The sequence below is a fragment of the Phyllobates terribilis genome, unplaced genomic scaffold (assembly GCF_046119375.1).
Source record: "Phyllobates terribilis strain yellow unplaced genomic scaffold, ASM4611937v1 Scaffold_61__1_contigs__length_8056638, whole genome shotgun sequence".
In the NCBI taxonomy this organism is placed as follows: Eukaryota; Metazoa; Chordata; class Amphibia; order Anura; family Dendrobatidae; genus Phyllobates; species Phyllobates terribilis.
In genome coordinates this window covers 7621490-7682437 of record NW_027362821.1, presented here as the reverse complement: position 1 = coordinate 7682437, position 60948 = coordinate 7621490, and the positions used below count along the sequence as shown (strand labels likewise).

The window sequence follows — 60948 nt, the reverse complement described above, 5'->3', positions numbered from 1 at the left end:
GGGGGCAAAGGGGAGTCTTCTGAGATATTATTGAACACTAATGGTAATAACAGAGGTGCAAACATGTTATAAAATCTATTATTGAATCCATCTGGCCCAGAGCTCTTCCCGATAGGGAATGATTTATTGGCCTCTCCTATCTCTTGTTCAGTGAAAGCTTTGTCTAGTACCTCCTGCTCAGGGGTCTGTAAGGAAGGAACGGCAGTGTCCTTAATATATTTGTCAATTTTTGTTTTAATACTATAAGGTGGCATGTCATGGTATTTTCCATGAATACTATGTAGTGAGCTATAACAGCAATGAAATGCTTCCGCTATGTCAGTGGGGTTATGAATTTATAGCCGGGTGCCCCTTTTGTTTTGGAAACTCGTGGATGTAACCTCCTTGTCAATGAGAGACCACATTTATCTGTGAATTCATAAGAGTACCTTCACATGCGATCTTGATATTTTGTATACGTTTGATCTAGTAAAGACCTTCGCTCCTTTCTTTTTTTCAATCAGATCATTTTTATTTAACAAAAGAAAGACCAACATTTTGTTTTTGTCATATAAACTCTGTGACAAAAAAAATAAAAATAAAGAAAAAACAGTAAAGAATACAAGAACCGGTTTACAGTGAAATAAAACCCAATATCGCTCTATAGTACAAGGTTTTGGAACAGTAATTATACATTTGTACATAAATATCTGAATACTTCCTGGCGGCTTTTTTTTCCCTATTGCGACGTCAAAAGAAAAAGAATATATCTAAGAAGGAGCAATTGTGTGGACTGAGACAATTATTATTTACATATAAGGATATAAATTCCTGGTTTACAGCAGGGACATGTACAAATGGTCCAGTAGAGTATTTCTGAAGAAATACCTGGAGTATTTAACCACTGCTCCCATATGTGTATGAATTTCTTGAGAGCGTTCCTTTTTATATAAGCTCCACTTTCCAAGCGTAGAGTGTTATTTATCCTGGGTTTTAGTTCTGTTATCGTTGGGGAAGAATTGTCTATCCAATGTAGTGCCAACAAGTTTCTGGCTTGGAATAATATTCTTGAGCTAACTATTGCCATATGGGAGTCTGGGTCTACGTCCTCTCCCAGGAGTCCTAGGATACAGATTTTAGGTTCCAACTGAAGTTGTATCCCAAATACAGATAGTACAAGAGCGATCACCATGTTCCAGTAGTCGCTAATATTTACACATTCCCACATCATATGCACCAGGTGGTCGTCCTTTTGACCACATCTAGGACATGTGTCATCCGTTTGTATTTAAATTTTAAATAAAATACTTGGGGATCTATATATCCCATGAATTAGAAGAATTCGGGACAATCTTTGTGACTCCGACAATGAAAGTTTCGGTGTCAAATCCAGTATTTCCCCCAATGCTCCTCAGATATGGGACCCACATCCTCCTCCCATTTTGTCTTAACTATCAAAGGATATTTATCCAAATGTAGGGCCAGTAACTGCCTATAAAAAAGGGATATTAGACCTTTTGTATCCATCGATGTAGTAATGGTATCTATTGGGTGATGTCAATCAGTATGGCGTTTATTCTACTATATGCAAGATGTATTTGCAGATATTGATAAAACACCCTATGTGGAAGGTTAAAATCTGACTTTATTTGTTCAAACATCTTGAATAATCCATCCCTCAAGAGTTGTGACACCAAACATATACCCCTATCCTCCCACTCGATAACATTTTTTAGTTTATGTAGCTCTGGTAAGTTATAGTTGTGCCATAAAGGGGTATAGTTTGAGTACTTTCCAATCCCCAGAAAAATTTTACCCCTATCCCACGCCTTATATATTAACTTTAGTGTACAACATTTTAAGCAATTTTCTCGAGGAGGCCCCATATCTAGTACCGAGAATGGAAGTTTCCACTTGGTTCCTTCCATAAGTAGGTGCCCTGAAATTACACAATATTTGCGAGTACCCCATCCATAAAACTACTTTAGCTCCCTTCTAGCGTTAAGCAGGTCTGCGTATACCTGGAGGGAAGCAGATCAATCTGTTCAAGCAAATGGGAGACTTTAGCGGTTCTCTCCTTTTTTTAGCCTTTATCTACAGTACAGACCAAAAGTTTGGACACACCTTCCCATTTAAAGAAATTTCTGTATTTTCATGACTATGAAAATTGTACATTCACACTGAAGGCATCAAAACTATGAATTAACACATGTGGAATTATATACTTAACAAAAAAGTGTGAAACAACTGAAAATATGTCTTATATTCCAGGTTCTTCAAAGTAGCCACCTTTTGCTTTGATGACTGCTTTGCACACTCTTGGCATTCTCTTGATGAGCTTCAAGAGGTACTCACTGGAAACGGTCTTCCGACAATCTTGAAGGAGTTCCCAGAGATGCTTAGCACTTGTTGGCCCTTTTGCCTTCACTCTGCGGTCCAGCTCACCCCAAACCATCTCGATTGGGTTCAGGTCTGGTGACTGTGGAGGCCAGGTCATCTGGCGTAGCACCCCATCACTCTCCTTCTTGGTCAAATTGCCCTTATACAGCCTGGAGGTGTGTTTGGGGTCATTGTCTTGTTGAAAAATAAATGATGGTCCAACTAAACGCAAACCGGATGGAACAGCATGCTGCTGCAAGATGCTGTGGTAGCCATGCTGGTTCAGTATGCCTTCAATTTTGAATAAATCCCCAACAGTGTCACCAGCAAAGCACCCCCACACCATCACACCTCCTCCTCCATGCTTCACGGAGGAAACCAGGCATGTAGAGTCCATCCGTTCACCTTTTCTGCGTCGTACAAAGACACGGTGGTTGGAACCAAAGATCTTACATTTGGACTCATCAGACCAAAGCACAGATTTCCACCGGTCTAATGTCCATTCCTTGTGTTCTTTAGCCCTAACAAGTCTCTTCTGCTTGTTGCCTGTCCTTAGCAGTGGTTTCCTAACAGCTATTTTACCATGAAGGCCTGCTGCACAAAGTCTCCTCTTAACAGTTGCTAAAGAGATGTGTTTGCTGCTAGAACTCTGTGTGGCATTGACCTGGTCTCCAATCTGAGCTGCTGTTAACCTGAGATTTCTGAGGCTGGTGACTTGGATAAACTTATCCTCAGAAGCAGAGGTGACTCTTGGTCTTCCTTTCCTGGGGCGGTCCTCATGTGAGCCAGTTTCTTTGTAGCGCTTGATGGTTTTTGCAACTGCACTTGGGGACACTTGCAAAGTTTGCCCAATTTTTCGGACTGACTGACCTTCATTTCTTTAAGTAATGATGGCCACTCGTTTTTCTTTACTTAGCTGCTTTTTTCTTGCCATAATACAAATTCTAACAGTCTATTCAGTAGGACTATCAGCTGTGTATCCACCAGACTTCTGCACAACACAACTGATGGTCCCAACCCCAAGAAATCCCACTTATTAAACCTGACAGGGCACACATGTGAAGTGAAAACCATTTCCGGTGACTACCTCTTGAAGCTCATCAAGAGAATGCCAAGAGTGTGCAAAGCAGTCATTAAAGCAAAAGGTGGCTACTTTGAAGATCCTAGAATATAAGAGATATTTTCAGTTGTTTCACACTTTTTTGTTAAGTATATAATTCCACATGTGTTAATTCATAGTTTTGATGCCTTCATTGTGAATGTACAATTTTCATAGTCATGAAAATACAGGAAAACCTTTAAATGAGAAGGTGTGTCCAAACTTTTGGTCTGTACTGTATTTTTTATTATTATCCCTCTGAGGACGCATGTGACATTTCATCATGCTCATATATTTGAAGCAGTCTATAGTCTCAAGAAGGTCTGGGACACAGAGTGAGTCTTTCAGCAGATTATCATTTAAGTTCCAACATCTGAAGCCTTGGTGGAGTCACGTATAGTCAGATTACAATATACAGGAGCATGATCTCACCATACAGCAGTTCCTACCTGAGATGTAGGTTGCCATGTAGGCAAGTGACGGCTAATTAAGAAAAGGACTATACTGCTATGCATATTGTGTAAAGGAGAACAATAGGTATAATTCTTTACGTCTGGATGTAGTATCCTACATACATCGCCCGGTTGAGACCAAAGCACAATTAGCAAAGCTTTTGTTTGTGTTTTAGATTGGTGACTCTGGCCCAGGGACGCATCTAAAGAAGGATCCAAGACAAAATTAAAGTCACCTCCAATGATGATAAGGTCCGCCGCAAAATATTTTAGTTTGTTTAAGTTATGACGGTATGTCTTAATTTGGTCACAATTAGGGAGATAGAACTTTTCCAAAGTCAAAATTTTGGAGTAGATGGAGATCTTAACAAACGCATACCTCCTCTCCGTGTCAGACAGTGTTTCTACAATAGTATGCATCAGTGATCTGTGGCGGCCTATACTCAGCACCTTAGACTTCAAAACTGCATTTTTCTGGGACGCCAAGATGAATAATATCTATTAGTAATCTGAGGTATAGTATATGATCGCCTCTAAAGTGTGACTCCTGAAGAAAGAGAAAATGTACGTGCTGTTTATGGCTACGATAAAACACTTGAGCTCCTTTCTCTGGAACATTAAGTCCTCTGACATTCAATGAACAAGTTTTGAGTTGTGCCATATTATATGAAAAAAAGGAGGAGGGGGAAGAGAGAAAGATTAAAAGAAAAGAGGAAGTATAGACGGTAGATAGTAACATCTACCTCTCAGTGTCTAAGAAGTATAGATTATGAATATATCAAAACAGTAGGAAATTGCGAAACAAGCAGATCCCAATGCAAGTCCCTAACTGGGGGTTGTCTTTACAGGCGTAAGTCAAACTTTCAGTTCTAGGATTCCTATTAGGTGGAACCATGGAATATAAAGCAAGTAAAGTAATACAGCCTGATATTACAGTAGTATCATGTGAACTCAACTTATATGCCGGTCTAAGATCTTATATGAACTTAGACATTCTATATAGTGGAAGAGTGGCACCTAATGCTCTATTTAGATATATCTAATTATATGCTTAAAGAAATAAGTAAGCATCTGCAAACTGTCTCTCATCAGGGAAGGCAAGATTCATTTCAGGAGCTCATATGATTGGCAGGTTCCTTTCCCATCTGGCTGCATCACCATCAAGTTCCTGATCCATTGAACACCTTCTGTGACGTGCTGGAACTCTCTGTGGCAATGGTGGAGCAGGTGGCCAGTCAGATATATGGAATGTCCAGGGCATCACAAATAGATCTCATGTTGCTTGGATCTTTGAAAATATACAGCTGGAATGGGTACCCCCAGGAGTACATCAGGCCATTTTCCCGGATGGCATCAAGTAGTGGTTTCAATACCCTTCTTTTAGCAAGTGTCATTCAGGATAGATATGTGAGCAATTATATGCGTTTTCCATTGAAATCACCAGGATCCAACTCCTCTGCTTTCCTCACAATGGCCTCTTTTACATTGAAAATATGTATGCGACACATAATGTCCCTTGAACGCTCAGGATCTGGGCATGATTGCCTATTGTACGGTGCGCCTTTAAAATTTCCACCTCCTTATCAATAGGATCACCAAGGATATTATTGAATAATGATCGCAGTGTTGGCATAATCACTTGTGCAATGATGCTTTCAGGTATACCCCTTATCCAGATATTATTGTGATTTTCTTGATCATCAACCATATTAAACAGATGGTTTATTTACTGGCTGTGAAGATCCAGCGTTAGTTTCTGAGCATTATGATGGCCTCTAACTTGGACGACATTATCCTCTAATCTCTGTAACTTGTCAGTAAGCTGTGACAGGATAGAAGTGAGGGGACGTATTTCAGTATTGTATGTGGTCTCCAGCCTCTGAATATATTGCTCCATGTCTTCTTTAGTCGGGATAGACGTAATCTGATATACAAATAAGTTATGTTGTTCTCCATATCAGAATTCCCTGTGTCTGGGGGGTAAATGTCCCTGTGAAGCATGCGCTGCTCAGTATGTGGGCTTTGGTGAGAGTACAAGGAGATTTGTGGAGCTGTTTTCTTGTGAGGCCTACATTAAGAGAGAAGTTGGTGCAGGACTTACAGCCTGGAGCTGTCTGGCATCATGAGGGTTAAGGCTGCTTCTTTTTCCATGCTGAGGTGAGGCAGTAATGGCTCGGAGCAGGAAGATAAGACCTTCCATAAGAAACGCTGCATACCAGACATGCTGACAGAGGTGGAGGACCTCAGATTAACCTCCGATCTCTTCTTTCTTTCCCATATCGAACGTCATGTTTGAGGCTGTAAATTGCTTATAATTCCCCCAGGAACACGGTCTGAAGAGAGTGCTCTCAGTGTGTGCGTTCCCTTGATGCTGTGTCCAGGCCATGTCCTTCCTGTTGATGTACAATACGTCTAAAGGTGGCGTTGATTGGGAGCAGGATTGTGTGATGTAACAACCTTAAGGAAACGCGAGTTGTGACACCAATGGAACGGCGCCAGAACAGGAAGTGCGTATGAGTGTTTTTATTTTAAAAAGGCCAAACATGAGGAATGAGAAGGAGTTGGTCTAGTAGTGGACAACCCCTTTATGAAGATATAATTTTCAGTTAAAAATGAAAAAGGCTTCTCCCCTGTGTGACGTCTCTGAAGTTTGTTAAGAGTTGATCTCCGTGTAAAACATTTCCCGCATTAAGAACATGAAAATGGCTTCTCGTCTGTGTGAGTTCTCTGGTGACTAAGAAGTGATGATTTCTTCACAAAACATTTCCCACATTCTGAACAGGAAAAAGGTTTCTCCCCTGTGTGAGTTCTCTGGTGCTTAACCAAATCTGATTTATCTTTAAAACATTTCCCACATTATGAACAGGAAAAAGGCTTCTCCCCTGTGTGAGTTCTCTGGTGCTTAACCAAAACTGATTTCCAGCTAAAACATTTCCCACATTCTGAACAGGAAAAAGGCTTCTCCCGTGTGTGATTTTTCTTGTGCGTAACCAAAACTGATTTCCAGCTAAAACATTTCCCACATTCTGAACAGGAAAAAGGCTTCTCCCCTGTGTGCTTTCTCTTGTGCGTAACCAAAACTGATTTCCAGCTAAAACATTTCCCACATTCTGAACAGGAAAAAGGCTTCTCCCCTGTGTGAATTCTCTGGTGCTTAACCAAAACTGATTTCTGGATAAAACATTTCCCACATTCTGAACAGGAAAAAGGCTTCTCCCGTGTGTGATTTCTCTTGTGCGTAACCAAAACTGATTTCCAGCTAAAACATTTCCCACATTCTGAACAGGAAAAAGGCTTCTCCCCTGTGTGAGTTCTCTGGTGCTCAACCAAATCTGATTTCCGGATAAAACATTTTCCACATTCTGAACAGGAAAAAGGCTTCTCCCCTGTGTGAGTTCTCTGATGGCTGATAAAACTTGATTTCAATCTAAAACATTTCCCACATTCTGAACATGAAAAAGGCTTCTCCCCTGTGTGAGTTCTCTTATGCTCAACCAAATCTGATTTCCGGCTAAAACATTTTCCACAATCTGAACAGGAAAAAGGCTTCTCCCCTGTGTGAATTCTCTGATGTCTGATAAAACTTGATTTCAATCTAAAACATTTTCCACATTCTGAACAGGAAAAAGGCTTCTCCCCTGTGTGAATTCTCTGATGGCTGATAAAACTTGATTTCAATCTAAAACATTTTCCACATTCTGAACAGGAAAAAGGCTTCTCCCCTGTGTGAGTTCTCTGATGTCTGCTAAAACTTGATTTCAATCTAAAACATTTTCCACATTCTGAACAGGAAAAAGGCTTCTCCCCTGTGTGAATTCTCTGATGGCTGATAAAACTTGATTTCAATCTAAAACATTTTCCACATATGGAACATGAAAAAGGCTTCTCCCCTGTGTGAGTTCTCTGATGTCTGATAAAACTTGATTTCAATCCAAAACATTTTCCACATTCTGAACAGGAAAAAGGATTCTCCCCTGTGTGAGTTCTCTTATGCTCAACCAAATCTGATTTCCGGCTAAAACATTTTCCACATTCTGAACAGGAAAAAGGCTTCTCCCCTGTGTGAGTTCTCTTATGCTCAACCAAATCTGATTTCCGGCTAAAACATTTCCCACATTCTGAACATGAAAAAGGCTTCTCCCCTGTGTGAGTTCTCTGATGTCTGATAAAACTTGATTTCAATCTAAAACATTTTCCACATTCTGAACAGGAAAAAGGCTTCTCCCCTGTGTGAGTTCTCTTATGCTCAACCAAATCTGATTTCCGGCTAAAACATTTTCCACATTCTGAACAGGAAAAAGGCTTCTCCCCTGTGTGAGTTCTCTTATGCTCAACCAAATCTGATTTCCGGCTAAAACACTTCCCACATTCTGAACATGAATAAGGCTTCTCCCCTGTGTGAGTTCTCTGATATTTGATTAAACCTGATTTCTCTGTAAAACATTTTCCACTTTCTGAAAAAGAAAATGGCTTCTCCTCTTTGTGACTTCTCTGGTGATTAACAAGATCTGATTTCTGGTTAAAAAATTTCCCACACTTGAAACAAAAAAATCTATTCTCTGCTGTGTGAATGCTTTGATGTTTAAGCAAAGACTTTTCGAGGGAAAAACTATTACCATATTCTGAACATGAAAATGGCTTCTTTGCTTTCGGTGCAATTTGTTTTTTAATGCTTATTTTGTGACTTTGATTTTCCTTAGTAGTCTGTAATGAATCAGAAGACAGGACCTGTTTCAAATGATCAGATGACAGATCTTTGCTGTGAAGGGATGATGGTATATCTGGAGTAATGGCATTCATTTCAATTGTATCTTGTGTGATCTCAAGATCATCTGATTTAAAAATTGAAGATGTCAGCTGTCCCTCTGATCTCCTGGTACAGTCATCTGCCGAGAATAAAACCAATTATTATTTATGAATAACATATCCTTAAAATTTATACTGTTGAACATTTCTACTTAAACTCTCTGTAAAAATGAACTTTGTGTAAAAGTATCATTATTTAGCAAGAAAACATCACAGAAAAAAATCAGCCTTACCAACACCAAATCAGATAACAAATGCATTAGCATTTTAGTGTTGGTTGGGTGTACTGGGGTGTCTGTCCATGTGGGGTGCACTGATATAGTGCTGGGCAACCTTCCTGATGTAATAGTATGGGCATCATTAGGCTAAGCCAGACACTGTGCATCAAACCTACCTGTGTGACTGGCGTCCTATGCAAGCTTCCTCTGTGTGCATCTTTAATACTAGGCAACCACACCCTCCATGAATTGGTATGATTGTGAGTGGTTGCTTCATCAGTATTTTGCACCTGTGCTGCCCCCACCATTATCATGGGGGTCAGCGGCATCCTGCTAGTGCATTTCTTATATGATTTGGTGCTAGTAAGGCTGTATCTTTTTCTGTGATTTTTTTTTAATTGTGCCCTATGTTATCCGTCATTATTCACCAAGACAATAACAGTTCACAGTCTAATAGAAAACCTCATAGGATGAACCAGTGGATCGTAGTGTCCAACTGTTTGTTAATTCTGCCTCCCAAATATGGAATAAAAAGCAGCCAAACAATGTTATGTAGGCAAAAATAATACCAATAAAAACTTCTGCTCATCTCATAAAAAACAAGCCCCCACTCAGGTCCATCATCTGTCAATGGAAAAACAGAGGTTTCCACATTATTAGTGGCTCAAAGGCTTTTGAAAAGCAACATGGCTTCCATAACCCAATCCAGCAATATCCGCTCCCCCAAAGTCAGATCTCCCCCTCACTTCTGAGCCTTGCAGTGCGCCCAAACCACATTTATCATCCATGTATTTGACATTACTATAGTGAGAAGAACCCACTTAATTGATGGTGTGTGTCTCCTGGAGCACAATCTGGGCACTATGTGTTGGGTAATGAAATTATATATTTGTAATTTTCACTCACCATCATCCACTGCGTGCTAATTTCTGGAAAGTGCCTGTGGAGTCAAAATAGTCACTACTCCTATAGATTATATCACTGAGGGTTATAATTTCCAAAATGGAGTCACTTTATGGGGATTTCTACTGCTCTGGTTTTCTGTTATTATGTCATATTAGGGCTTCTGTAAATGGTGTGTCCCATCTCCTCTGGGATCTGCTCCTGTAATGTCTGCTTCTGTCACCAGGCGCCGCCTTATTCATCCTGCAGGCGGCGCTGGTGATGGAGGAGACGTCAGAACCTGAAGCTCTCAGCGGCGCAGGCTCTGTCCAGCCACTAAGATTAGGGTTGCTGGGACCAGTAGTACCATCCAGTCTGGCAGTATGGGGGTGTGTGCTGTCCAGCTGGAGTAATCTGCTCCCTGCTTCAGCCATTTGGAGAGCACCACACCCTACTAAAGCTGGAAGCATATTGCTGGAAGCAGCCAGGTACAGCCTTGTTCTCCTCTGGTTCAGTCCTCTGTGCTCAGGTCCCGACTTGTGTATTTGTTTCTGTTGTGACCTCGGCCCGTTTACTGACTACTTTTGTGTGGTTTCGTATTTTCTCTGACCTCCATGTTCTGGCCCGGCTATCTGACTATTCTTCTTGCCATCTCACACCACAGAACATTACGTAACACTGTGGCCCAAGCTTAGGGGGTCTCTGTCTAAGTCCAAATCCACGTAGAGGGGTTAAAGGATGTTGAGGAAGGCAAAGCCTGGGATCTGGAAAATGGAGTAGATAACGCCAAGCCTGTTTGTGGTAGCCATCTTTTGAGCTGCCAAGTGACCATGAACAGTGTCCCCAATACATTGTGTCTGCAAACTATCCCAGCAAGATCTGCATTCAAATAGCTAAATGTCGCTCCTTCCCTTCTTAACCTGCCATGTGCCCAGACAGTAGTGTACAACCGTATATAGGGGATTGTCAGATTCAAGAGAAGATGGAATATTATTTGTAAGGTCCATTTGTTTCCTTTTATCCTTTGTGAAGAATTCCAAAGTTATCACCATATAAAGTGACACATGTCAGATTTGAAAAATGGGCCCTGATAGGAACACAAAACTGGCTGCAGGAAGAGGTTAAATCAGAGTATTTTGGGCACTAACTACTATAGTCAAAACTGTGAGTATAGACAATAACTCATCTACTGAAATGACCAAACTCAACAGTCTCCATCAGTAAGTAATGAGTAACTAGTGGTGAAACCTCTCTGCGGTAATTGGAGTATGGGGCTCGGTGGCTCTTGGGAATCTAAACTATCATAAGGGACAATATTTTCTGTCAGATGAGTTTCAAGAAGAAATATCAGACATTCAAAGAGAACTTTTTATAATACTGCAGAGCTGAGACGTCTTAAATTTAGCTTAGAGATATATCGTGGCGCAGGTGTAATGTTTTTTTTTTAGTTTATCACAATCTGGTTTGAAGTTAGTCGGTTTTAAAAGAAACTGAAAAGTCAGGATAAAGGGAAACTCTGCTGTTATTGTACAGAAATTCACAATTGGCCCTCACTACACATTTAATGTTGTAGATCATAAAAGTGAAGTTTGGCCAGAAAGACTGGACCTGGTCTTGTAGGGACCATATCAGCACATTCAGCAGCACAGAAGGAAGAGAAGGTAGATTCATCCAATAAGATATCAGGGTTCTAGGAAGCCAACAGCATCATTACCCTCCACTTTCCCTTACAGGCCTATCATAATATTTTTCTTCAAGTGATTTTCTGGCTTTGCAGTTTACAGATCTGGGCAGGTAACGGTCAGCGTCTCCTAATCCCAGGGAGTAGGTGGATCCTCCAGGTTGTAAGTTCTATGGAAAAGGGTTTCAATGCCCAAAATCATTTGAACAGTTTTGGGTGGAAGAGAATGCTGTGGTCTAGAGGAAAAATGGTGATCACACAATTGTAATACGGCCGGACTACACCACCGATAAAGCAGCCACAGCCGGTGACTGAGAAGAATCTGTGACTTCTCTGCATTTAGTGGTTACTACTCACCTGGGTAGTCATATGTAGGAATCTCCTCTTTACACCGCTCATCACCCCTCACATATGTCTCTGTAGTATTAATATGGGGCAGATCTTCACCCTGAAACAAATATTGTAAAAGTCACAGACAGATGGAGAAGTCACATCTATGATCGGCTCTAATCCTGCCATCTCCACCATTCTCTTTACACAAGTATAAACCATATAATACTGGTGGATAAAACAAGACTGAACACAAGACCTTCACAGCCGTCTACACATCATAGGGGAGATCTCATGACACCTTCTCTCCATCTACCTGATGATCCTGAGGAACATTGGGATCTTCTTGTTTACAGTCCTGAGGAAGAAGAGGACGGGGACATCTCTCTGGTGTTCTCCTCTTACTGGATAGATCTGGAGGAAACACATACAGGACTGAATTCATTCTTTACATACAGATAATTATAGGCAGTGTGTGTTTAGTCCTGTCTATTACCTGGTGATGTGAGGGGCTGGGGAACCTCCATCATGACGTCCTTGTACAGATCTTTGTGTCCTTCTAAATACTCCCACTCCTCCATGGAGAAATAGACAGTGACATCCTGACATCTTATAGGAACCTGACACATACAATGATACCGTCATCCCCCGATCCTTTCATAGCGTTACTGTATAATGTCCCAGCATTCCCAGCAGTGTCACCTCTCCAGTCAGCAGCTCAATCATTTTGTAGGTGAGTTCTACGATCTTCTGGTCATTGATGTCCTCATGTATGAAGGGGTGAGATGGATGCCCTGTGATTGGGCTCAGGGGTCTTTCCCATCCCTCAGACACAGGGTCCTCACAGCGCTCACTAGAGGTCTTCACTAATATGTAATCCTGGTTATGGAAAGACATATAAATCAATCTCACTCCAGACATTTCCAGAGTCCTCACCTCTCCAGTTCTGTCCATCTGTTATTCCCATAGATAAGAATGATGCAATGTGACGTCATTGGAATCTCTCACCTCTCCAGTAAGCCGGAAGAGGATCTCTAGGGTGAGGTGGAATATCCTCTCCGCCATCTTGTCTCTGTCCATATCCATCTTTGATGGGTAAATCAGGAAAATTCTCTTAAATAGAAGATCTTCACTGAGAGGATCCGATATTGTAGAGACCTGAATGAGAAGAAGATGAGTCGATGTAACATCATAAAAATCCTGCGTCATAATACAATTACTGGAGATAATAAGGGAAACATATGAGGAGATTTATTATTTTACAGTATTTAGTTTTCTTCTTTACATCTACTAATAAAACCTATATATTTTAGGCCACAGACAACAAGCAGTTTCTTCCTTGGAGTCTGTAGCTGAATACGTTTCTCAAAGACTCATCTTCCATAAAGCTAATTCTCGTCTCATTTACTGACACTGCAATCGGCATTAGCAATACTGCAGGAGATATTCATTACATGTGACATGAGAAATAACTACTTCATGATGAGGACGACATCTTCATCTTCTACTACAGCTCCAGAAACATATTTAGCCAGATTTCTTCACTGATTACATCTCCACCGGCCGTCTATATGAATGTTTCCCATCTTCCCCGGACTGTAATCTTCCATCACGTTAGGTCTCATGTCTGAACAGAAAAAAGGCTTCTCCACTGTGTGAGTTCAGGTTTGGTTAAGCACCAGAGATTTCCGGCTAAAACATTTCCCACATTCTGAACAGGAAAAAGGCTTCTCCCCTGTGTGAGTTCTCTGATATTTGATTAAACTTGATTTCTCTGTAAAACATTTTCCACTTTCTGAACAGGAAAATGGCTTCTCCTCTGTGTGACTTCTCTGGTGATTAACAAAATTTGATTTCTGGTTAAAAAAAATTCCCACACTTGAAACAAAAAAATCTATTCTCTGCTGTGTGAATGCTTTGATGTTTAAGAAAAGACTTTTCGAGGGAAAAACTATTTCCATATTCTGAACATGAAAATGATTTCTTTGCTTTAGGAGCAATTCGTTTTTTAATGCCTATTTTGTGACTTTGATTTTCCTTAGTAGTCGATAATGAATCAGAAGACAGGACCTGTTTCAAATGATCAGATGACAGATCTTTGCTGTGAAGGGATGATGGTATATCTGGAGTAATGACATTCACTTCAATTGTGTCCTGTGGGATCTCAAGATCATCTGATTTAAAAATTGAAGATGTCAGCTGTCCCTCTGATCTCCTGGTACAGTCATCTGCCAAGAAGAAAACCAATTATTATTTATGAATAACATATCCTTAAAATTTATATTGTTGAATATTTCTACTTAAACTCTCCGTAAAAATGTACTTTACGTAATAGTATCATTATCTACCAAGAAAACATCACAGAAAAAGAGTAGTTACTTACCGGTAACGAAATTTCTCGGAACCCATGACGGCACCACGGAGAGAGGGGATCCGCCCTTCAAGGACAGGAAACCTGCAGATAAAAAGGGAGGCACCTCTCTCCCGCATCAGTTGGTTTACAGAGCACCGCCAGGTTAGTAACACCAAATATGCCATTTTTATTATATATACTATATATGTATATATATATTTTTTTTTCAGACACACCCTGTGACTAAACAACAGGTAGTAACGATTGTGCACACCCATGTGTAAGAAAAAAGGGGAGGGAATGTACGGGTGCCGTCATGGGTTCCGAGAAATTTCGTTACCGGTAAGTAACTACTCTTTCTCTTTCCCCATGACGGCACCACGGAGAGATTGCAGAGCAGTGAAGATTAGGGAGGGACCACCGCTTCCAGAACCCTTCTGCCAAAGGTAAGATCTGAAGACGATGTTAGATCCAGCCGGTAGTGTTTAAAGAACGTGGAGGGAGAAGACCAGGTCGCCGCTCTACATATCTGTTCGATTGAAGCTCTGGCCTTCTCCGCCCAGGAGGCTGCCACTGCCCTTGTCGAGTGCGCCCTTAAGCCCACCGGCGCTGTTTCCCCGCTTGAGGAATAAGCCAGGGAAATGGCTTCCCTTATCCACCTTGCCAGGGTTCCTTTGGAAGCTTTCTGTCCCTTCCGAGATCCCTGGAAGCACACAAAAAGAGCCCTGTCCTTCCTACACTCCCGTGTGGCCTCTAAATATTGCATAATGCACCTCCTGACGTCCAAGGTGTGAAGGGCCTCTTCCCCCTTGTTTTTTGGGGCTGCGCAGAAGGAAAGGAGGGTAACCTCCTGTGACCTGTGAAAAAGGGATCCCACCTTAGGAAGGTACGCAGGGTCGGTCCTAAGCATCACTCTGTCGTCTAGTATTTGTGTAAAAGGGGGTCCTGCGGATAGTGCTTGGATATCACTAATGCGGCGAGCCGAGGTGAGGGCTACCAGAAGGGACGTCTTAAGGGACAAGATTTTAAGGGACGCTTCCCCTAGAGGTTCAAAGGGGCCTCTGGTCAGGGCTGAAAGAACAAGATTTAAATCCCACGGAGGAGCCTTCCGGGAGGGGATGGGCCTGGATCTATGAGATGCTCTGATGAACCTGGAGACCCATCTATCCCTTGCCAGGTTGCAGTTATACAGGGCTCCCAGAGCTGCCACCTGAACCTTCAGCGTGCTCGTGGCCAACCCCAGTTCCAACCCCTTCTGAAGGAACTCCAGGATGGTAACCACGGGGGCCTCCCCTACTATATCCGTACCTGCAAAGGAAAGGAATTTCTTCCAAGTTTTCCCGTAGAGCCTAGTAGTTACAGGTTTCCTACTCTGCAGCAAGGTAGAGATTAGATTGGGGGAAAACCCTTTATCCCTCAAGAGTGACCTCTCAAATTCCAAGCTGTCAAGTGCAGGTTTGTTACCTGCGGGTGTAGTACTGGACCCTGAGACAGCAGGTCCGGAACTTCCGGAAGGACCCAGGGGTCGGAGACGGACATGATCCTCAGCCAGGAAAACCAAGGCCTTCTTGGCCAGAAAGGGGCGATCAGGATCGCATTCGCCTCGTCTTCCCTGATCTTCCTCAGAACTGCCGGAATGAGAGCAATCGGAGGAAAGGCATATACTAGCTGGTGGCCCCATGGAATCAAAAAAGCGTCTAGTGCTACTGGGTTCCCCCTGGGGTCGATCGAGCAAAACTTGTCCACCTTTTTGTTTTTCCAGTTGGCGAATAGGTCTATACATGGGATTCCCCAAGCCCTCGTGATTTTTTTGAACACTAGCTGGTTCAACTCCCATTCGCCCTGTCTCAACTGGGTACGGCTTAGGAAGTCCGCCGTGACGTTCATTGACCCTTTTATGTGCAGAGCTGATAAGGACTCTAGATTCCTCTCTGCTACGTGGAGGATGGAGCTTGACGCCTGAAGAAGGGAGATGGACCGGGTACCCCCCTGGTGATTTAGATATGCCACCACTACTTGGTTGTCCGAGAACACTCTCACGTGGTAACCCTTTAACACGTTTAGAAATTCCAAGAGGCCATACTTCACCGCCAGAAGTTCTTTCATGTTGGAGGAAGAACCTTCCACCCCCTTTGCCCAGACTCCCTGAGCCACTCGGTCGTCTAGATCAGGGTTCCCCAACTCCAGTCCTCAAGGCCCACCAACAGGTCATGTTTTCAGGATTTCCTTAGTATTGCACAGGTGATAATTACATCACCTGTGCAATACTAAGGAAATCCTGAAAACATGACCTGTTGGTGGGCCTTGAGGACTGGAGTTGGGGAACCCTGGTCTAGATGAGCCCCCCACCCCCTGGGGCTTGCATCTGTCATCAGAATCTGGGGTGACGGTATTGTCCATGGGACGCCCCTGCCTAGATTTTCTTTCTTTGTCCACCATGTTAGGGAAAGTAAAGTTTTTGAGGATAAGGTCAGTCGCCCTTCTAAGTGCCCTCTTAGAGATTTTTCCGCCCTCAAAATCTCCCATTGTAAGACCCTGGTGTGCAACTGAGCCCAGCGGACACCCGGGATGCAGGCAGTCATAGAACCGAGGAGGGACATTGCTCCCCTTAGTGTCATAACCGGATGCTTCCTCACATAGGACACACGGGCTATCATATTTTGGACTTTCTCTTCCGGAAGATGGCATTCCTGACTTCTTGAATCTAACAGGATACCTAAGTATTCCTGTAGCTGAACTGGCTCCACTCTGGATTTTTTTAGGTTTAGAAGCCATCCCAAACTTGTCAAAGAATCCATAACTACTGCTAGCTGGTCTTTGCAGTGGCTGAACGAGTTGCCTATAACCAGTAGATCGTCCAGGTATGGGACTATGAGGATGTTCCTCTCCCTCAGATGAGCCATGACTTCCGACATCACTTTCGTGAAGACTCTGGGGGCTATTGCTAACCCGAAGGGAAGGGCCCCATACTGGAAGTGTCTGATTGTGCCCCTTATTGGTATGGCTACCCTCAGGAATTTCTGGTAGTCCCTGTGCCCTGTTCCGTCTATAGGGAAACAGTTACGACCACCGTCCTCTGAAGATGAGGAAGCAGATGATGAACAGGATGATTCAGACCCCGCAACTTCCTCATCTGATTTACTAGACTCTGACTCCGGGGAAAGGTGCCTAGTTTTTTTATGCTTCTTCCCCCCCTTTTGGAGGGATTTGAAGGTATCTTCGACTTGCGATTTTATCAGGGATCTGAGCTCGGTAGCAAACTTAGGGGTCTCCTCACAGATGGTTTGCTCGATGCATGAGCTACATAGTCTCTTTTGCCATGTGGTGGGTAGATCTGCTGCGCAAAGTGCGCAGGCCCTGTTTTTAAACTTCCCCGTGCTCTTCCTTCCCTAAGAAGAAAAGAGAGGGGGGAGGGTCCAAATTACAAGTGAACTTTCACGAAGATCACTTACCGCCTATACGAAAGAGAGAGAGGGAATACCGCATTCGAAGAGGAACCTGCTCTGGTAGCTGGGTCTTTCGCCAAGGCTGATGCCGTGCCGGAATCTTTGCCACGCTGAGAAGACCTGCCGGACCGACCGCTTCCTCCGTCACCTTGATTATGTTGACGCGGAGGGCCGCTGGAGGGTCCTTTCGTGCGTTTCCTCTGAGGCGATGGTGATGGAGATGGTGAGTGGGGGCGCAGGGACTGCACCTCCTGGGGCTCCTGGTCACTCATACTGCTGATTTTCACGTATGACAGGAAGCATTTTCCTTTTGCTTCCCTGGCAATTTAAGCTATGCAGGTGACCGCCCCCTCCCCCTCCAACACCGCTGTGGGGTGCGCCCCCCTCTGGCCAGGACACCGCTGTGTCCTCCATGTTAGGCCTTTCCCGCGCGCGCGTTTGAATTCGCCGCTCCTGCGGCTGCGTCACTTCCGGGCGCCTCCCGCGTCACTTCCGGCGCGCGCACGAGGGGGAGCGTCGGTGAGCGCACGCACCCGCCCAAACGCCGAATCGCTATCCGGCAAGCATGCGGGGCGCGCGCTGCACAAGGCCCAGACCCTGACCCAGGGCTCAGGCCAACCCGAGCCCTGAGCCTTCTATACTTACCGCCTGGGCCCGACGCCACAGGAGACCGCGGCTTGCTTCGCGTCTCCCAAGCCACCCTAGAGGCCCGCTGACCCCAGCTGTGGCGCTTCAGGACACCGCACCAGCAGAGGCAGGGAACCCCCGCTGCCTGAGCCGGACTGGTCGGTGTTATGTGCTGCTACCAGAGCTAAGGAAAGAGAGGAGATCTGTCCCTACGATAGAACTCAGCTGAATCCCTACGATGTAACAGGGGACCTGATCCTGCGATCAGACCTGCTAAAGTCCTAAGCTAGTCTGTACGGAGACCTATAGATGTGGGGAAGGAATCCCTACAAGTACTAAGGACTGGGAGGAAAATGGGACACCTCCTAACAGAAATAGTAGCAGACAGACGAACAAACAAAATATATAGAACATAGAGGTCCGTAGACCAAGCAAACTAACAGAGTTAGATACAGAGCACAGGCTAGCTAGAAAGTAGTTATACAATGAAGTCCAGCAAAGCCAGAAGGGCGGAGCAGGATTAAATAGGCCAACAAGGTCATGTGACCAGCAAAGGAAAAAAACTAAGAGCAAGGTTCTAACAGTACCCCCCCTTCTAAGAGGATCCTCCGGATCCCCTAGGACCAGGCTTATCAGGAAATCTCCTGTGAAACGCTCTGATAAGTCTGGACGCGGAAACATCATCTGACCTCACCCAAGAGTTATCCTCGGGTCCGAAACCTTTCCAGGCCACAAGATACTGCAAACTACCTCTATACCGTCTAGAGTTAAGGATGCGAGAAATTTCATATTCCCCATCCTCCACCACCGGAGGAACAGAGGCAGAGGCGTCACCATCCGACACAACAGCTTTTTTTAACAGAGAGACATGAAATACCGGATTAATTCTCCAGGAGGTAGGAACCTCCAACCTAACAGCAGATTGGTTGACAACCTGAAGCACCTTAAAGGGCCCTACAAACTTGGGACCCAATTTCTTAGAAGGAATCCTCAACCGCAGATTCCTAGAGGACAACCAAACCATGCCACCAACAGCGAACAAAACCTCCTGTCGTTTCCTATCAAAGTAGTCTTTAGATTTTCTGTTGGCCTCCTGAAGATTACCACGCACATCCGTCCAAACTCTCTCCAAATCACTGGAAAAATTCTCCTCCTCAGGCACGGCAGATCCCAACTTGGAGAACGACCCAAACGACGGATGTCTCCCAGAACAACAAAAAAAAGGCGAACAACCAGCAGAAGAAAATGTATGATTGTTCAGAGCAAATTCAGCAAGTGGCAGAAACTCAGACCACCCCTCTTGATTGTCTGCCACAAAACAACGCAAGAACTGCTCAACATCCTGGTTTTTCCTTTCTGTCTGGCCATTAGATTCAGGATGATATCCGGACGAGAACGACAAATGAACTCCCAACCTGTCACAAAAGGCACGCCAAAAAACGAGCCACGAACTGAGGACCCCTATCAGAAACAATGTCAGTAGGAACGCCATGAAGTCTGACAATTTCCTTGACAAAGGCCTTAGCGAGAGTTTTAGCGGGCAGTTTGACGAAGGGAACCAAGTGACACATCTTGCTAAAACGGTCCACGACCACCCAGATGACAGTAAAACCCTCAGAGGAGGGAAGGTCAGTTATAAAGTCCATAGCCAAATGTGTCCAAGGAGCACTGGGAACCTCCAAAGGACAAAGCAACCCCGCAGCAGGAGTATGTGAGGACTTAGATCTAGCACATATAGTACATTGACGCACCCACTTAATGACTTCCTTCTGCCATCCAGGCCACCAAAAACTGCGACCCACCAGTCTCTTGGTCTCAGAGATTCCGGGATGACCTGCCAACCGAGATTTGTGACACTCAACAAACAAATCTCTCCTAAAGGTCCCAGGCACAAACAACCTCCCATGAGGAGTGTTAGATGGGGCATTCTCCTGTGCTTTAAGAATCTCATCTTCCAAAACGGAGTCCAAAGCAGCTATCACAACACCTTCTTGTAAAATGTTCTCCTCTTTCTCAGCACCGACTATGGGAGAAAAACTGCGAGACAAGGCATCCGCCTTAACATTCTTAGTACCAGGGATGTAAGTAACGGAGAAATTAAACTGCGAGAAAAACAGTGCCCACCTAGCCTGACGGGCATTCAGGCGCTTGGCAGCATCAAGATATATCAGATTTTTATGATCCGTAAGAACCTGAACGGGAAATTCCGCACCTTCCAAGAAGTGGCGCCAGTGTTCAAATGCGAGTTTAATAGCTAATAATTCCCGATTACCAATATCGTAATTCAGTTCAGTCTCCGAAAATTTTTTTGAAAAAAAGGCACAGGGATGTAATCCATCCCCGTTATCCTGAGACAATACTGCGCCAACCCCCACAGAGGAAGCATCAACCTCAACCAAAAACGGCTTAGTCACATCAGGCTGCATAAGGATGGGAGCAGAGGTGAACCTCTCCTTGAGATACACAAAAGCTTCAATGGCCTCAGAAGACCACTGAACCGCATCAGCACCTTTCCTGGTGAGATCGGTCAGAGGTTTGACAATACTAGAAAAATTTTTTATGAATTTTCTGTAATAATTGGCGAAACCTAAAAACCTCTGTATCGATTTCAAACCAATAGGCCTAGGCCATTCCTGTACAGCTTGAACTTTAACCGGGTCCATCTCAAAACCTTCGCTGGAGATAATGTAACCCAAAAAACTAATTCTCTGTACAGCGAACTCACATTTCTCCAGCTTAGCAAAAAGCGAATTGTCCATTAATAACTGTAATACCTCACGTACGCTCCGCCAATGAGACTCCAGATCCGGCGAATAAATCAAAATGTCATCCAAATACACAACCACATTTTTGCCGATCAAAGGTCTAAGGATGTCATTAATAAGATTCTGGAAAAATGCAGGAGCATTAGTAAGACCAAAAGGCATAACCAGATTCTCAAAATGACCCACAGGAGTGTTAAAAGCAGTCTTCCATTCGTCACCCTCCTTCATGCGCAACAGATTGTATGCCCCCTTAAGGTCAATTTTAGAGAACCACTTGGCCCCCATTAACTGGTTAAACAGATCAGAAATCAATGGCAGTGGGTAAGGATTGCGTACAGTAATTTTGTTAATCTCACGAAAATCCAGACAAGGACGTAAACCGCCGTCCTTTTTTTTTACAAAGAAAAATCCAACCGCCACAGGAGACTTAGAGGGCCTAATGTGACCGACGGCCAAACTTGTCTGTATGTATTCCTCCAAAGCCTTCCTCTCAGGAATAGTAAGGTTAAATAAACGACTTTTAGGAAGAGTCGCTCCAGGGACAAATTCAATAGAACAATCATAGTCTCTATGGGGAGGCAAAACCTGCGATTCCTTCTCAGAAAAAACTCTCCAAAAATCCTGAATAGGAACAGGCAATTCTCCCCTATCCAAAGCTGCAATACGCCCGTTACAACACTTGTCATAACATTTATGGCTCCAGGATTTAATTTCACTGGTAGACCAATCCAGTACAGGATTGTGAAATTTTAACCAGGGCAATCCCAATATTACTGGAGAAGGCAAGTTATTCAAAACTACCAAATCCAATTTCTCATGGTGAACACCATTAATAGTGAGAGGAAATTCACAGACCTTGAGAGTAATATTCTTCAAAGGGGAACCATCCACAGAAACCACAGCAATGGGGGATGATAAAGGTTCGGGTTTTAAATTGAGTCTTTCCAAGAATCCCCCATCAATTACATTCAGAGTAGACCCACAATCAACAAACACCCGAAATTCCATTAATTTTTCCTGAGCAATCGTGGAAGCAGCTAAAAATACACCCTTGGAATTTAAACAGGCAATACGGGCATGACTGACCATTTTTTTTTCTTTCTTCATACGAAGCTCACAGCCTTTAATCAAATGACCAGATTTTCCGCAATAGAAACACAAGCCTTCAGAAAATCTACGGTCTTTTTCTTGAGAGCGAGGTGCCACCGATCCAATCTCCATCGGTTCACCACTGTTAGTACACACATTCTCATAACCAGAAACTGACATAGCAGAGGATTTTCTCTCATTAACCCTTGCACGCAGTCTCCTATCCACCCGTATAGCTAATTGCATAGCCTGTTGCAAATCTTCAGGTGTAGGATAAGCAATTAGCAGGTCTTTAACCCTTTCATTGAGCCCAGCAAGAAATAGACTTTTCAGAGCAGAATCGTTCCACCCTGTTTGAGTAGACCAACGACGGAAATGAGTACAATATTTTTCCACATTACCTGATCCCTGTTTCAAACGTCTCAACTCAGTCTCAGCTGATGCGACACGGTCAGGATCATCATATAATAGTCCCAAAGCAGAAAAAAAACTATCCACTGATCTGAAGCATGTATCACTAGGTTGCAAAGAAAAGGCCCACTCCTGAGGCTCTTTGCGCAAAAGTGACATTATGAACCCTATGCGCTGGGATTCATCCCCAGAGGACTTGGGTCTCAAACGAAAATACAATAAGCAAGCATTTTTAAATGAAAAAAATTCTTGGTGTTCACCAAAAAATAAATCCGGCAAACATACCTTAGGCTCCAAGAAATGTGCTCCAGGACAGTTACTCACGTGCTGACGGAGCTCGGCCACCTCCAGAGAGAGTCCCTGCAGGCGTTTAGCCAAATCCAGAACCGACACCATGATGGAACAGAAAAATCTTTCCTTAGAGAATTTGCAGGCTGGACTTACTGTTATGTTCTGCTACCAGAGCTAAGGAAAGAGAGGAGATCTGTCCCTACGATAGAACTCAGCTGAATCCCTACGATGTAACAGGGGACCTGATCCTGCGATCAGACCTGCTAAAGTCCTAAGCTAGTCTGTACGGAGACCTATAGATGTGGGGAAGGAATCCCTACAAGTACTAAGGACTGGGAGGAAAATGGGACACCTCCTAACAGAAATAGTAGCAGACAGACGAACAAACAAAATATATAGAACATAGAGGTCCGTAGACCAAGCAAACTAACAGAGTTAGATACAGAGCACAGGCTAGCTAGAAAGTAGTTATACAATGAAGTCCAGCAAAGCCAGAAGGGCGGAGCAGGATTAAATAGGCCAACAAGGTCATGTGACCAGCAAAGGAAAAAACCTAAGAGCAAGGTTCTAACAGTCGGGCCTGGTAAGTAAAATCTTCTTTCTTCAGGATTTCATCCGTAGGTCCCTGTCAAGGACAGGAAACCAACTGATGCGGGAGAGAGGTGCCGCCCTTTTTATCTGTAGGTTTCCTGTCCTTGAAGGGCGGATCCCCTCTCTCCGTGGTGCCGTCATGGGGAAAGAGAAAAATCAGCCTTACCAACACCAAATCAGATAACAAATGCATTAGCATTTTAGTGTTGGTTGGGTGTACTGGGGTGTCTGTCCATGTGGGGTGCACTTATATAGTGCTGGGCAGCCTTCCTGATGTAATAGTATGGGCATCATCACTATCCTAAGCCAGACACTGTGCATCACACCTACCTGTGTGACTGGCGTCCTATACAAGCTTCATCTGTGTGCATCTTTAATACTAGGCAACCACCCCCTCCATGAATTGGTAGGTTTGTGAGTGGTTGCTTCATCAGTATTTTGCACCTGCGCTGCCCCCACCTTTATCATGGGGGTCAGCGGCATCCTGCTAGTACATTTGTTATATGATTTGGTGTTGGTAAGGCTGTATCTTTTTCTGTGATTTTTTTTTAATTGTGCCCTATGTTAGCCGTCATTATTCACCAAGACAATAACAGTTTACAGTCTAATAGAAAACCTCATAGGATGAACCAGTGGATCGTAGTGTCCAACTGTTTGTTAATTCTGCCTCCCAAATATGGAATAAAAAGCCACCAAACAATGTTATGTAGGCAAAAATAATATCAATAATAACTTCTACTCCGCTCACAAAAACCAAGTCCCCACTCAGGTCCATCATCTGTCAGTGGAAAAACAGAGGTTTCCACATCATTAGTGGCTCAAAGGCTTTTGAAAAGCAACATGGCTTCCATAAACCAATCCAGCAATATCCACTCTCCCAAAGTCAAATCTCCCCCTCGCTTCTGAGCCTTGCAGTGCGCCCAAACCACACTCAGCATCCATGTATTTGACATTACTATAGTGAGAAGAACCCACTTAATTTACGGTGTGTGTCTCCTGGAGCACAATCTGGGCACTATGTGTTGGGTAATGAAATTATATATTTGTAATTTTCACTCTCCAACATCCACTGCGTGCTAATTTCCAGAAAGTGCCTGTGGAGTCAAAATAGTCACTACTCCTATAGATTAATTCACTGAGGGTTATAATTTCCAAAATGGAGTCACTTTATGGGGATTTCTACTGCTCTGGTTTTCTGCAATTTGGTCACATTAGGGCTTCCGCAAATGGTGTGTGCCATCTCCTCTGGGATCTGCTCCTGAGACGGCTGCTTCTCTCACCTCCTTATTCATCCTGCAGGCGGCATTGGTGATGGAGGAGACGATAGAACCAGAAGCTCTGGGCGGCGCAGGCTCTGTCCAGCCACTAAGATTAGGGTTGCTGGGACCTGTAGTACCATCCAGTCTGGCAGTGTGGGTGTGTGTGCTGTCCAGCTGGAGTAATCTGCTCCCTGCTTTAGCCAACTGGAAAGCACCGCACCCTACTAAAGCTGGAAGCATATTGCCGGAAGCGGCCAGATCCAGCCTTGTTCTCCTCTGGTTCAGTCCTCTGTGCTCAGCTCCCGGCTTTTCTCTGACCTCCATGTTCTGACCCGGCTATCTGACTATTCTTCTTGCCATCTCACACCACAGAACATTAGTTAACACTGTGGCCCAAGCTTATGGGGTCTCTGTCTAAGTCCAAATACATGTAGAGGGGTTAAAGGATGATGAGCAAGGCAAACCCTGGGATCTGGAAAATGGAGTAGATAGCGCCAAGCCTGTTTGTGGTAGCCATCTTTTGAGCTGCCAGGTGACAACGAACAGTGCCCCCAATACATTGTGTCTGCACACTATCCCAGCAAAATCTGCATTAAAATAGCTAAATTGCGCTCCTTCCCTTTTTAACCTGCCATGTGCCCAGACAGTAGTGTACAATTGCATACAGGGTATTGTCAGATTCAAGAGAAGTTAGAATATTATTTGTAAGGTCCATTTGTTTCCTATAATCCTTTGTGAAGAATTCAAAAGTTATCTATAATATAATCGGCTAAGAGTCCCTCTGTCCGAAGCCTCGATAGACTGCGCATGCGTGACGCGCAGTCTGGCTCCAGACAGAAGCAGGCATCCAGCTGTTACAGGTAAGAGGAGGTGTATGGCGCCGGAGATCGCGGTATGTGTAGACACTGAACGCATACCGCGATCTCCGGCGCCATACTTGCATACTTACCTGACCAGGAGGAGCGTTGCCGCGGCGCCTCTCTTCTGGCCGGAGACCGGGGGCGGAGTGAGGCGTCGGATCGGCGCGTGCACATAGCGCTATCCTTCGCCATTTTACTGAAGACACATTTACAGTGTGTCTTCAGCAAAATGGCGCCACTCTCCTCCCCCGGCCTACGGCAGAACAGGACGCTGCAGCGCTGGAGTACAGAGAAGAAAGGTGAGTATAACTGTTTATTTTTTTTGTTTGTGTGTACAGTGTGGAAGGGATGAGGGGATTGTGGGGTGAGGGGACCATGCATATACCAGGATTGTGGGGTGAGGGGTACCACGTATACCGGGATTGGGGGTGAGGGGAGCCACGCATATTGGGAATGGGGGTGAGGGGAGCCACGCATACCGGGAATTGGGGTGAGGGGAGCCATGCATACCGGGATTGGGGGTGAGGGGAGCCAAGCATACCGCGACTGGGGGTGAGGGGAGCCACGCATACCGCGACTGGGGGTGAGGGGAGCCACGCATACCGCGATTGGGGATGAGGGGAGCCACGCATACCGCGATTGGGGATGAGGGGAGCCAAGCATACCGTGATTGGGGATGGGGAGCCACGCATACCGCGATTGGGGATGAGGGATGGGGTACCACGCATACCTGGATTGGGGATGAGGGTGCCATGCATACCAGGATAAGATGGTGGGGACAGGATGGGGGCAGCACAAATACCAGGAGGGGGGGCAGCACATACCACACATACCAGCATGGGAGACCATATACCAATAAAAATGCTCACCACCCGGGCGTAGAACGAGTTCAGTAGCTAGTCACCATATAAAGTGGCACACGTCAGATTTGAAAAATGGGCCTAGATAGGAACACAAAACTGGCTGCAGGAAGGGGTGAAATCAGACTATTTTGGGCACTAACCACTATAGTCAAAACTGTGAGTATAGACCATAACACATCTACTGAAATGATCAAACTCAACAGTCTTCATCAGTAAGTAGTGAGTAACTAGTGGTGAAACCTCTCTGTGGTAATTAGAGTATAGGGCTCGGTGGCTCTTGGCAATCTAAACTATCGTAAGGGACAATATTTTCTGTCAGATGAGTTTCAAGAAATATTGACATTTAAAGAGAACTTTTTATAATAGTGAAGAGATGAGGAGTCTTAAATTTAGCTTAAAGATACACCGGGTCACAGGTGTAATGTTTTTTTTGTGTAGTTTATCACAATTTGGTTTGAAATTAGTCGGTTTTAAAAGAAATTGAAAAGTCAGGATAAAGGGAAACTTTGTTGTTATTGTACAGAAATTCACACTTGGTCCTCACTGCACATTTAATGTTGTCGATCATAAAAGTGAAGTTTGGCCAGAAAGACTGGACCTGGTCTTGTAGGGACCATATGAGCAGATTCAGCAAAACAGAAGGGAGAAAGGTAGATTCATCCAATAAGATATCAGGGTTCTAGGAAGCCAACAGCATCATTACCCTCCACTTTCTCTTACAGGCCTATCATAATATTTTTTTAAGTGATTTTCTGGCTTTGTGGTTTACAGATCTGGGCAGGTAACGTCTCCTAATCACAGTGAGTAGGTGGATCCTCCAGGTTGTAAGTTCTATGGAAAAGGGTTTCAATGCCCAAAATCATTTGAAGTTTTGGGTGGAAGAGAATGTTGTGGTCTAGAGGCAAAATGGTGATCATATGATTGTGATACGGCCGGACTACACCACCGATAAAGCAGCCACAGCCGGTGACTGAGAAGAATCTGTAACTTCTCTGCATTTAGTGGTCACTACTCACCTGGGTAGTCATAAGTAGGAATCTCCTCTTTACACCACTCATCACCCCTCACATATGCCTCTATAGTATTAATATGGGTGAGATCTTCACCCTGAAACAAATATTGTATAAGTCACAAACAGATGAGAAGTCACATCTATGATCAACTCTAATCCTGCCATCTCCACCGTTCTCATTACACAAATAGAAAACACATAATACTGGTGGATAAAACAAGACTGAACACAAGACCTTCACAGCCGTCTACACATCATAGGGGAGATCTCATGACACCTTCTCTCCATGTACCTGATGATCCTGAGGAACATTGGGATCTTCTTGTTTACAGTCCTGTGGAAGAAAAGGATGGGGACATCTGTCTGGTGTTGTCCTCTTACTGGATAGCTCTGGAAGAAACACATACAGGGACGGAATTTATTCTTTACATACAGATAATTATAGGCCGTGTGTATTTAGTCCTGTCTATTACCTGATGATGTGAGGAGCTGAGGAACCTCTATCATGACGTCTTTGTACAAATCTTTGTGTCCTTCTAAATACTCCCACTCCTCCATGGAGAAATAGACAGTGATATCCTGACATCTTATAGGAACCTGACACATACAATGATACAGTCATCCCCCCGATCCTTTCATAGCATTACTGTATAAAGTCCCAGCATTCGAAGTAGTGTCACCTCTCCAGTCAGCAGCTCAATCATCTCGTAGGTGAGTTCTACGATCTTCTGGTCATTGATATCCTCATGTATCAGGGGGTGAGGTGGAGGCCCTGTGATTGGGCTCAGGGGTCTTTCCCATCCCTCAGACACAGGGTCCTGACAGCGCTCACTAGAGGTCTTAACTAATATGTAATCCTGGTTATGGAAAGACATATAAATAAATCTCACTACAGACATTTCCAGACTCCTCACCTCTCCAGTTCTGTTCATCTGTTATTCCCATAGATAAGAATGATGTAATGTGATGTCATCAGAATCTCTCACCTCTCCAGTAAGACGGAAGAGGATCTCTAGGGTGAGGTGTAATATCCTCTCTGCCATCTTGTCTCTATCCATATCCATCTTTGATGGGTCCATAAGGAAAATTCTCTTAAATAGAAGATCTTCACTGAGAGGATCTGATATTGTGTAATAATACAATTACTGGAGATAATAAGGGGAAACATATGAGGAGATATATTATTTTACAGTATTTCGTTTTCTGCTTTACATCTAGTAATAAAACCTATATATTTTAGGCCACAGACAACAAGCAGTTTCTTCCTTGGAGTCTGTAGCTGAATACGTTTCTCAAAGACTCATCTTCCATAAAGCTAATTCTCGTCTCATTTACCGACACTGCAATCGGCATTAGCAATACTGCAGGAGATATTCATTACACGTGACATGAGAAATAACTACTTCATGAGGAGGACGACGACATCTTCATCTTCTACTACGGCTCTACAAACATATTTAGCCAGAGTTCTTCACTGACTACATCTCCACCGGCCGTCTATATGAATGTTTCCCGTCTTCCCCGGACTGTAATCTTCTATCACGTTAGTTCTCATGTCTGATTCACACACAGAAGTTTGAGGCTTTGATACATGGTAAGTTTTTTAATATTAAGCAGAGTAGGACTATCCTGAATGGGTTCATTTTACCATGGTGGGATAGCTTTCATGCTATTTTTGATCAAAAACAGTGTTACTAGGAACCCTATTTTATTTAAATGCACTTTTGCTTTTTATTTATTTATTTACAGCAGGGTTTAAGATCATTTTTCTTCTTAGGCTGTGTTCACACGATGCGTATTTCATGCGTTTCCGCGGCGTTTTTGCAGTTGCGTAAACGCCGCGGAAACGCATGAAAAACGCATGGTAGAAGGGCAGCAATGTTCCCCAATGGAAATCCGCATGTGCTGTGCCCATGATGCGGATTTTTCCGCAGCGTTAACGCTGCGGTCAAAAATCCGCAGCATGTCAATTAATTTTGCGGAAACGCGGCGATTTCGCCGCCATTGACTTGCATTAGAACGCGCCAATTCCGCAAGACAGCATTTGTACTTGCGTAATTGGTGCGTTCTAATGTGCGGATGGTACCCGGGTGTGGAGGAGAGGAGAGTCTCATCCACACCCAGGTACCATTAAAAAAGCTGTAAAAAGAAGAATAAAATAAAAAATAAATGTATTCTTACCTTCTGTCGGCCCGCGCAGCGCTCCCGCTTGGTTCCCGGCACTTGCAGTGAGTTGTAGGACCTGCGGTGACGTCAGAGTCATGTGACGGGTCACGTGACGCTGACGTCGGCAGGTCTTTCAATTCAAAGTTGCCGGCAGCCGGGAGAACGGAGTGAGCAGGACAGCGCGGGCCATCAGAGGTAAGTATATACACTCTCTCGGTTCACACTGTATAAATCCATGCTGTTTGCATGGATTTATATAGTGTGACCTAGTTATCAAGCACTTTCCAGGTGATGCTAAAATCGCCTGGAAAGCGCTTGTCAATCTGCATGCGGAAACGCATGTGAATCTGCATGTGGATCCGCATGTATTCTGCAGGAAAAACGCATGCACAATCTGCATGCGTTTTTTCTGCCAGGGAGATGCAGAAATGATGCAGAAATTTTCTGCTTCATTTCTGCATCGTGTGCACATACCCTTATAGTTTTTTTCTCATTTATGGCCATAGTAAACAAGCATTTATGTGCTGCATGGATACCAACTTAAACCAAGCTCAAATTCTGTGTTTTTTTAACGGGCACCATAGTGGCCCTGTGGGCTGCTGCTATGGATGATACACCCCTAACTATCCAACTATCATATGGTAAAAATCTCATAGGTCCTGTATTTATTAGTATCTGCACGAAGAATGGGGCTAAGTGAGTATTTATTAAAGGGAATCCACTCCCCAAGGCCAGCAAGCATCAGAATCTTCACTGAATAAAAAGCCATTTCTCAGCAAACAGACCTCTAATATGAGGCATAAAGGTATGTATAGATTCACATTTCTATCACCTGTATGCCAATATTAGAGGTCAGATAAGTTCCAGGGGGTGACAGATTCCCTTTCATCAGCCGTGGGGTAATCATAAAACCAGATATGTATCAAAGTATTCTAAGTTGGTTAATGGTTGTGTAGTCAATGGGAGGCATGTGTCACAGAGATGGCTGGTCTGTGTGATGTAACCCGGAGTGTTTCTCTAGGGCAGATAAGCACTAAGAGGATCGTTTGGTGCATCTGGGAGCCGGGTTACGGGTAGCTAGGAGAGAATGGACGTGTCCAGCTACCCCCCACATACCACACCTCTGGGTGTGGTTAACAGCGTATAAAATGGAGGCTGTTGTTTGGCACATGGTCTGTGTGTTTGGAGGGAGAAGGCCTCCTGTGTATGTTTGTCTTCAGATCAAGCCAGGACACTGGACGCTACCCCAGCTTGTGTGCCACACAGGCCTGGCTGAGCAGAGACCTGCTAAGGACATTTACTTTGTTTGCCTGATCTAAAGGCTATTTTCTTTTCTGTTTGGCTTCTGGGTTTATGAAGCAATAAACCCACATGAACTTTTAAAGGAACATGCCTCCTGTTTTCCTCCTGTCACACCCAAGTGAGTAAAACCTCCACAATTAGTGTTAGACTTGCGGGTAGCATTACCAGCAGAGACGTGTGACTGCTACAGGATGGACTGCATGCCCTGGGTGAAGTCTGTCGCAAGCCAGCAAGCATCGCCAGACGAAATGGAGGACCTGCTGAAACACTTGGTCCAGTCGCAGCAGCATCAACAGGAGACCAACAGGCTGTAGTTACAGCAGATCCAGCAGCACTAGCAGAAACAACGTCAGCAGATGCAGCTTCTGGCAACCGCCATCCAGGACAGGATGAGCGCTCCAACCCCAGGTCCGACTGAGGACTCCCATGTCCGGAAGGCGGTATGATGGGCTTTGCAGAAAATGACCCCGGGGGATGACGTTGAGACCTTCCTGATGGTGTTTCAAAGGGTGGCCGAGAGGGAGAAATTTCCACAAGAGCAGTGGGCAGAGGTATTGTCGCCATACTTGACTTGGAGAGCCCCAGAAGTACGCCTAGTAGGCGTACTATGATTTAGCTTTGCAGGATGCCAAAGAGTATGGCAAGCTAAAAAGTGAGATTCTCGCACGCTTGGGGTTGACAATGACTATCAGGGCACAGTGGGTTCGTATCACCAGAACAAACCACCTCTGTCCCAAATGTTTGACCTGCTGCACCTGGTCCAGAAGTGGCTGCAGCCAGAGTCCTCAATGCCTGCGCAGATGGTAGAGTGGGTGGTGATGGACCGGTTTGTGCACTCCCTGCCGAGGCCCATACAGCCTTGGGTTGCCCAGGGTGATCCCCAGTATGCGGATTAACTGGTCGGACTGATCGAGAGATACCAGGGGGTTGAAGGTTCCTTGGGAAGGCAGCCCACTACATGCTGGAGTTCCCAACAGGGGGTGCAGGCCCAAAAGGTGGTGGGACTTCCAAGGTCCAAATGGACGAGGGAGGTGGTGCCCAAGGTCCATACAGGTGATGTTGTTTGCTGGCGGTGCCACGGCCCAGGCCATATAGCCGCCCGTCATCCCCTGACCCTTGAGCCGATGGACTGCAGCATAGGACAACGTTGTTCATATTATGCTTATCCGGCCTGCAGGGTGAACTGTCCACCCAGCGAGGGGCCACAAGCATGTCACATGAAGGTGAACAGATGGGAAGTAACGGCACTGCTAGACTCCGGGAGCCTGGTGACCCCCTCCAAATTATCCCGGGGAAAAAAGTCGGCGTTCAGCGCATTCATGGTGATGCTAAAGACTACCCTACGGGCCAGAGTGGACATTGAAATGGCCCACGGTACAGAGTCCCACGAGGTCGGCGTCGTTCAGGACTTGTTGCACCCTATTATTATAGGCTGGGACTTTTGCTTGTTTTGGGATCTGTGGAGGAAGGGTTCTGAGTTCGCTGGCTCAGATAAGAAAAAAATTAACCCTAATGAGATATCACCACACCCAGAGTCAGACAGGTTTCCTTTTTGTGTCCTTGTGGGGGATGAGGAGGTAGTGCCCCCTGAGTCTGCAATTCCAGAGTTAGGGGTGACCAGCGAGAATTTTGGGTCAGCCCAACATAGGGACCTAACTCTGAAGGAAGCCTTTAATAATGTCACTATTATAAATGGGGTTGCACAGGAGTCAGGGACTGACACAAGGTTTCCCCATTTTATGATGAGTAAGGAGTTGTTGTACCGGGTCAAGAAAGTGAGGGAGGAGAGTGTGGAGCAGTTAATAGTGCCGGGCCCCTTTAGACGGAAGGTGTTGGACATGGCCCATTCACATGTCTTGGGGGGACATCTGGGAGTGGTTAAAACGCAGGAACGGATCGTGCAAAGGTTCTATTGGTGAACACTGGACATAATTTCAAAAAACATCACAGTAAAAGATAATACCTTACCCACACCAGGTCAGATTGCCAATGCACTGCAGGATGCAGCAAGCCTGCATCATAAAGGCAGGGCCAGCACATGTGCAAAATACTGAAGCAGACAGCCACTCACTAACCTACCAAATTCATGGAGGGGGTGACTGTGTAGTATTATACATGCACACCGATGGAGTCTGCATAGGGCAGGTGCACAGTGCAAAAAAGATTAAAAATAGTGTATAAGATAAATACACCACATGATAAATACCCCACCAGGCCTCTTTAGTGTTGGCTGGGTGAATTGGGGCATATGTCTTGTGTGCTTGCATGTATATAGTGCTTGGCAGCCCGTCTGATCTAAGGCTATGTGCCCACGATGCAGAAATGCTCAGGATTTTTTCCTGAGCGTTTCTGCATCTCCCTTGCAGAAAAAAATGCATGCGGATTGTACATGCGGATTGTACATGTCTTTTTCCTGCCAGGGACATGCGGAAGTGAAGCGTTCTTCACTTGCGTTTCCGCATGCGGGTTGACAAGCGCTTTCCAAGCAATTTTAGCATCACTTGGAAAGTGCTTGTCAACTTGGTCACACTATATAAATCCATGCAACCAGCATGGATTTATATAGTGTGACCTGAGAGAATGTAAAAAAATAAATCTATACTTACCCTCCGATGGCCTGCGCTGTCTTGCTTCGCTCGGTCCCGGCCGCCGGCAGTGGTAGACTGAAGGACCTGCCAACGTCAGCGTCGTGTGACCCGTCACATGACTCTGACATCAGAGCAGGTCCTTCATTCCATCGCTAAGTGCCGGGAAGCAAGGAGGAGTGCACTGCGGGCCGCCAGAAGGTAAGTATATATTTATTTTTTATTTTATTCTTCTTTTTTTACAGCTTTTTTAATGGTACCTGGGTGTGGAGGAGAGTCTCCTGTCCTCCACAACTGGGTACCATCTGCACATTAGAACGTGCCAATTACGCAAGTATAGATGCAGTCTTTCGGAATTGGCGCGTACTAATGCAAGTCAATTGCAGCGAAAACGCAGCGCTTCCGCAAAATAATTGGTAGTGCTGCGTTTTTTCCGCAATGATAATCCGCACCGGAAATTAAATTTGCGGATTATCATTGGGGAACATTGCTGCCCTTCTACATGCAAAAACGCTGCGGAAAAGCATTAAAAACGCATCGTGGGCACACAGCCTAATAGTATGGGCGTCATCAATAGGCTGCAAGCCAGACAATGTGCATCACACATATCTGTGTGACTGGCGCCCTATGCAGACTCCATCGGTGTGCATGTATAATACTACACAGCCACTCCCTCCATGAAATGGTAGGTTAGTGAGTGGCTGTCTGCATCAGTATTTGGCACATGTGCTGGCCCCGCCTTTATCATTGAGGCTTGCTGCATCCTGCAGTGCATTGGTAATCTGACCTGGTGTTGGTAAGGCATTATCTTTTAGGCTATGTGCCCACGATGCAGAAATGCTCTGGATTTTTTCCTGAGCGTTTCTGCATCTCCTTGGCAGAAAAAACGCATGCGGATTGTACGGAAGTGAAGCGTTCTTCACAAGCATTTCCGCATGCGGGTTGTCAAGCGCTTTCCAAGCGATTTTAACATCACTTGGAAAGTGCTTGACAACTTGGTCACACCATATAAATCCATGCAACCAGCATGGATTTCTATAGTGTGACCGAAAGAATGGTAAAAAATAAATATATACTTACCTTCTGATGGCCCCCGGTGTCTTTATCCGATGCGTCCTGGCTTGCCGGCAGCTCGCGGTAGACTAAGGGACCTGCCATCGTCAGCGGTCGCGTGACCCCTCACATGACTAATTGACATCATGGCAGGTCCTTTTCAGACCATCGTGAGCTGCCAGCAAGCCAAGACGCATCGCTAAGGACACCGGGGGCCATCAGAAGGTAAGTATAATGTATATTTTTTATTTTATTCTTTTTTTTACAGGTTCTATGGTACCCGGATCCGGAGGAGAGTCTCCTCTTCTCCAAACCCGGGTACCATCCGCACATTGAAACGCATGGATTCCGCATCTGCAGATGCAATGATGCGGATTCCATGCGTTCCAATGTAAGTCAATGGCGGCGAACATGCCGCGCTTCCGCAAAATAATTGGTAGTGCTGCGGATTTTTCCGCAATGATAATCCGCAGCGGAAATTTCCGCAGCATGTGCACAGCACATGGGATTATCATTGGGGAACATGACAGACCTTCTACCAAGCGTTTAAGCGTTTCTGCAGCGGAATTGCCGCTGCGGAAACGCTTAAAAAACGCATAGTGGGCATACAGCCTTACTGTGATGTTTTTTGAAATTATGTCCAATGTTCACCATTTTTAATGTTTAGTGTTAGGACTCGCAAGTATGAGGACCCTTGACGTTTGGGTTGCGAGCTTCTGTATTTTGGCCAAAATATCGACCAACACCTCATGTGGTGTATTTATCTTCTACACTATTTTTCATCTTTTTTGCACATTTTTTTGCAGGATGAGGCCAGGCCTCTTTAGTGTTGGCTGGGGGAATTGGGGCGTCTGTCTTGTGGGGGTGCACGTATATAGTGCTGGGCAGCCCGCCTGATCTAATAGTATGGGTGTCATCAACAAGCTGCAAGCCAGAAACTGTGCACCACACTTATCTGTGTGACTGGCGCCCTATGCAGACTCCATCGGTGTGCATGTATAATACTAGACAGCCACCCCCCTCCATGAATTGGTAGGTTAGTGAGTGGCTGTCTGCATCAGTATTTTGCACATGTGCTGGCCCCGCCTTTATCATGGAGGCTTGCTGCATCTGGTGTTGGTAAGGCATTATCTTTTACAAAGGTTCTATTGGCCCAGATGTCACCGGGAAATATTTAAGTATTGCAGGTCTTGCACTACGTGCCAGTTAACCGACCCCACCTCTCACTTTTGAAGTCCCCTCGTGCCATTGCCCATTATTGAAGTGCCGTTCGAGAGAATTGCTATGGACTTGGTCAGTCCCCTGGTTGAATCTGCTTGTGGGCATCAATTTATATTGGTTATCCTGGACTATGCCACACGCTATCCTGAAGTGATTCCACTGAGAAACTCCTCCGCAAAGAATAAATCCCGTGAGTTGGTCCACGTTTTTTCCCCCCAACAGGCTTACCAAAGGGAGATACTCACTGACCAGGGAATTCCCTCTATGAGTAAGGTGATGAGGGAGTTATGCAAAGCCCTCCAAATCTCCCAACTGAGGACTTCAGTATACCATCCTCAGACGGATAGCCTAGTCGAAAGGTTTAACAAGACTCTGAAGAGTATACTGAGGAAGGACATAGAAAGGGACAGTAGAGACTGGGACTGTCTCCTACCGTATCTGTTGTTCTCCAACCGAAAGGTTTCACAGGCCTCTAGAGGGTTCTCGCCATTCGAACTTCTGTATGGCCGACATTCGCAGGGTCTTCTGGATGTCACAAAGGAAATCTGGGAAGCCGAATTCACGCCCCATAGGAGCGTCATCGAGCATGGTTGCTCTGATGCAGGAGAGGATTGTGAAGGTGATGCCCATTGTAAAAGAACATTTCCTCCAGGCACAAGAAGCTCATGCCAGAGTCTACAACCAGTCAGCCAGAGTGAGGCACTTCAATCCGGGAGACCGGAGTCCTCATGCTAATTACTACGGTGGAAAGTAAGTTCTTGGCCATGTGGCAAGGGTGGAAAAAGTGGGTGAAGCGAACTACAAGGTTCATCAACCGGGACGACGTAAGCTGTACCAGATATACCACATCAACCTCATCAAGCCGTGGCAAGACAGAGAGGCTGTGGAAGCTCCATGCTTGCTGGGCAAGCTAGAAGGTGACGTTGGAGGAGTCGCAATAGCGGAAACGCTAACGAAGGCCAAGAAACAGCAGTGTTGGGAGTTGATGCAGAAGAATAGGGATCTGTTCTCGGAATTGTCGGGCTGCACAAGGGTCATAGAACACAAGGTTCTGACGAAGCCACATGTGCGGGTGAACTTGAAGCCCTATCAGATACCTGAGGCCCGACAAGAGTTGATATCCAAAGAGGTAGCTTGTATGCTGAAGCTCAGTGTCATTGAAGAATCCAAGAGCAGTTGGTCGAGCCTGATTGTCTTGGTCCCAAATCCCAATGGTGAGTGGAGATTCTGCAATGACTATCGGAAGTTGAATGAGGTTTCCAAATTTGATGCATATCACATGCCACGCGTCGTCGAGCTGATCAAGAGGCTTGGGCCAGCAAGGCACATAACCACCTTGGATCTGACGGAGGGATATTGGCAGACCCCCATGGCACAGGTAGCCAAAGAGAAGACTGCGTTTTCTACACTGGACGGATGCTTCCAGTATGCCCGTATGCCGTTTGGACTGCAGGGGGCCCCTGCAAAATTCCAGAGAGCTATGGATTGCATCCTTGCATCCCATAAGCAATATGCTGCAACATACCTGAACAATATTATTATCTTCAGTCCAGACTGGGAGAGTCATCTGGAAAAGATTCAGGCTGTGTTTGATGCTCTGAGGAAGGTGGGGTTTTCAATAAACTCGAAGAAATGTGGCATGGGGAAATAAGAAGCCAAGTACTTCGGATATGTAATGGGTAGAGTCAAGATAAAACCCCAAAATATTAAAGTAGAAGCAATCCAAAATTGGCTGAGACCGGTGTCGAAAAAGCAAGTCAGAGCCTTCCTGGGAATCGTGGGATACTACAGGAAAATTCATCCCAAACTTCGCCATGATGGCCGCACCCCTGACTGACCTCCTTAAAGGGACAAAATCAGCCAAGGCCAAGTGGACAGCAGAGGCGGAGACGTCCTTTCAAAAGATGAAACTGGCTCTGTGTAGGCAACCGGTCCTGGTTGCCCCGGACTTCAAGAGTTTATACTCCAGACAGATGCCTCAGATGTCGTGTTAGCAGCAGTCCTTTCCCAGGAGATACACGGGGAGGAGCACCCTGTCCTCTACCCGAGTAGAAAGCTGTTCTACTGCGAGAAAAATTATTCGGTCATAGAGAAGGAACGCTCGGCTATAAAGTGTGCGGTGGACACCTTACCGTACTGTTAGGTCGAAAATTTAGATTATTATCCGACTATGCTCCACTCAGATGGATGAGGGAAAAAAGTGAAAAAATGCGAGAGTCACCCTCGGGTTTTTAGCCCTACAGGACTCCTACTTCCCTGTAGAACATAGAGCAGGGAAGCTACATGGTAATGCCGATGCTCTCTCGAGAATCCCCTGTCTGGTAGTAAAAGGTGTCAACCCCACAGGTTTAGGCGGGGGGGTATGTAAGGTGGCTAATGGTCGCGTAGTCCATGGGAGGTATGTGTCACAGAGATGGCTGGTCTGTGTGATGTAACCCGGAGTGTTTCTCTAGAGCACATAAGCACTAAGAAGATCGTTTGGTGCACCTGGGAGCCGGGTTACGGGTAGCTAGGAGAGAATGGGCGGGTCCAGCTACCCACATACCTCATCTCTGGGTGTGGTTAACAGCCTATAAAATGAAGGCTGTTGTTTGGCACATAGTCTGTGTGTTTGGAGGTAGAAGGCCTACTGTGTATGTTTGTCTTCAGACCAAGCCAAGACACTGGACGCTACCCCAGCTTGTGTGCCACACAGGCCTGGCTAAGTAGAGACCTGCTAAGGACATTTACTTTGTTTGCCTGATCTAAAGGCTATTTGCTTTTCTGTTTGGCTTCTGGGTTTATGAAGTAATAAACCCACATGAAATTTAAGAACATGCCTCCTGTTTTCCTCCTATTGTGCCCCAGTGAGTAAATCCCCTACAATATGTATAAAGGAAAGGGTATGGTACTCAGAGAATGTTTCAATAATTCGCCTCAATGCATTTTCCCAACAGGTTCATTAGGAGGCTTGATACAGGGATGATAATTCATGATGTTCAACATAGCGTGCCTAATAGCCAGGTGTCCATGTTTAAATATCCCACTTCATCCAAAACCCCTCCCAGACTATGAGGCTCATTCCCATTCCTAGAGGTGAATTGTCACAGGATATACAGAATAGAGTCTGTCTACAATAATATACTGCACCTACGCTACTTCTCATGAGCTAGAGGTTCGATAATGTCCATCACCTAGTGTGCATGTCCGGAAGTGACGTGCTTTATGCTGAAACACCAGATAAACTGATTGCCGCCGTGAAACTCGTACCTGTGACTGCGCATGCCCGTAGTCATCATTCCATCTAGGATCATTGGCCACAAATGTGCATGCCCATATGTCTGCGTTCCACACCGGAGTGCATATGGTATTGGATTGCATTCCACCAACAGAAAAATCCTCTGAGATCAGTATCATGGGAGACTAAAAACAAGTATTGCACATCCTTCCATCATGCAATCGGCATGTGGATCTACTTTATCACTACAAAATATATGGTATGGTGGCCCACAGTATACTCCTAAATGGTCATATTTGACCCCTATTGCATAATTAGAGATACACAAGGAACACCACACTTGTTAGTTACTAAATAGTATAATTGGGATATAACTGATAAGAAATAATTCTGATATAGAAGCTCAGATCTCTTGATGAAGTAAAACAATATGTGAACCTCGTTCACAGGGAACTGAGTAGCAATGGGTAGAGTATAAAATCCTAAAATGTAATCCAGAATGGGGCTGTATTCATACAAAACAGGCATAGGAAATTTGCTCATTGAGTCCCTTAGGGGCTAGTGAATCCAGTCTGGAAATACATTCACTTTCTTTTTTGAGGATACATCTATTAAGATCACCACCTCTCACATTGGGTTTAACCACCTCAATGATGCAAAAGGAGATGTCTCTTGTTTCACCTCAATGTGCACTGTTCATGTGTCTCAGTGTCTCACTAATGGGGTGTCCCAATGTCACGCCAGGTGTGAGTGCAACACAGAGGAGAAAGGGAAAGGGAGTCCAGACCCTATGGAAAAGGGGGAAGAGGTGACCTCCTAATCTGGACTAGCATCACCCTGTCTCCCCCTAACGTCTCTATACAGCCTCCGCAGCTGTCGCCCATCACATGCCTCGCCCAACTATCCCTGTCGTAAGGCTATAGCTGGGGGTGGAAGGAGATGAGCACTAGTCAACCTCCGCTAGCACTCTAAAGACAAAAGGGAAAGACAACACAGGGGAATTAAAACTTTGCTTTAGAAGAAACTCCAACAGGGCACACGGCCTCAAGACCCCAAAGAGGACGTGATACTGCTTCAGCCAAGTTCCAAGTAGAAATGAGTATACCCGGCGACGCCAACATAGACACACCAGGTATATATACACCCAGACTAAATGGAGGTAGAATCTGGGTCCTAAACACAGCCTCTCATCTAGGCAGCTGTCTGCATTGCCAAACGTGGAGATCTCCTGCAAACCCCTGCAGGGCGACTGTCTGTCACCTCTGACACACCCGTGACACCCAACCATGGCGTATTTCGCCCAAATGCTCCCCCCCCCCCCCCGACACTCCTCTTAGACTGCCTCTTGGTCGTGCTTACATAACCTAGGAGGTAGGTGCATGTGGCCACATATACAAGTATACAAGGTTTTACAGTTGGAATAATCCCTCTGGAAAGAGGTTTCACCTGTAGAGGAACTCGAGAAAGATTTACATGGTCTCATCCAATTACATGTACAACTTTCTACACATCTAAAGAAACCAGATTCTTCTATCCAGCCATGTCCCCTTGGGTGCAGTTTTTTTTAGAAACTATGCACTAAACGGTCCCTAATTGACTAACCCTTTCTGAAAGTTATTGTGGGAGCAGTTCACAAAGCACCCTCAGGTCCAGGTCAGCCACAAGTACATCCTAGTGTTTTCTGAGGATATTAAAGATATGGTCACAAGTTCCTATTACTTGTGTTATCCCATATTTTTCTTGGCGTCTTGGTTAGGTATGTAGAAGTGTCTCTCTCTCCTGTTTTTCAGCAAACAATCGTGCGGAATCCAAAATGTACTTTGGATACCTTTTTCCCTGAATCTGGTGTTCATGTCTATTGCCTGTATATTAATATCTGTGACATTAGAGCAGTTTCTTCTCAACTGTAAAACATTGGCCCTTGGATATTTTTTTTTTTTTTAGTAGGATGCAGTGGTGGCTATCCCACTTTAATAGTTTATGGTAGATGAGTGTCCCTAGGGTCCAAACCAGGGCTGTGGAGTCGGAGTCGGTGCCCATTTTGGTGGATTCGGTATAAAATGGACCCACTCCGACGCCTAAAATATATAATAAATTGGGTACAGTAGTTCAATGCAGTTTGTGAGGAATATTTTTTCATAAGAATTTGGGAAAGTTATGAAATGTCCTAGAATCATAGAATGGTAGAGTTGGAAGGGACCTCCTGGGTCATCTGGTCCAACCCCCTGCTCAAAGCAGGATTCACTAAATCATCTCAGACAGATGTCTGTCCAGCCTCTGTTTGAAGACGTCCATTGAAGGGGAACTCACCACCTCTCGTGGCAGCCTGTTCCACTCATTAATCACCCTAACTGTCAAAAAGTTTTTTCTAATATCTAATCTGTGTCTCCTCCCATTTAGTTTCATCCCATTGCTTCTAGTCTTTCCTTGTGCAAATGAGAATAAAGATGATCCTTCTAAAATGTGACAGCCCTTGACATATTTGTAGACAGCTATTCAGTCTTCTCCCAGTCTTCTTTTTTGCAAGCTAAACATTCCCAAATCCTGCAACCTTTCCTCATAGGACATGGTTTGCAGACCAGTCACCATTCTGGTCGCTCTTCTCTGAACTTGCTCCAGTTTGTCTATGTCTTTTTTAAAATGTGGTGCCCAAAACTGTACACAGTATTCCAGATGAGGTCTGACCAAAGAGGAGTAAAGACCGATAATGACTTCACGTGATCTAGACTGTATGCTTCTGTTAATACATCCCAGAATTGTATTTGCCTTTTTTGCTGCTGCATCACACTGTTGACTCATGTTCAGTCTATGATCTATTAGTATACCTAAGTCTTTTTCACATGTACTGTTGCTTAGCTCTATTCCTCCGATTCTGTATATGCTTTTTTCATTTTTATTGCCCAGATGTAGTACTTTGCATTTTTCCCTGTTAAAAAACATTCTGGTTGCTGCCCACTGCTCCAGTTTATTTAGGTCTTTTTGAATCCTCTCTCTCTCTTCTCTAGTATTAGCTATCCCTCCTAGCTTTGTGTCATCAGCAATTTAATCAGTTTACCCTCAATTCCTTGATCTAAATCATTGATAAAGATGTTGAACAATACAGGTCCCAGGACAGAGCCCTGTGGTACCCCACTTGAGACATTCATCCAGCTGGCTGTGAAGCCATTTACAACCACCCTTTGAGTCCGATCACTAAGCCAGTTATGAATCCACCTAACAGTTGCCTGGTCCATTGCATACTTGGTCATTTTTTCAATAAGGATGGTGTGAGATACTTTGTCAAATGCTTTGCTGAAGTCAAGATATACTATATCTACAGCATTTCCCTGATCCACCCAGTCAGTGATTCTGTCATAGAAGGAAATTAAGTTAGTCTGACATGACTTGTTAGTTACAAACCCATGCTGACTCTGGTTAATCACTTCATTCTTATCCATGTACTTACATACATGTTGTTTAATAATTTGTTCAAAGATCTTTCCTGGTATAGAAGTCAGACTCACCGGCCTATAGTTCCCTGGGTCCACCTTCTTCCCCTTTTTGAAGATAGGAACAACATTTGCTCTTCTCCAGTCTTCTGGGACTTCTCCTGTTCTCCAAGAATTTTCAAAGATTATGGAGAGTGGTTCTAAAATTTCTTCTACGATCTCCTTCAGTACTCTGGGGTGTAATTCATCTGGACCTGGAGACTTGAACTCATTTATGTTAGCTAAATATTCCCTCACAATCTCTCTGTTTACAGATAACTTGGATTCTTCTATTCCTTTAAAAGGACAGTGAAGATCAGTTGATGTTACATTTTCTTTCTGAGAGAAAACAGATGCAAAATAGGAATTAAAAAGTTCGGCCTTCTCAACATCCTCTCTTACCATTTCTCCATTTTCATCCTGTAAAAATCCTATAAATGTCTTGCCTATTCCTGATCTAAGAGTCTAGACTTTTAGCTGAGAAAAGCCTTAGTTACTTACCGGTAACGGGATTTTTCGGAGCCCATGACAGCACCACGAGAGAGAGGATCCGCCCTTCAAGGACAGGAAACCTACAGGTTAAAAAGGGCGGCACCTCTCTCTCGCCTCAGTTTAGTTAACAGAGCATGAGAGGACCGCCAAGGTTAGTTACAATAAACACATCATTACATTAAGTACATTACTTTCACCAACTTCTCCCAAAGGTGCACAAAACAAAGGAAAGCCAACTCTACGGGAGTGCAAAACACCAGTGAAGGGAGGGAATATACGGATGCTGTCATGTGCTCCGAAAAATCCCGTTACCGGTAAGTAACTAAGGCTTTATTCGTTCTCCCATGACAGCACCACGAGAGAATTACAGAGACGAAAGGAAATTAGGGAGGGATCACCGCTTGAAGCACCCTTCTCCCAAAGGTGAGATCAGCAGAGACACCCAGGTCCAATCTATAATGCCTATAAAAGGTAGAAGGAGAAGACCAAGTGGCAGCCTTACATATCTCTTCGATGGAAAGCCCCGTTTTCTCCGCCCAGGAGGTTGCTATCGCTCTGGTGGAATGAGCTCTCAACCCCTCCGGAACCTCCTTATTCCCTGAGGAGTAGGCGAGGGATATGGCCTCTCTAATCCATCTTGCAATCGTAGACTTTGAGGCCTTACAACCCTTTCTAGCCCCCTGATGGCATATAAATAGGGAATTATCCTTCCTAAAACTGCGTGAAATCTGTAGGTATTTGAGTACGCACCTCCTCACGTCTAAAGTGTGTAGCCTCTCCTCTTTTTGATTTTTGGGGGGAAAGCAAAAGGTTGGGAGAACTACCTCCTGAGTTCTATGGAACCGAGTGACTACTTTTGGAAGAAAGGCTGGGTCAGGTTTTAATACAATCCTATCATCCAGAATCTGAGTAAATGGCGGACATATGGAAAGAGCCTGTATGTCACTCACTCTTCTGGCTGAAGTCAGGGCCACTAACAGGGCTGTTTTTAGGAGAATAATTTTTGGGGAGGCTAAATCTAGGGGCTCGAAGGGAGGATTAGTTAAGGCCTCTAGGACCAAATTCAAATCCCAGGGAGAGGATTTTGCTTTGATAATGGGTCTACACCTAAAGGAAGCTTTTATAAATCGTGCTATCCAATAATTAGCTGCAATATCGGAAGAAAACAAAGCTCCCAAAGCCGACACCTGTACTTTTAAGGTAAGCCCCAATTCTAAGCCCCGCTGCAGAAACTCTAGTATTTTCCCAATAGGGGGCCCCTCCTCTGATTTAAATTCAGTAAATGATAAAAACTTCCTCCAGGTCCTAGCATAAATGCGGGTGGTAACGGGTTTTCTGCTAGACAAGAGAGTATTTACTACATTTGTGGGGAATCCCTTGTTGGTTAACAGCACCCTCTCAAATTCCACGCCGTCAAATGGAGACTCGAGGCTGGAGTATGGGAAACCGGACCCTGTGTGAGAAGGTCTGGAATCTCCGGAAGGATCCAGGGATCTGATATGGATATTTTTCGGAGACAAGGGAACCACGGTCTTTTGGGCCAAAAGGGGCATGAGTATTACTCTGGCCCTGTCTGCCCTGATCTTCCTTATAACTGCTGGAAGCAGGATCATGGGAGGAAATGCATATGTCAGAGGGAATTTCCTGGGAACCATAAAGGCGTCCACTGTCAGGGGTTCTTCTCTGGGGTCTAGGGAACAGAATGTTGTCACCTTCCGGTTGCATTTCGTCGCAAATAAGTCCACTGTCGGAAGACCCCACATTGCCACAATTCTGGAGAAGATTTGAGGATTCAAGGACCATTCTCCCTCTTTTATGGAAATATGGCTTAGGAAATCCGCTGTGACGTTTTCTTTCCCTTTTAGATGAATAGCCGAAAGGGAGAGACAATGATATTCTGAAGAAGTCTGTCCGCTACCCTCATTAAGTCTCTTGAGCGGGTTCCCCCTTGGTGATTTATATAAGCTACCGAGACTTGATTGTCCGAGAGTATACGGACATGCTGGCCCTGTAAGGAACTTGTTGAACGCATAATCCACCGCCAAAAGCTCCTTTACATTTGATGACAACTGTATCTCACTCCTTGACCAGGTCCCCTGAACTAAGTTCCCATTGAAGTGAGCTCCCCAACCTGCAGCACTCGCATCTGTAGTTAAGACTGCCATCGGCTTACACTCCCAGGGGACCCCCCTAGAAAGATTATCGTGTCATAACCACCAATGAAGGGAATGTATGGCCCGAGGACACAGGGTAAACTCACGGTCTAAATGTCCTTCTAGGACTGAGTTGTTATACAATACATCCCACTGAAGAGCCCTTGAATGAAATTGTGACCAACGAACTGCGGAAAAACTCGAGGTTAAGGTCTCTAATAACGACATGGCTTTACGGAGTGACATAGAGGGTTTATCCATACACTGTCTTACCAAACCCTGGATTCTTGTGATTTTTTCTTCAGATAAATAACATAACCGTTTTTTAGAATCTAACATGACCCCCAGATACTGCTGAGCTTTGAGTGGAGTTAATCTAGATTTTTCCAAATTTAGAAACCACCCCAAGCCCTCCAAGACAGACATGGTCACCCGAAGGTGGGCCTCGCATTGAACAACAGAGTTTCCCACTATCAGGAGATCATCTAGGTAAGGGATTATTAGAATGTCTCTTTCTCTTATATGGGCCATAACCTCTGCCATTAATTTGGTGAAAATTCGCGGGGCTATTGCTAACCCAAAGGGAAGTGCAGTGTACTGAAAGTGTTTAACCCCCCCTCAATTTCAATGGCCAGCCTCAGGTATTTCTGATAGTAACTATGAATGGGAATATGGTAATGCGCATCCTTGAGATCGAGAACTACCATATAACAGTGGGGAAAAAGCAACTTTATTACTGTTTTCAAGGATTCCATTTTGAAAGTGTCTACTTTAAGGAAGCTATTTAAGGATTTTAGATTTATAATTGTCCTGAAACTCCCATCCGGTTTTGGGACCAAGAAGAGCGGGGAGTAGAATCCGAGACCCTTTTCTGAATCCGGAACCTCAATCAGGACGTTTTTCCTTATTAAGACTTGAATTTCCGATACGAGGGCAGTCTGGCATTCTGGGGAGGAACTAGAGGGAACAATCATGAATCTCTTGTGAGGAAAAGCTTGAAATTGAAATTTTAGACCATATTTAATCAGGCTCAAAATCCAATTACTATGAGAAATCTGTTCCCAAGCTGGGGAAAATAATGACAATCTCCCTCCCACCTGGGCTGATTGTGCATTCCCTGGCTTCTGCTGATTTTTTGGAGATGAACCAAAGAGAAGGCCTCTACCTTTTCGACCTCTTTCTTCGGACTTGTCCGGTTCCCTGAAGAATCTTCTTCGGATGAATTTTCTTTTACGAAACGATCTCTTAAAGGAGGGTAGAGGTACTGATGGAAAACACTTCTTAGGATCTCCGGCCTTCTCCAATAATTCGTCCATAGTCTGGCCAAAGAGATATTCCCCTTCGCAAGGGATTGCACACAGCCTGGACTTTGTCTGTACATCCCCAAGCCAGCATTTAATCCATAGCGCTCGTCGAGCCGCATTTGACAGAGCTGATGACTTTGCTGCGAATCTGACTAAGTCCGCAGACGCATCAGCAAGAAAGGCCGCTGCACCCTGAATCAGTGGAAGGGAAGAAATAATCTCCTTCCTAGAGACACCATCCCTTAGCTGACTGTTTAACTGTTCCAGCCAAACCATCAGGGCTCTAGATGTGCAGGTGGCTGCTACTGCTGGTCTCAGTGCTCCTGCAGCTGTCTCCCATGCACCTTTTAAGAAGGTATCGGCTCGTCTGTCCAGGGGGTCTTTTAATGCTCCCATGTCATCAAACGGGAGGGAAGTCTTTTTTGCCGCTTTAGCGACAGCAACGTCCAGCTTTGGTGCTTTTGACCAAGAGGAACATATGGCATCCTCAAATGGGTACCTCCTCTTGAAAGATGGAGGAACACTGCCCTTCCTGTCGGGTTTTTTCCACTCTCTATCATTGAGGTCTTTTACTCTTGTATTCACGGGAAAACGTTTTCTCTTTTTCTGACCTAATCCACCAAACATTAAGTCCTCCACAGACTTTTCTGCCCTCATGTCTACAATGCCCATGGTAGACCGGACAGCTTTTACCAAGGCATCAACCTCCTGCAGAGGAAAACACTGTCTATCCGATTCACTATCAGAAGAAGAGAGAGCGGAGGAGGAAATGTCAGATATCTGGACCCGGCTCAGGTTCCCGAGAAATATGAGTAGATTCTGAGCCTTGCAAAGCCTTGCCTATTTCCTCTCTAATTAAAGTCTTTAGGTCCAGGGACAACCCAGGGGTTTCCTCCGCCATTACTTTGTTAATACACAGCTGGCACAATTTCTTATTATATGCATCTGGGAGCGGATTGCTGCATAAGGCACATTCTTTATGTTTCGTTTTAGCTGAACATTTCTTGCTCTGAAAGAGGAGTTTATAGAAAGAAAAAAGGAGGAGGAAACTATTAGTAGAACTTCCACGAAGATTCCACTTACCCCACAGAATATCTGGTACCGTAGAAGCAGAAGAATCCATCATAAAAGGCGGGGAATCACGCTGAACCGGATTATGTTTTCTGCTCTTAGTGGTGAATGACTAGACCCAGACCGGGAATAACGTTGCACCACCAGTTGTGAGGGCTCCCCAGAGGGCTGCTCCTGCAGCAGCTGCTCTTGCTGAGGTGAAAGCTGCTCCTATGAATCTCCCATGTCTACCAAGGTAACAATGGGCTGGGAAGCACCTTTGTATGTTGCCAGGACTCTTTTATACTGGCCATGCCAGGTACCATGTGTGGGTTTTTTTCTTTTTTAGAACCCAGGAGGGAGTCAATTGTTCCCACGTGGTTCCCCCCCCCAGGTGGGCTCACCGCCGCCTGCCCAGCTGACGTTGTCCTCCTCGTGGCTTCGGCGTCCTCATGCTCGCGCGCACTTCCTGGTTGCGCGCGCGAGCTCCGCCCACTTCCGGTGACGTCCCCGACGCACCGGAAATACGTCACAGGGCCGCGCCTGTCACGTGCCCCGCCGGCGCGGCCCGGATCTCCTGCCTCGTACTGCCTGCCGCAACGCACATGGAGGTGCCCCAATGAGCCCTGCCGTGGCGTCTCCAGAGGCCCAGGACAGACAGCTCCATCCAACGCCCTGTGGCTCCCTCTGGGGCAAGAGACCATCTTCTGCAGATAAGCCTGCGAGGTCTCCCATCATGGACAGGAAACCTAAACTGAGGCGAGAGAGAGATGCCGCCCTTTTTAACCCGTAGGTTTCCTGTCCTTGATGGGCAGATCCGCTCTCTCGTGGTGCTGTCATGGGAGAACGAATAAAATGTGTCCTACTGTAAATCACTTAAACATGAGCCATGTATGAGGGAGTCGGAGTCATGAAGTCGGAGACGGTGTCATGGAAATTTAGGAGTAGGAGTCAAAGGTTTGGCTTACCGACTCCACAGCCCTGGCTCCCATCCCGTACTTTCTTGATTGGTACATCAAGGAAAGGCAACTGGTAATAATTAAACTCTGATATAAATCTAAGGGCCACTCTATGGATATTGAGTTCCCTGACAAATTAAAGAAATTGTTCACTCGTCCTTGACCAGATGATAAAAATGTTGTCAATATATCTATATCATACCCCAATATATGGTTGCCACTACTTATAATCATCACTGAGTATTTTGGTTTCCTCCCACCAGCCCAGGAATAGATTAGCAGATGAGGGGGTACAGGGGCTCCCCATCGCAGTACCCCTGAGCTCGTTTAAGTACTTCCTGTCAAAAAGTAAGACGTTATGAGTAAGAATGAATTTTAAAAGATCCTCCATGAAGTCATTATGTCTACTACACTCTATTGATATCGATTTCAATAAACATCTTAAGCCACTGATATCATCCTCATGCGATATATTACTGTACAAAGCCTCGATATCTAGTAAGGCCTGCTCCCCTACATGCATGTATACATGCTCGAGGGTATATGTAGGGGAGCAGGCAGAGGGAAAACCAACTCCAGAGGGATTATTCCAACTGTAAAACCTCAGGACTTATTCCAACTGCAGGACCTCAGGCGGTACTGTGGGAACATTATACTGTGTGGGGGCATCATCCATACTGCATAAGGGGCATAATGGGGGCATTACATTGTGGGGGGGCATCATACATACTGCATAAGGGGCATAATGGGGGCATTACACTGTGTGGGGGCATCATACATACTGCATAAGGGGCATAATGGGGGCATTACACTGTGTGGGGGCATCATACATACTGCATAAGGGGCATAATGGGGGCATTACACTGTGTGGGGGCATCATACATACTGCATAAGGGGCATAATGGGGGCATTACACTGTGTGGGGGCATCATACATACTGCATAAGGGGCATAATGGGGGCATTACACTGTGTGGGGGCATCATACATACTGCATAAGGGGCATAATGGGGGCATTACACTGTGTGGGGGCATCATACATACTGCATAAGGGGCATAATGGGCGCATTACACTGTGTAACTTACCTGTGGCACCTAACAGGTGTTGGCAATAACTAAATCAGCCAGTTAACATGGATTAAAGTTGACTCAACCTCTGTCCTGTGTCCTTGTGTGTACCACATTGAGCATGGAGAAAAGAAAGAAGACCAAAGAACTGTCTGAGGACTTGAGAAACCAAATTGTGAGGAAGCATGAGCAATCTCAAGGCTACAAGTCCATCTCCAAAGACCTGAATGTTCCTGTGTCTTCCGTGCAGTGTCTTCAAGAAGTTTAAAGCCCATGGTACTGTAGCTAACCTCCCTAGATGTGGACAGAAAAGAAAAATTGATGAGAGATTTCAACGCAAGATTGTGCGGATGGTGGATAAAGAACCTCGACTAACATCCAAACAAGTTCAAGTTGCCCTGCAGTTCGAGGGTACAACAGTATCAACCCGTACTATCCGTCGGCGTCTGAATGAAAAGGGACTGTATGGTAGGATACCCAGGAAGACCCCACTTCTTACCCCGAGACATAAAAAAGCCAGGCTGGAGTTTGCCAAAACTTACCTGAGAAAGCCTAAAACGTTTTGGAAGAATGTTCTCTGGTCAGATGAGACAAAAGTAGAGCTTTTTGGGAAAAAGCATCAACATAGAGTGTACAGGGAAAAAAAAGAGGCATTCAAAGAAAAGAACACGGTCCCTACAGTCAAACATGGCGGAGGTTCCCTGATGTTTTGGGGTTGCTTTGCTGCCTCTGGCACTGGACTGCTTGACCGTGTGCATGGCATTATAAAGTCTGAAGACTACCAACAAATTTTGCAGCATAATGTAGGGCCCAGTGTGAGAAAGCTGGGTCTCCCTCAGAGGTGATGGGTCTCTCTCAGAGGTCATGGGTCTTCCAGCAGGACAATGACCCAAAACACACTTCCAAAAGCACTATAAAATGGTTTGAGAGAAAGCACTGGAGACTTCTAAGGTGGCCAGCAATGAGTCCAGACCTGAATCCCATAGAACACCTGTGGAGAGATCTCAAAATGGCAGTTTGGAGAAGGCACCCTTCAAAATTTCAGGGACCTGGAGCAGTTTGCCAAAGAAGAATTGTCTACAATTCCAGCAGAGCATTGTAAGAAACTCATTGATGGTTACCGGAAGCGGTTGTTCGCAGTTATTTTGGCTAAAGGTTGTGCAACCAAGTATTAGGCTGAGGGTGCCAATACTTTTGTCTGGCCCATTTTTGGAGTTTTGTGTGAAATGATCAATGATTTGATTTTTGCTTCATTCTCTTTTGTGTTTTTTCATTGAAGACAAATTAAATGAAGATAATAATACCAAAGAATTTGTGATTGCAATCATTTTCAGGAAGAAATTGAGTATTATCTGACAGAATTGCAGGGGTGCCAATACTTCTGGCCACCACTGTACATACTGCATAAGGGTCATAATGGGGGCATTACACTGTGTAGGGGCGTCATACATACTGCATAAGGGGCATAATGGGGGCATTACACTGTGTGGGGGCATCATACATACTGCATAAGGGGCATAATGGGGGCATTACACTGTGGGGCATCATACATACTGCATAAGGGGTATAATGGGGGCATACTGTGTGGGGGCATCATACATCCTGCATAAGGGGCATAATGGGGGCATTACACTGTGTGGGGGCATCATACATCCTGCATAAGGGGCATAATGGGGGCATCATACATCCTGTATAAGGGGCATAATGGGGGCATTACACTGTGTGTGGAGCATCATACATACTGCATAAGGGGCATAATGGGGGGCATTACACTGTGTGGGGGCATCATACATCCTGCATAAGGGGCATAATGGGGGCATTACACTGTGGGGGGCATCATACATCCTGCATAAGGGGCATAATGGGGGCATTATACTGTGGGGGGCATCATACATCCAGCATAGGGGCATAATGGGGGCATTACACTGTGTGGGGGCCTCATACATCCTGCATAGGGGCATAATGGGGGCATTACACTGTGTGGGGCATCATACATACTGTATAAGGGGCATAATGGGGGCATTACACTGTGGGGGGCATCATACATCCTGCATAAGGGGCATAATGGGGGCATTACACTGAGGGGGGGCATCATACATCCTGCATAAGGGGCATAATGGGGGCATTACACTGTGTGGGGGCATCATACATCCTGCATAAGAGGCATAATGGGGGCATTACACTGTGTGGGGGCATCATACATAGTGCATAAGGGGCATAATGAGGGCATTACACTGTGGGGGGCATCATACATCCTGCATAAGGGGCATAATGGGGGCATTACACTGTGTGGGGGCATCATACATAGTGCATAAGGGGCATAATGAGGGCATTACACTGTGGGGGGCATCATACATCCTGCATAAGGGGCATAATGGGGGCATTACACTGTGGGGCCAGTAAAGGGGTCCTGTACTATGAGAACAATACGTTTCCTCCCTTCCTGTCTCCATAGTTGGGTCGTATGTATCTATTACAGGAAACAGAACAAAAACCTTATGATTCTTATAAAGGGGCAGCACAAGACCCCTAAAGAGTCTCCGTGCTGAAGGGGTTAATGCCCCCTGCGCCCAGTAATGGGGTCTCCACATACCTCCACCTGCAGAGCCGCCACCACATATATGGCTGCTCTGTGCGCACAGGAGCTGTGATGAGGTCACAGGAGGGGAGGAGTCAGGGGTCACATGATCAGGGGCCTCAGTGGATGCAGGACTCTGCTGTGCTGGTTGTCATGGTGCTGGAGGAGCTGAAGTTTATGTGTGGGGTCAGGAGGGGTTTACAGTGTGGATGTAGCAGAGCCGCGTGTGTACGAGGTGTACGGAGCAGAGCCGCGTGTGTACGAGGTGTACGGAGCAGAGCCGCGCGTGTACGAGGTGTACGGAGCTGAGCCGCGTGTGTACGAGGTGTATGGAGCGGAGCCGTGTGTGTACGAGGTGTACGGAGCGGAGCCGCGTGTGTACGAGGTGTACGGAGCGGAGCCGTGTGTGTACGAGGTGTACGGAGCGGAGCCGTGTGTGTACGAGGTGTACGGAGCGGAGCCGCGTGTGTACGAGGTGTACGGAGCAGAGCCGCGTGTGTACGAGGTGTACGGAGCAGAGCCGCGTGTGTACGAGGTGTACGGAGCAGAGCCGCGTGTGTATGAGGTGTACGGAGCGGAGCCGCGTGTGTACGAGGTGTACGGAGCGGAGCCGCGTGTGTACGAGGTGTACGGAGCGGAGCCGCGTGTGTACGAGGTGTACGGAGCGGAGCCGCGTGTGTACGAAGCGGAGCCGCGTGTGTACGAGGTGTACGGAGCGGAGCCGCGTGTGTACGAGGTGTACGGAGCGGAGCCGCGTGTGTACGAGGTGTACGGAGCGGAGCCGCGTGTGTACGAGGTGTACGGAGCGGAGCCGCGTGCGTACGAGGTGTACGGAGCGGAGCCGCGTGCGTACGAGGTGTATGGAGCGGAGCCGCGTGCGTACGAGGTGTACGGAGCGGAGCCGCGTGCGTACGAAGTGTACGGAGCGGAGCCGCGTGCGTACGAGGTGTACGGAGCGGAGCCGCGTGCGTACGAGGTGTACGGAGCGGAGCCGCGTGCGTACGAGGTGTACGGAGCGGAGCCGCGTGCGTACGAGGTGTACGGAGCGGAGCCGCGTGCGTACGAGGTGTACGGAGCAGAGCCGCGTGCGTACGAGGTGTACGGAGCGGAGCCGCGTGCGTACGAGGTGTACGGAGCGGAGCCGCGTGCGTACGAGGTGTACGGAGCGGAGCCGCGTGTGTACGGAGCGGAGCCGCGTGTGTACGAAGCGGAGCCGCGTGTGTACGAGGTGTACGGAGCGGAGCCGCGTGCGTACGAGGTGTACGGAGCGGAGCCGCGTGCGTACGAGGTGTACGGAGCGGAGCCGCGTGCGTACGAGGTGTACGGAGCGGAGCCGCGTGCGTACGAGGTGTACGGAGCGGAGCCGCGTGCGTACGAGGTGTACGGAGCGGAGCCGCGTGCGTACGAGGTGTACGGAGCGGAGCCGCGTGCGTACGAGGTGTACGGAGCGGAGCCGCGTGCGTACGAGGTGTACGGAGCAGAGCCGCGTGCGTACGAGGTGTACGGAGCAGAGCCGCGTGCGTACGAGGTGTACGGAGCAGAGCCGCGTGCGTACGAGGTGTACGGAGCGGAGCCGCGCGTGTTTACGAGGTGTACGGAGCGGAGCGTCGTGTGTGTACGAGGTGTACGGAGCAGAGCCGCACATGTACGAGGTGTACGGAGCAGAGCTGCGCGTGTACGAGGTGTACGGAGCGGAGCCGTGTGTGTACGAGGTGTACGGAGCAGAGCCGCGCGTGTACGAGGTGTACGGAGCGGAGCCGCGCAGGTACGAGGTGTACGGTCGGAGCCGCGCGTGTACGAGGTGTACGGAGCGGAGACGCGCGTGTACGAGGTGTACGGAGCGGAGACGCGCGTGTACGAGGTGTACGGAGCGGAGACGCGCGTGTACGAGGTGTACGGAGCGGAGCCGCGTGTGTACGAGATGTACGGAGCAGAGCCGCGCGTGTACGAAGTGTACGTATCTGTGCGCTGTAAGGTGGCTTCCGGACAGGTCATGGATGGGAGGTATGTGTCCTCGAAGTACCAACCTTCGGTGATGTAGGACCCGGAGAAGCAGGCTCCAGCACACATAGTGCTGAGAGGGAGTTAATGGGCCCGGATTAAAGGGCCGGGTTTTACGAGCAGCTGAAAGAGCTGGGGGTGGGGGATGGTGGGTCAGCTGCTCACTTACCTTCAGTTCAGGTCTTGGAAGGCCTGATTTAAGACAGCTGTGCCTGTCTCAGTGTGCTGTGTGTTGTGCAAGGTGAGCAGACCTTGCATGTGCTGCTCAGAGTCTGCTGGAGGTAGAGAGAAGCACTACATTTAAACGGCTGAAGCCGTGCTGCATATGGACGGGTTATTTTGAGTTTTGTTCTATTATACCTTTTGTGCCAGAAAAAGGCTGTTATGTTTTGTTTTCCTGGTTGGTTTATGGACATTTTATAAACCACCAGTTTGTTTTTGAACCTGCGGACTGCATTCCTGTGTGAACCTGCGCCGGCCCGAGAGCTTATCTGTCACAGATTGGTGGAGAATGCGGGCACAAATCCCAAGGGGCAGTGTGACTGCTACAGGAAAACGTATATGTCCTGGGTGAAGGCCGCCAGCCAGCAAGGTTCGTCCGGCAACATGGAGGAGCTGATAAAGCAACTGGTGCAGGCGAATATACCTCAGCAGCAAGCTCAGCAGACCAACAACAGTTCCAGCTTCAACAGCAATAGATACAGCAGCAGGAACAGATGACGCTCCTGGCGGAGGCCCTCCGTATCGGAGAAGCCGCACCACCTCCAGGCCAAAGCGATGAGACCCAGGTGAGGAAAACCGTGAGAGGGGCGTTGCAAAAGATGACTCCGGGGGGTTGACGTCAAGGCGTTTCTGGCCGTGTTTGAGAGGGTGGCGGACCATGAGATACTACTACCAGAGCAGTGGGCGCCATATCTGATCGGGGAACCACAGAAGGCGTATTTTGATCTGGCACTGCAGGACTCTAAGGAGTATAGCAAGTTTAAGGCTGAGATCCTGGGGCGGCTGGGCATAACCCTGGCAGTCAGAGTACGAGTCCACCTCTGGGACTTCCACAGGGACAAAACTCCTTTGTCACAAATGTTTGATCTTCTGCACCTGGTACAAAAGTCGCTGCAGCCAGAGACTTGTTCCCCAGCCAGATGGTAGAGAGAGTGGTCATGGATCGTGGATGGTTTGTCCACTCTCTGCCGAAGCCGATTCAGTCCTGTGTTGCCCAGGGAGATCCCCAAAATGCAGACAACCTGGTGGGCCTAGTAGAGAGGTACCGGGCAGTAGAGGGCTCCCTGGGTGGTCTAGCAGTGGTTAGGTCACATTTCTGGGGCTCCCAAAAGAAGGGGACTAAATCTTCACTGGGCGTTCGTCCAAAGTCCAAGAGGCAGATGAATCGCAGCTGGGGAATCAGTCCCAATCCATCCTCTGTTGGAGTTGTCATGCCCCTGGCCATATAGCTGCTTGGTGGCCCAGGAACTCTGAGCCAATGGACTGCAGCATAGGCCGGCATTGCTTCTACTTTGCCTACCCTGCCTCTAGTGCGGTTCATCAACACGGCGAGAGCCCTCTGGCGTGCTCAGTGTCCGTGAACGGGATGCAAGTGTCTGAACTGCTGGACTCAGGAAGTTTGGTAACCCTGATAAGCGCCAAACTCCCTCATTGGCTGGTTCCTGGGAAGGTGGTGGGTGTCTGGTGTATCCATGGGGACACTAAAAAATGTCCTGTTGCCAGGGTGGATGTAAACACGGACTGTGGCACCACAGCTCAGGAAGTGGGGGTCGTTAAAGACTTGTTGCACCTGATAATAATTGGACGGGATTGTGCATTATTCTGGGACATGAGGGGGAAAGTGGTGACACCTGGTTGCTTAGATGACAGCCAGAACACCCCTGAAGAAACCTCGCCGCAGGCCGTAACCGAAGAGTTTCCCATGTGTGTTTGTGGGCGATGAGGATGGGGCAGCATCTCCTGACGCCAACATCCCTGAGCTGGAGGTGTCCAAGGGAAACTGTGGAACTGCCCAACTCAGGGATTTAACTCTTAAAGGGACATTTGATAATGTGTCTATACTTCACGTTGTTGCTCAAGAGCCGGGGGTGACACCAGATACCCATACTTTGCCGCCAATGGGGACTGAGTCACCAAGGTGAGAGGGGAGCTCGTCGAGCAGTTGCTGGTGCTGGGAACATACAGTCGTAAGGTATTAGACATGGCCCATGCACATGTGTTAGGTGGTTGCCTGGGGGTAGAAAAAACACAGGAACGAATCCTCCAGAGGTTGTATTGACCCGGTTGTCACCGAGAAATTGTAAATTATTGTAGGTCCTGTCCCACCTGCCAGCTGACCACTCTGTTGACACGCCTCCGGTGCCGTTACTTATCATCGAGGTGCCCTTTGATCGCATAGCCATGGATCTGGTGGGGCCCCTGGTAAAGTCCACCAGATGGCATCAGTGCATCCTAGTGGTACTCGACTATGCGACATGGTATCCGAAGGCTGTGCCGCTACGTAACTCCTCCTCCAAGTATATAGCTCGGGAGTTTGTCCATTTTTTTTCTAGAACGGGGTTACCTAAGGAGATCCTAACGGATCAAGGGACCCCATTTATGTCAAAGGTGATGAGAGAGTAGTGCAAAACTCTGCAAATCACACAACTACGGACCTCAGTCTACCATCCACAGACGGATGGCTTGGTGTAAAGGTTTGGCAAAACCTTGAAGGCAATGTTAAAGAAGGTCGTAGAGAGGACGGCCTAGACTGGGACTGCCTACTTCCGTACCTTCTCTTCTCCATCAGAGAGGTACCACAGTCCTGTACTGGATTCTCCCCTTTTGAACTGTTGGATGGCTGACACCCCCAAGGACTCCTGGATGTGGCAAAGGAGACCTGGGAGGCGGAGTCTATACCCTGCAAGAGTGTAATCGAACACGTGGCCCAAATGCAAGAGAGAATTGCCAGGGTGATGCCCATCGTGAAAGAGCACCTCCTCCAAGCACAAGAGGCGCAATCTAGGGTGAACAATAGATCAGCACAAGTGAGACACTTCAATCCTAGGGATCGGGTACTGGTACCTACAGCGGAGAGCAAATTCTTAGCGAAGTGGCAGGGCCCCTACGAAATAGTTGAAAAGGTTGGTGAGGTCAACTATAAACTCTACCAGCCAGAGAGAAGGAAGCCCTACCAGGTGTACCACGTCAACTTGATTAAGCCATAGTGAGATAGGGAACCCGTGGAAGCTTCGTGTTTAGTGGCGGAGCCTGACGCTTATGTGAAAGAGGTCAAGGTGGCAGAGTCACTGTCACGTGCCCAAAAGCAACAGTGCAAAGAGTTGCTACATTAAAATAAAGACCCGTTTTCGGAGTTGCCAGGACTCAATCAGGCCATAGAGCATGAAGTACTCACAGAGCCTCATGTTCATGTCAACCTAAAACCATATCGGACCCAGAGGCCTGCAGAGAGGTGATCTCGAAAGAGGTGAAGCGGATCCTGAACCTGGGAGTGATTGAGGAGTCCAAGAGTGGCTGGTCCAGTCCTATAGTCTTTGTGCCGAAACCAGATGGAGAATCGCGGTTTTGCAACGACTATCGGAAGCTGAACGAGGTCTTGAAGTTTGACGCCTACCCAATACCTAGGTTAGATGAGCTTATTGAAAGGCTAGGACCCGCTCGGTACATCACCACCCTGGACCTCACCAAAGAATATTGGCAGATTCCCCAGTCCAAAGAGGCCAGAGAGAAGATGGCTTTCTCGATGCCAGACGGATGTTATCAATACATCAGAATGGCTTTTGGGTTGCAGGGAGCTCTGGCCACCTTCCAGAGAGCCATGAACCGGATCTTAGCACCCCGCAAAAAGTATGCAGCGCCCTACCTAGATGACATCATCATATTCAGCCAGGACTGGGAACGTATTCTTGGAAAAGTTCAAGCCATACTTGACGCCCTAAGGAAGGCGGGCTTTACCATCAACCCGAAGATATGTGCCATGGAGATTGAAGAAGCAAAGTATCAGGGCTACGTGGTTGGTAGAGGGGAAATAAAACCACAAATAAATAAGGTCGAGGCGATCCTGAACTGGCCACAGCCCCTCTCGAAGAAGCAGGTCAGGGCATTTCTAGGCATCGTGGGCTACTATCGAAGATTTGTCCCTAACTTTGACCTGATAGCAGACGGATCTGCTGAAAGGGACGAAGTCAACTATGGCCAAGTGGTCCACGGAAGCTGAAGTGGCCTTCCAGGAATTGAAACTGGCCCTCTGTAAACAGCCAGTCTTGGTGGCGCACAACTTCTCCAAAGAGTTTGTGGTCCAGATGGATGCATCGGATGTCGGGTTGGGAGCAGTCTTGTCCCAGGAGATTAACAGAGACGAACACCCTCTAATGTACCTCAGTCGAAAACTGTCCACATGCGAGAAGAACTACTCTATAGCGGAAAAAGAATGTTTAGCCATCAAGTGGGCGTTGGACACTCTGAGATATTGCCTGTTAGGTAGATGGTGCAGGTTAGTGTCGGACCATGCCCCACTGCGGTGAATGCGAGAAAAGAAGGGGAACAATGCCCGAGTAACTAGATGGTTCCTAGCCCTACAAGATTTTAGTTTCCAGGTAGAGCATAGGCCTGGGAAACAACATGGGAATGCTGATGCCCTGTCAAGGGTCTGTTGTATGGTGGCAGAAGGTGCCAAGGCTCCCGCTTTGGGCAGAATGGGGGTTTGTAAGGTTGCTACCGGACAGGTCGTGGACGGGAGGTATGTGTCCCCGAAGTACCAAGCTTCGGTGATGTAGGACCCGCCGAAGAAGCAGGCTCCAGCACACATAGTGCTGAGAGGGAGTTAATGGGCCCGCATTAAAGGGCCGGGTTTTACAAGCAGCTGAAAAGCTGGGGGAGGGGATCAGCTGCTCACTTACCTTCCGTTCAGGTCTTGGAAGGCCTGATTTAAGACAGCTGCTCCTGTCTCAGTGTGCTGTGTGTTGTGCAAGGTGAGCAGACCTTGCATGTGCTGCTCAGAGTCTGCTGGAGGCAGAGAAAAACACTACATTTAAACTGCTGAAGCCGTGCTGCATATGGACTGGTTATTTTGAGTTTTGTTCTGTTAACAGCTTTTTTTCTGGCACAAAAAGGTATATGTTTTGTTTTCCTGGTTGGTTTATGGACATTTAATAAACCATCACTTTGTTTTTGAACCTGCAGGCTGCATTCCTGTGTGAAACTGCGCCTACCCAATTGCTGATCCGTCACAGCATGTACAAGGGGTACGAAGCGGAGCCGTGCGTGTACGAGGTGTGCATAGCCGTGCGTGTACAAGGCGTACGTAGCAGAGCTTTACGTGTATGAGGTGTACGAAGTGGAGCCGTGTGTTGTGGTGTTTACAAGGCGTTCTTTATACTCCATTTAAAGTCTGGCAGTTGTGTGTTGTTCCAAACTATTCACACTTGGTCGCTAACCAATACCATACTACAAGGTCAGTACCTAAAACCGTGGTCGTCATACATATCAGATATTACTGCGGTACTAATCCAGAAATTTTTAGGGAACCTGTCAAATATTTCCTCACCTACTGTACTCACCCATCCCTTGTAGATTGTGAGCCCTCGCCGGCAGGGTTCTCTCTCCTCCTGTACCAGTCGGTGACTAATTTTTGTTGAAATTATTGTACTCATTGTTTGCTATGTATACCCTGTTACACATGTAAAGCACCAAGGAATTAGTGGCGCTATAATAATAAATAATAATAATTATACTCCGTTTAACCCCTTAAGGACCGAGCCACTTTGTAGGTTAGTGACCAGGCCATTTTTTTTTCAATTCTGACCATTGTCACTTTATGAGGTAATAACTCTGGAACGCTTCAAACGGATCCCCCTGATTCTGAGACTGTTTTTTTTTTTTTTTTGTGACATGTTGTACTTCACAACATTGGTAAAATTTCTTTGACATGACTTGCGTGTATTTGTGAAAAAAAAAATGGAAAATTTCTAAAATGTCACAATTTTCATACTTTGAATTCCTATGCCTTTAAATCAGAGAGATATTTCACAAAAAATAGTTAATAAATAACATTTTCCACATGTCTAACATATCTACTTTATTTCAGCACAATTTTGGAACCAAATTTTTTTTTTATTAGGTAGCTATAAGGGTTAAAAGTTGACCAGCGATTTTTCATTTTTCCAACAAAATTTACAAAACCATTTTTTTAGGGACCACATCACATTTGAAGCGATTTTGAGGGGTCTATATGACAGAAAATACCAAAAGTGACACCATTCTAAAACCTGAACCCCTCAAGGTGCTCAAAACAACATTCATGAAGTTTATTAGCCCTTCAGGTGCTTCACAGGAATGTGAATGGAAAAAAATGAACATTTTATTTTTTCCAACAAAAATTTGACTTTTGTCCAAAATTTTGCATTTTCACAAATCTAACATGAGAAAATAGACCATGCAATTTGTTGTGCAATTACTCCTGAATACGCTGGTATCCCATATGTGGTGGAAGACTAGTGTTTGGGGGCACGGCAGGGCTCGGAAGGAAAGGAGCACATTCGACTTTTGCAACAAAAAATTGGCTGGAATCGGTAGTGGACGCCATGTTGCGTTTCAAGAGCCCCTGATGTGCCTCAACAGTGGAAACCCCCACAAGTGACCCCATTTTGGAAACTAGACACGTCAAGGAATTTATCAAGATATGTGGTGAGCACCTTGAACCCACAAGTGCTTCACAGAAGTTTATGACGTTGAGCCGAGAAAATAAAAAAATCTTATTTTTACCACAACACTTCTGTTTTATGCCCAAATTTAGCATTTTCAGAATAATAAAAAGAGAAAATGCACCATACCATTTGTTGTGTAATTTCTCCTGAATACGCTGATACTCCATATGTGGTGGAAAGCTAGTGTTTGGGGGCTCGGAAGGAAAGGAGTCCCATTCGACTTTTGGAATGCAG

At 46.1% G+C, this 60948-nt stretch overlaps 1 protein-coding gene across 1 annotated transcript; it reads right to left on the bottom strand.

Moving 5' to 3' along the window:
• Positions 1-3643: 3643 nt before the first annotated feature.
• LOC141192455 (uncharacterized) lies at positions 3644-52108 on the bottom strand. The gene is made up of 16 exons (XM_073661988.1): positions 52022-52108; positions 49447-49722; positions 42441-42743; positions 28380-28538; positions 28074-28250; positions 27867-27990; positions 27686-27783; positions 27398-27488; positions 14210-14281; positions 13897-14054; positions 12835-12984; positions 12529-12705; positions 12323-12446; positions 12143-12240; positions 11854-11944; positions 3644-8795 (listed from the first exon to the last, which is right to left on the bottom strand). Exons 4-16 carry the CDS (start codon positions 28470-28472, stop codon positions 6766-6768), a joined length of 3483 nt encoding a protein of 1160 aa, XP_073518089.1. The 5' UTR covers positions 28473-28538; positions 42441-42743; positions 49447-49722; positions 52022-52108; the 3' UTR covers positions 3644-6765.
• Between the last annotated feature and the right edge of the window lie 8840 nt (positions 52109-60948).

Excerpts from the sequence above, each read along its gene's own strand:
- LOC141192455 (XM_073661988.1), bottom strand. The coding sequence starts at position 28,472 with ATGGACCCATCAAAGATGGATATGGATAGAGACAAGATGGCAGAGAGG. Across the intron at positions 14,055-14,209 it reads TCCGAGAAATTTCGTTACCG|ATGACTGTACCAGGAGATCA; the intron begins GTAAGTAACTAC and ends TCTTCTTGGCAG. Across the intron at positions 8,796-11,853 it reads TCCTACATATGACTACCCAG|ATGACTGTACCAGGAGATCA; the intron begins GTGAGTAGTAAC and ends TATTCTCGGCAG.